The sequence below is a fragment of the Phyllobates terribilis genome, unplaced genomic scaffold, assembly GCF_046119375.1.
Source record: "Phyllobates terribilis strain yellow unplaced genomic scaffold, ASM4611937v1 Scaffold_430__1_contigs__length_1590877, whole genome shotgun sequence".
NCBI classification, from domain to species: Eukaryota; Metazoa; Chordata; class Amphibia; order Anura; family Dendrobatidae; genus Phyllobates; species Phyllobates terribilis.
The window spans coordinates 1408314-1480402 of record NW_027363190.1 but is presented as its reverse complement, the minus strand read 5'-3'; the positions used below and the strand labels follow the sequence as shown (position 1 = coordinate 1480402).

General features: G+C 47.0%; 2 pseudogenes; both read left to right on the top strand.

Moving 5' to 3' along the window:
* Nucleotides 1–33124: 33124 nt before the first annotated feature.
* On the top strand, nt 33125–33330 carry LOC141227843 (U2 spliceosomal RNA; annotated as a pseudogene).
* A 598-nt stretch (nt 33331–33928) lies between these two features.
* Nucleotides 33929–34018, top strand: LOC141227844 (U2 spliceosomal RNA; annotated as a pseudogene).
* Nucleotides 34019–72089: the final 38071 nt, after the last annotated feature.

Genomic DNA, 72089 nt, shown 5'->3' with positions numbered 1-72089 from the left:
GGAGCTCAGTCTAGTCTAGAGAACTCAGTTAATAGTTCAGCAGTGGAGCACGAGGCTCCTGCTAGCTAGATTCAGGGAGCCCAGTTACAGCTTAAGGTGTGCCGGCACCATAAGATCGGTGAAGCGCGGCAAGCTGCCGTTAGTGTGTATAGCCTAGTGAGGGCCCGAGTAGGTCGATGGCGAGTGGAGAGTTAGTACATAAGGGACAGAGGAGCTTAACCAGCTCACCCCGAAGCATTTACCGGACACCGGATCCGAGCTTACAGGGATCTCTATGACCCAGTAAGGCATAACCGGAATCCCTGGAGAACTACAAGTCCCAGGATCGCTAAGGTGCTGATACGTAACAGAGCCAGGAGACACTTAGGCCCCGCATACTGGGAGCGTGAACTCCAAGACAAGGCCCTACCACAAGGTCAGACAGCGCAGGACAGAGACAAAGTTAGGCCTAGCTCCAGGCAGGTCAGAAACTTACTACGCAGAGGCAAGAAACAGGAGGCCCTACACCCGCTCATTGGGGAGGATCTTGATATGCACCCTTCACCCTACAGTGCTTCGGGATGTGCCTGAATTTCCACCAGTAAAAGGTACTCAAGTGACTACCGTGTCCATTCCCGTTCTTGCTCTGATCCAGCTGGGTCTCGCCTGTCCTGCATTCCCCCTGCATACGCTTTTCTGAGGCCTAGCTCCACCTGTGGGGAGCTATACCATCGAGCTGCCTTATCACCGGCCTCAGTGGACTGCTGCAGCGCTGGTGCTTCTCACCAGATGCCACAGGTGGCGTCACGAACTGTTATAAAATTAACAGTTATCCACCCTTTTAAAGAGTGACCCCAGGGTACGGGCCCAGGAGCCGACCACCGCGACATCCCCAAGGCCAGGCAAAGGCCCCGGTACCGAGTCATCCCCATCCCCTGGGCTAGTCACATCCTCCTCCACCTCCTCTGCTGACCTCATCGACTGGCTGACTGTGGGTTGACAGTAAGTGGGATCTCCAACCTCGTCATCATCACCCTGTGTGTTCTCACACCTGTCGTCCTCAGAGCCAACCTCTTCCTGCCTTGACCGAAAAGTCAAGTTGTCGCTCCAATCAGGTATTTGAGTCTCATCATCGTCTTCATCATTGTCTCCACCAACAGGTGTTACAGTTTTGGAACGAGGGTCTATATTATGCTCAGAACCTTCTTCATCTGGTCCTGGATCCGACTCATAAAGATTCTGGGCATCAGTGCAGATCATTTCCTCGTCTGGATTAACAGAAGCTCTGGAGCAGACCTCCGTTTCCCAGGCTATAGTATGAGTAAACAGCTGTGCAGACTCAACCATCTGTGTTAGGGTATGTGCACATGATGCAGAAATGCTCAGGATTTTTTCCTGAGCGTTTCTGCATCTCTCTGGCAGGAAAAAACGCATGCGGATTGTATATGCGGTTTCCTGCCAGGGACATGCGGAAATGAAGCGGTCTTCACTTTAATTTCCGCATGCGGGTTGACAAGCGCTTGCTAGAGGCGGGTAAAAGTAGCCCACGTCCCTGAGTGTACCGTGTGGTGCTCACCCGTATGGCCGGTGATTCGGGGCCTTCTAGTGGCTTCCGCTCCACGACGGCGGTGCTGGTCCCACGCGTGTGACCGTGCCTTCGGGTTTCTTGGCCAGAGGACCTGAAATCCCCTGCCGGTCGGTTTCTGCTGCTGGGTAAGGATTAATCCCCACAGCCTCGGACTCCGGGTCCGGTGGTAACTCTTCAATCAGGGCGAGCTCTTCAGCTGCCAGCCCCTGATTCCTTTTAGCACTGCTCCCACTGAGCTCCTGATCTTTCTTTCCTATAGCTGCTCCTCTTCTTAACTAACTAACCCTGCCTCAGCCCCAGTTTTATATAGGGGAAGTTCTTCCCCTCCCAGGACTGGGCAGGAGGTGTGGCATGCACAGGATTCCTGACCAAGAGACCTCCCACCTGCTCTCAGACATAACATTGCTATTACTGTGGAGACCAGACCCCTGGGGTGCCACGTTCCCCCCTAGTGAAATTTAGTACTCCGGGACTAAACATACTTTTGTAAACATAACAAGTAAAAACAAAAACAGTACAATAAAGAAAAACACATTAGGATGGTCACGGCATGTCCGCAACCGGGTGCAGTCTTTGAAGAAAACAAAGGTGTCCATTTCACCAACACAGGGAGACGTAACCAGGTAGGGGTCTGTCCTGCCCCGAGTCCTTAACAGTCTTTCAGTCTGTCCTGGGTTACGCTCCAACTATATACACAAAGGATTCCCGGTAAATCCACCAAAGACTCCTATAAATAACTAGAAACACAAAATTATACACAAGCAACAATAAACAGGTAAACATTAATAAAATATCTTGAACATTTAGATCCTCCACCGTATGGGCAACTGGCCTCTAGTGACCCTAGTGGACCTACGGAGCTGGTTGATTGGTCCTGAGCTACAGGGTATAGGAGCTGTCAAGGGTAAACTGGGCAGCCGTCTACGGACTCTTTGGCTCACTAGGGGTATGGCAGGCTCACTATAAGCAGAGGGTTGATTTTCCTGGTCTGCTTGTGTGGGGCCTTCTGCCTCCTGGACCGGCTGTTCTTCCAGTTCTACCTGTGTCTCCGTAGGCACTTGGGATGCTGGTTGGAGGAACGTGAGGACGGGTACCACAACAGCACCATTGACTTGAGTCCAAGACCGAGGGAAGTCTCCGAGCACAGTACTAACCATATCTTCCCTTTCCTCTACGTGTCGAGGGTCCTCTTGTTCCTCTTCGGGGTTCCGTAGCTGTTCGGGACACTTCTTTAGGTGATCCCGGGATACAATGGCTGTGGTTTCCCCTCCGTCTTTACTGATTGTACAGACCTTTGGGTTGTCGTCGCTTGAGGGCAGTACGGTGTACGGGTCCTTCTCCCACTGGTCGTCCAACTTGTGGAGCCGTCTTTTCCTCTTCAAGACCTGCTCTCCGGGCACCAGGGGAACAGCGGGAGAATACTGGTTGTAGGTTTTCTCTTGTCTTTCCCTAGCTTGACAGAGACTACGCTCCACGCTCTCCTGTACTTTTCCTCTCTGTGTCCCAGTTGGCTTCTAGTGAAGTGTCCTCGGGTGTCAGGACTCCCATCTCCAGATCAACAGGAAGCTTACCAGGTCTTGCCCTCATTAGGTAAGCCGGGGTACAGTTGGTGGAACCTACGGGGATGTGGTTGTATAGGTCCACCAGGTCGGGCAGCTTCTCAGGCCACAGACTGCGTTCCTCCAGGGGCAATGCTTTCAGGAGATCTATCACCACCTGGTTCATTTTCTCACAAAGTCCATTAGTTTGCGGGTGATAGGGTGTTGTTCTTATCTTCCGGCATCCATACAGGGTGCAGAACTCCTGGAAGACCTCCGCTTCAAAGGCAGGCCCCTGGTCCGTCAGCACCTGCTCCGGGTATCCATGCGGACGGCAGAAGTGCTGCTGAAAGGCTCTAGCTGCTGTGTGAGCCGTTAAGTCCTTGACGGGGACGACAACCAAGAACCGGGAGTAGTGATCTACGATGGTTAACGCGTAGATGTAGCCACTTCTGCTTGGGGTCAGTTTTACATGATCCAAGGCTACCAGTTCCAACGGCTGTCTGGTGATGATGGACCGCAGGGGAGTCTTCTGGCTGGCACGGTCTCTCCTTCTTAAGTTGCATGGGCCACAGTCTCTGCACCACCTCTCGATGATTCCTCTCATGCCTACCCAATGGAACCGCCCGCGCAGCAGGAACTCCAGCTTCTTCCATCCGAAATGCCCAGCTCCGTCGTGGTATGCCTCCATCACCATAGCTGCGTCTCTTCTTGGCACCACTACTTGCCAGATTAGTTCATGCGTCCGGGAGTTAACCATTCTGCGGCACAACTTTCCCTTGTAAAGGAACAGTCGACTCTTCTCAGCCCACAGTTGTTTGGCTTCCTCCGGAGCGTCCGGGTCAAGGCGTGCATCAGGCCGAGTCAGCATCTCCTTTACCAGTCGGACGGCAGGGTCACTGTCTTGCGTCTGCACCCAGTTGTAATGAGGTAAGGGGTTGAACGTAGCGGTTTGCTTACTTCTTACACGGTGGGAATACTGGAGAGTCCCATGACGATGGAACGCGGGGAGCTCAACTTCTTCCAATCCCTCTGAATCTTCCCCTACGTCCGGTAGGTTTGGCATCCTGGACAGGGCGTCCGCGTTGGTATTGGAGCGTCCTGCCCGGTATTTGATTGTAAACTCATAGTTGGACAAGCGGGCCATCCATCTCTGCTCTAGGGCACCGAGTCTTGCAGTGTCCAGGTGTGTCAACGGGTTGTTATCCGTGTACACGGTGAACCGGGAAGAAGCGAGGTAGTGCTTAAAGCGTTCGGTGACTGCCCACACCACTGCCAGGAACTCTAGCTTAAATGAGCTGTAATTCTCAGGGTTTCTTTCGGTGGGTCGCAGTTTTCGGCTGGCGTAAGCAATTACCCGTTCTTTCCTCTGCTGGATCTGGGACAGTACGGCTCCTAGCCCGATGTTACTGGCGTCGGTGTAGAGGATAAAGGGTTGGCTATAATCAGGGTACGCCAGGATTTCATCCCCCGTGAGGGCCATCTTCAGCTGGCGGAAGGACTCTTCTTCCAGCTTCTCCCATCTGAAGGGTGGCTTCTGGTTCTTGGCCTTCCTGGACTGGCCTATCAGGAGGTCCTGCATAGGAGCTGCCTTTTTGGTGAAACCGGGTATGAACCTTCGGTAGTAGCCTACCAACCCGAGGAACTGCCTCACTTCCTTTACGCTGGAGGGGCTTGGCCATTCCTTAATTGCGGTGATCTTATCAGGGTCGGGAGCCACTCCGTCAGCACTCACCACGTGTCCCAGGTACTGCACCTTTGGTTTCAGGAGGTGACACTTGGAGGGTTTCACCTTTAGGCCGTAACTTGCCAGAGCTTCAAACACTTCCGCCAGGTGCTTCAGGTGGTCCTCGTAGGTCTTGGAGTAGACGATGACATCGTCCAGGTATAACAGGACCGTCTCAAAGTTCCGGTGTCCCAGACAGCACTCCATCAATCGCTGGAGAGTTCCTGGTGCGTTGCAGAGTCCAAACGGCATGCAGGTAAACTCGCTAAGTCTCATCGGGGTGGTGAATGCGGTCTTCTCCCGATCCGCCTCTGCTACAGGAACCTGCCAGTACCCGCTAGTGAGATCCAAGGTGGAGAAGAAGTTAGCAGATTTTAAAGCAGCCAAAGACTCCTCTATTCTTGGTAAGGGGTACGCATCTTTGTGTGTGATACGGTTAATTTTCCGGTAATCTACACACATTCTCATGGTGTTGTCTTTCTTTTTGACCAAGACTAGTGGAGCTGCCCAGGGGCTACAGCTTTCCCTGATTACCCCAGCCTCCTTCATGTCTCTAAGCATCCCCTTGGCATGTTGGTAGTGTGCAGGGGGTACGGGTCGATACCTCTCTTTTATGGGAGGATGGTCTCCCGTGGGGATGTGGTGTTCTACCCCCTTGACTCGCCCGAAGTCTAACGGGTGTTTACTAAACACTCTCTCGTACTCTTGAACCACCCGGTAGACTCCCTGTTTCTGGTGGGAGGGAGTGGAGTCAGTACCCAAATGTAGTTGCTGACACCAATCCTCCATTATTTTCTCAGAGCCGTTACCTTCCTCCGGATGAGATGGAGGCAAGGGTTCCACAGACTGTATAGAATTTTGGTTGATAGTATATAATTTGGCTAGCGTAGCATACCGGGGCAGGTATACTTCCCTTTTCCCAATATTTATTATGCGAACGGGTACCCTCCCATGGCGTACATCAACTACCCCCCGGGCTGTCAAAATGGTGGGCCTACTGTCTGAGTAGACTGGCTCTACCATGGCCTGGTAATCTCTACCTCTCAGACCAATAGCTGCCCGGCACCAAATCATCATTTCACTTTTCGGGGGTATGGCAATAGGGAAAGGGTCACACATTCTTACGCTACCAATCTCACCGCCGGAGAGTTCCACTTGTTGCCGTCGCATCAGTGCCCGGATCTCTTTCTGGAGCACTCGCTGCTGGCCGGAGCTGGCGTTCTTGGCAACCTGCTGTAAAATGAAAATCACCTCTTCAAGACAATTTTCAATCACATTAGTTCCTAGAGTTATCTTTGGGTGACTCTCGCGCTTGTCAATGTCCACAATGATCAGTCCCTGTGCTGCCAGTTCGACTCTACCGATTTTAATGGTCATCTCTTTAAATCCGATCTGCGGCACGGGTTGACCATTGCTGGCAATGATACTCAAGTCGTCGTCAGGGTAGCGGGTTATATCCGAGTCATTCCAGTACTGCTTGAAGAGCACGTACGGGATGGTGGTGACCTGTGACCCGGTGTCCAGTAGGGCACTCATAGGAATGCCATCCAGTACCACAGGCAAGACTGGACGTCCTCCCACATATTTGTCGCGCCAGTTCGATGGGCCTGGTGATCTTTTTCCTGGGGGTTGGCCCTCTACCCCAGGTTGTGCCAGTTTAAAGGACAGTACCTTGCCATATGTCCAGGTTGATTGCAGCGGCGGCAGATGGGTTGTCCGTCCTCGTTGTATCGGTCGCTGGGTCTTCCTCTGGCCGGTGGGGTCCTCCTTGGTCGACGCCACGGGATGTCCTCCGGTCCGGATGCCAGTTGGATCTTCCCTGGAGTGGAAACCTGTAAAGACTGCACAGTTCGGGTTAGCGCAGCAACGCTCTTAGCTAGCTCGTGGACCTGATGGTGCAGGTCCGGAGCCGGGTCATTGTTCAAAGCCTGCGCATCAGCCCCCACAGGCCCTGCCGACAAGGGCGCCGCCTCCTGGTGGTAAGTGATAGCTGGGCGCCTGTGGGTCACAACGCCACCCGGTGCCGGTTCTCGGAGCACCCGGATGGCTCTGTCCTTGAACTGTGCAAAGTCCAGATGAGGATCCTGTAAGGCTATGGCCCGCAACTGGGTTCGGTGGACATTGCAATATAGTCCCTCTATAAATTGTTCGGTCAACAGCTTGTCCTCGTTTCCCACGCTGTCGGGGTCGGTCTGCTTAATGGCTCTCAGGGCCTCTTGTAGGTTTAGTGCATAGTCCCTTATACTCTCATGTGCTCGCTGCTTGCACCCATAGAATTTAAGCTTAATCTCGGCTGAGGTGCGGGTATCAAAGGTGTCCCTCAGCCGGGTTAGTATCCCCACGACAGTCCTCCTCCCAGGTGGCCAGGACTTTACCTCCCTTTGGGCTGCCCCGGTTAGTTGGGCCACCAGGATGCTCACTTTTTGCTCTTCTGTGAGGGGGTACACCTGGAAGAGGCTATCCAGCTTTTCTCTAAAGTCATTCAGGGTATGTGACTCCCCTGAGTATTGGGGTAGCCAGGCTGCTCCCGGGATATAGGGCATGGTAAAAGGCATGACTGCAGCAGCGCTGGCGCTGGCGGGGGTTGAGGCAGTGAAGCTCTCCTCCGTATCCGACATCTTCCTCCCCCCTAGTGGACCGTGGCCTACCTTGCGATGATCCTCTTCCGTAGGCCGCGGCTCCGCAGTGGATCGTCAGGGTTGAGGACCTTCCGTCGCGCTCCTGTGACGTCAGCGTCTGCTGGGCTCCTTCCAGGACCTTACGCGACGTCTGGACGTGAGGCGGGGCTTCAGTTCTCGCGCGCTTTTGGAGTCCACGCCCCTCTTCTTCCCGCGCGGCGTCTTCAAGATGGCGTCCAACGGCGGGAAAACTCCACGGAAGGCGGGAAGAAGGCTGAAAATGGCGCCGGATGGCGGGAATCTTCACCACAAGTAAGTTTGAACAGTCTTTTTCAGGCACGCAGTACCCGGTGGTTGCGGGCACGTAATCCTGCCGACTACGCCAAAAGCTGACGCGCCCCCTGGGCCATGTTCAAGGGAAACCCGGAGCCGGATCTGGATAGGGGTAGTAGTCCTTATGGCGGTGACCCGGTCCGTGCCCAGGGTGTCAGTCTAAGTGGCGGTGTATTAGCAGTAGATGTAGGACGACCACGCCACCCGTTGAATGCAGCTATGGAGCTGCCGCTGCAGGGCAGACCGCTGAGGCCGGTGGAAGGATTGTGCAGCGTGGATGGTATAACCCCCAACGGGAGGGGTATGGCCTCAGGGCAGCCGACGTGGATGATGGGGGTAGCAGGAACCACTCAGAGACGATGCGGTGTAGTTCAGGGTCTTTACTGGTGACAAAGATAGACCCTCCCGGAGTACTGGCTAGCGATTGGGGCCTGGTCAGTCCTTGAGCAGATGGGATCTCCCCTGGCCAGGCGGAGTTGTAGGCCTCCCCAACTAATTGTACTCTTCTGGCTACCTTGCTAGAGGCGGGTAAAAGTAGCCCACGTCCCTGAGTGTACCGTGTGGTGCTCACCCGTATGGCCGGTGACTCGGGGCCTTCTAGTGGCTTCCGCTCCACGACGGCGGTGCTGGTCCCACGCGTGTGACCGTGCCTTCGGGTTTCTTGGCCAGAGGACCTGAAATCCCCTGCTGGTCGGTTTCTGCTGCTGGGTAAGGATTAATCCCCACAGCCTCGGACTCCGGGTCCGGTGGTAACTCTTCAATCAGGGCGAGCTCTTCAGCTGCCAGCCCCTGATTCCTTTTAGCACTGCTCCCACTGAGCTCCTGATCTTTCTTTCCTATAGCTGCTCCTCTTCTTAACTAACTAACCCTGCCTCAGCCCCAGTTTTATATAGGGGAAGTTCTTCCCCTCCCAGGACTGGGCAGGAGGTGTGGCATGCACAGGATTCCTGACCAAGAGACCTCCCACCTGCTCTCAGACATAACATTGCTATTACTGTGGAGACCAGACCCCTGGGGTGCCACACTTCCCAAGCGATTTTAGCATCACTTGGAAAGTGCTTGTCAACTTCACACTATATAAATCCATGCAACCGGCATGGATTTATATAGTCTGTGAATGTCAAAAAATAAAAAATAAATCTATACTTTACCCTCTGATGGCCCCCGGTGTCCTGCTTCATCGGTCCCTGCTGCCGGCAGTGAAGACTTTAGGACCTTCCGACGTCAGCGTCACGTGACCCGTCACATGACTCTGACGTCAGCGAAGGTCCTTCTTCATTCAACCGCAAAGTGCCCGGGAAGCTGGCAGGACGCAGCGCGGGCCGTCAGAAGGTGAGAATATATATATTTTTTATTTTATTCTTTTTTTTTTAATGGTACCTGGGTCTGGATGAGAGTCCTCTCATCCACACCCGGGTACCATCCGCACATTAGACCGCATGAAAAGCGCATCAACATATACAGTGATGCGGATTCCATGCGGTCTAATGCAAGTCAATGGCGGCAAAAGAGCAGCGTTTCCGCAAAATTAATTGACATGCTGCGGATTTTTGACCGCAGCGTTTACGCTGCGGAAAAATCCGCATCATGGGCACAGCACATGCGGATTTCCATTGGGGAACATTGCTGCCCTTCTACCATGCGTTTTTCATGCGTTTCCGCGGCGTTTACGCAACTGCAAAAACGCCGCGGAAACGCATGAAAAACGCATCGTGTGAACTCAGCCTTACCCCATACTCAGACGGGCAGCTGGAGACTTGGTAGCTGTGAGGAAGCAAGTGCGATTGGGGTGACACCTCTGAGGACTGGAATATTTGTGATGTTGAAGTTGAGGTGGAGGAGAGCCCACTTGAAGGAGCACTTGATATCCGTTGAAGCACCTGCTGTTTTTGTGGCTCATCTGGAATTTGTAGCGATGGGCGTGTCCGTAAGAAAGGGATCTTATCACATTGTCCGCTAAAAGAAGTAGACATCTTAGTTTAGCTGGAAGATGGTCTTTCTTCTGCAGATGTTACTCCCCCCTCACCGCGGGGGGGCTCGACCCACCAGCGGACAGGCACCAGTATTGGGAGAGGGGGGCTGGCCGTCAGGGTCCACCGCGGCTCTGGCACAAACCCGGCGACACGGAGGTCGCACGGGCAGGAACGGACTGGCCGTGTCAGCTTCGCACTCCAGCGTAGTCCCTTATATAGCGCTATCATATTCCGCAGCGCTTTACATACAAAATTATTATCTCTGTCCCCATTGGGGCTCACAATCTTCATTCCCTATCAGTATGTCTTTGTAGTGTGGGAGGAAAATGGAGAACCTGGAGGAAACATCGGGAGAACATACAAACTCCTTGCAGATGTTGTCCTTGGGAGGATTTGAACACAGGACTCCAGTGCTAACCACTGAGCCACCGTGCTAACCACTGAGCCACCGTGCTGCCCACACATCACATGATAAATTTAATAGTGTTATTCAAATATACAAGTCTTCCCGCAAAAAACAAGCCCTGATATGGCTGTCGATGCAAAAGTAAAAAAAGGTATGACTTTGAACTAGAGGGAAAAAACAAAACGCAAAAACGGAAAATGACCATGTTGGTAAGAGGTTAAATAGGTAAACAGCCGCAGGTGGAGCTGACTCCGCTGCAGCTGTTATAGGCCGATGACGGCTGTGAAACGCAGCAAGTATCTACCTGGTCCAGTTTCTGAGCCGCTCTATGCTCCTGATGCCACCACATGCCGTCATCATCGGGTTAAAGCAACTTTCCAACTCACAATAAAAGAATCACAATACATATATAATGCAGATCTGGTCCCTCCCGGTCATCACTCACAAGACGTCATTGCTCATGAGACATGACCGGGAGTGACCTATGACGCTTCATAGATTGCAGTATAGAATCGGTGGACGTCGTGGGAGCGGCATGAATTACATCCGACCTGCGGGGATTATTTTTTTAATAATTAATTGGTGAATGAGGGACTGTTTATTATTTTTATTTCTTTATTATTTCTTTATGATTTTTATGTCTTTCAGGTTACCATTTGTGGACTACTTCGGATTCGGTGGACTATATCGGAATCCCTGGACTGGATGCTTTGTTTTGCTTTTTTTTTTAAATTAATTGGTGAAACAGGGCTAGTGTTGGTCGGGGGGAGTTTTTTTTACAATAAAACAGTGTGTTTTTTTTTTGTTAACATACTGGGTTAATAATGGGGTCTCTGATAGGCGCCTCTCCATTATTAACCTCAGGGGTTGATGCCAGCGGACATTAGACAGCTGACATCAACTCCGAAAAACCATTACCATGATTGCCACCGTACCAGGGCAATCAGGAAGAGCCGGGAAAAGCGCCAGAATTGGAGCATCTAATGTGATGTGCCTCGGTAAGAGGTTAAAGGGGTCGTCCACCTTTGGGGACAATTTTTTATCTTATTTGAATGTATCTATTTGTGGCTAAAAATCATGTTTCTAATTGGGTGTCATTAAAGCATTTGCACAGTTTGCCTTCTATAGCTTCTGTGTTGCAACATCTATTGCTGGCTGCATAATGAGTTAACTGAAAATCTGTCAGTGAACTTGTTCTAATGGTCCAATGTAATGGGAGAGTTTGTAACTTTGGCTATGTGCCCACGCTGCAGAAATGAAGCAGAAAATTTCTGCTTCATTTATGCATGTCCTCTCCCGGATAAACGCATGCTGAATTCCGCACTCGTTTATCGTGCGTTTATCGCGCGATTTCCACACGCGGAATTGCCTTGCGTTTTTTCTTGCATTGCAAAGGCAATTCCGCTTGCGGAAACGCAAAATTCATTGACATGCTGTGGATTTTTCTCCGCATCATAAGCGCTGCGGAAAAATCCGCAGCATGGGCATTAAACTTGCAGAATCCCCTTGGGGACCATGGGGGGCGGATTACAAGCGTTTACGCTGCGGAAATTCCGCAGCATATACGCTTGAAAAACGCTACGTGGGCACATACCCTCAATCTGTCTTTTTTAGCTCCTCTCAGCTAATTGATGATCACAGATCACATCAAAGTTGAATGTGCAGGGAAACAAAGCGCCTGTAAAAGCCAAATGGGGCAAAATTTATAATGAAACCAAAATGCAAAAATGGTTTATCACCAATCTACTGCAGTAATCAATTATCTCCTTAATTTTAAACCATATTTTATCTATGATGGAATAAATGTCAAGTTTTATGGCATTATCTTTGCTTTGCTCGACTGAAATTTTAGATTTGTAAAAGTCTGTGTCTCCTGACAGATGTTCCTGCGATCTGGGAATCCTCACCACCAGCAGTGAGATGACTTTATCTATATGTTTAATATATAATAATAATATAATACAAGAAAACCATAGATATACCTCCGGTGGTAAATAATATAAGGATATACAGTTATATGAAAAAGTTTGGGCACCCCTATTAATCTTAGGCTTAATGTTTTATAAAAATTGGTGTTTTTGCAACAGCTATTTCAGTTTGATATATGTAATAACTGTTGGACACAGTAATGTTTCAGCCTTGAAATGAGGTTTATTGTACTAACAGAAAATGTGCAATCTGCATTCAAACAAAATTTGACAGGTGCATAAGTATGGGCACCCTTATCATTTTCTTGTTTAAAATACTCCTACCTACTTTTTACTGACTTACTAAAGCACTTTTTTTGGTTTTGTAACCTCATTGAGCTTTGAACTTCATAGCCAGGTGCATGCAATCATGAGAAAAGCTACTTAAAGTGGCCACTTGCAAGTTCTTCTCCAGTTTGAATCTCCTCTGAAGAGTGGCATCATGGGCTCCTCAAAACAACTGTCAAATGATCTGAAAACAAAGATTATTCAACATAGTTGTTCAGGGGAAGGATACAAAAAGCTGTCTCAGAGATTTAAACTGTCAGTTTCCACTGTGAGGAACATAGTAAGGAAATGGAAGAACACAGGGACAGTTCTTGTTAAGGCCAGAAGTGGCAGGCCAAGAAAAACATCAGAAAGGCAGAGAAGAAGAATGGTGAGATCAGTCAAGGACAATCCTCAGACCACCTCCAGAGAGCTGCAGCATCAACTTGCTGCAGATGGTGTCACTGTGCATCGGTCAACTATACAATGCACTTTGCACAAGGAGAAGCTGTATGGGAGAGTGATGCGAAAGAAGCTGTTTCTGCAAGCACGCCACAAACAGAGTCGGCTGAGGTATGCAAAAGCACATTTGGAGAAGCCAATTTCTTTTTGGAAGAAGGTCCTGTGGACTGATGAAACCAAGATTGAATTGATTGGTCATACAAAAAGGCGTTATGCATGGCGGCAAAAAAACACAGCATTCCAAGAAAAATACTTGCTACCCAAAGTAAAATTTGGTGGAGGTTCCATCATGCTTTGGGGCTGTGCGGCCAATGCCGTCCCCGGGACTCTTGTTAAAGTTGAGGGACGCATGGATTCCACTCAGCTTCAGCAGATTCTTGACAATAATTTTCAAGAATCAGTGACAAAGTTGAAATTACGCAGGGGATGGATCTTTCAGCAAGACAATGATCCAAAACACCGCTCCAAATCTACTCAGGCATTCATGCAGAGGAACAATTACAATGTTCTGGAATGGCCATCCCAGTCCCCAGACCTGAATATCATTGAACATCTGTGGGATCATTTGAAGAGAGCTGTCCATGCTCGGCGACCATCAAACTTAACTGAACTGGAATTGTTTTGTAAAGAGGAATGGTCAAAAATACCTTCATCCAGGATCCAGGAACTCATTAAAAGCTACAGGAAGCGACTAGAGGCTGTTATTTTTGCAAAAGGTGGATCTACTAAATATTAATGTCACTTTTCTGGTGAGGTGCCCATACTTATGCACCTGTCAAATTTTGTTTGAATGCAGATTGCACATTTTCTGTTAGTACAATAAACCTCATTTCAAGGCTGAAACATTACTGTGTCCAACAGTTATTACATATATCAAACTGAAATAGCTGTTGCAAAAACACAAATTTTTTATAAAACATTAAGCTTAAGATTAATAGGGGTGCCCAAACTTTTTCATATAACTGTATATATGTAATAATATGCAATATTAGACCATCCGGAGTGAAGGACAAATATGGGCAAACGGGAAAATCGGAAAAAACATATAGCAAACAAGAAAGAGGAAGGCCGATCATAAAGTCCCAAATATCAGAGTACGGTGAATAATCTCATTTTTATTATTAATGAACAGGTGATGACAAAGAGAAATAATTAAAAATGTAAAAGCAGGGGCGAATGTCTGAGTAAAAAGTAATAACTAATAGTTCATGCGGGAGAAGACAAAGGGGGAAGGATATTGGTGTAAATACAAAAATGGAGGATAAAAAATATAAAGACAAGAAACAAATTACTAAAAAACGTGTTGACAAAGTGAGTAATAAATAAAATAAATAGTAGAAGATGCAAATAATCAAGGCAATTAATATAGAGAATTATATCATACAGACATGTAGGTGTATAATTGCTAAAAATTAATATAAAGAGTGAACTTACATAATACCAACAAATGATATTACATTAGTACATTGTGCAATGATAGTAAAGGAAAAAGGCAATGGAAACAGCTGTGAGTGGAAAACAAAATGATGAAAATCCTCCAGTATAGATAAACTATATAATAAAGTTTGAAATAATAAAAAGAAAGTAACTTACACTGAAATGAATACCTCCCGCATGCCAGACATGCGTCCACCCCGACGCGCGTTTATTACTTTTTACTCAGACATTCGCCCCTGCTTTTAAATTTTTAATTATTTCTCTTTGTCATCACCTGTTCATTAATAATAAAAATGAGATTATTCACCGTACTCTGATATTTGGGACTTTATGATCGGCCTTCCTCTTTCTTGTTTGCTATATGTTTAATATATATAATATCTGATATATTTGTAAGGGCGTCATATTAAGATAATGGACTACAACTACCACTTTAGGAGGACACCATCCAATAACCGGGATCTACCTGCAATATGTCATAAATGAACAATGCAAATTTCAGAAAGAGAAAGAGGACATGCACCTAAGCAGTGATCACCAGAAAAAATAATCAAAAAACTATTTAGATACAAATTACATCAGTTTATTTTCAATATCTCCTGACACGTATATGTGGTGTTCTACCCCCTTGACTCGCCCAAAATCTAATGGGTGTTTACTAAACACTCTCATACTCTTGAACCACCCGATAGACTCCCTGTTTCTGGTGTGAGGGAGTGGAGTCAGTACCCAAATGTAGTTGCTGACACCAATCCTCCATTTGTTGTTTAGAGCCGTTACCTTCCTCCGGAGAAGATGGAGGCAAGGGTTCTACGGACTGTATGGAATTCTGATTGATGGTATACAATTTGGCTAGCGTGGCATACTGGGGCAGGTACACTTCCCTCTTCCCGATATTTATTATGCGAACGGGCACCCTCCCATGGCGTACATTGACCACCCCCCGTGCTGTCAAAATGGTGGGCCTACTGTCTGAGTAAACTGGTTCTACCATTGCCTGGTAATCTCTACCTCTCAGACCAATAGCCGCCCAGCACCAAATCATCATTTCACTTTTTGGGGGCATGGCAATAGGGAAAGGGTCACACATTCTCACGCTACCAATCTCACCGCCGGAGAGTTCCACCTGTTGCCGTCGCATCAGTGCCCGGATCTCTTTTTGGAGCACTCACTGCTGGCCGGAGCTGGCGTTCTTGGCAACCTGCTGTAAAATAAAAATCACCTCTGCAAGACAATTTTCAATTACATTAGTTCCTAGAGTTATCTTAGGGTGACTCTCGCGCTTGTCAATGTCCACAATGATCAGTCCCTGTGCTGCCAGCTCGACTCTACCGATTTTAATGGTCACCTCTTTAAATCCGATCTGTGGCACGGGCTGACCATTGCTGGCGATGATACTCAAGTCGTCGTCAGGGTAGCGGGTTATATCCGAGTCATTCCAGTACTGCTTGAAAAGCACGTACGGGATGGTGGTGACCTGTGACCCGGTGTCCAGTAGGGCACTCATAGGAATGCCATCCAGTACCACAGGCAAGACTGGACGTCCTCCCACATATTTGTCACGCCAGTTTGATGGGCCTGATGATCTTTTTCCTAGGGGTTGGCCCTCTACCCTAGGTTGCGCCAGTTTAAAGGACAGTACCTTGCCATATGTCCGGGTTGATTGCAGCGGCGGCAGATAGGTTGTCCGTCCTCGTTGTATCGGTCGCTGGGTCTTCCTCTGGCCGGTGGGGTCCTCCTTGGTCGGCGCCACGGGATGTCCTCCGGTCCGGATGCCAGCTGGATCTTCCCTGGAGTAGAAACCTGTAAAGACTGCACAGTTCGGGTTAGCGCAGCAACGCTTTTAGCTAGCTCTTGGACCTGATGGTGCAGGTCTGGAGCCGGGTCATTGTTCAAAGCCTGCGCATCAGCTCCCACAGGCCCTGCCGACAAGGGCGCCGCCTCCTGGTGGTAAGTGGTAGTGGGGCGTCTGTGGGTCACAACGCCACCTGGTGCCGGTTCTCGGAGCACCCGGATGGCTCTGTCCTTGAACTGTGCAAATCCCAGATGAGGGTCCTGTAAGGCCATTGCCCGCAACTGGGTTCGGTGGGCATTGCAATATAAACCCTCTATAAATTGTTCAGTCAACAGCCGGTCCTCGTCTCCCACGCCGTCAGGGTCGGTTTGCTTAATGGCTCTCAGGGCCTCTTGTAGGTTTAGTGCATAGTACCTTATACTCTCTTGTGCTCGCTGCTTGCACCCGTAGAATCTAAGCTTGATCTCGGCTGAGGTGCGGGTATCAAAGGTGTCCTTCAGCCGGGTTAGTATCCCTGCGACAGTCCTCCCCCCAGGTGGCCAGGACTTTACCTCCCTTTGGGCTGCCCCAGTTAATTGGGCCACCAGGATGCTCACTTTTTGCTCTTCTGTGAGGGGGTACACCTGGAAGAGGCTATCCAGCTTTTCTCTAAAGTCATGCAGGGTATGTGACTCCCCTGAGTACTGGGGTAGCCAGGCCGCTCCCGGGATATAGGGCATGGTGAAAGGCATGACTGCAGCAGCGCTGGCGCTGGCGGGGGTTGAGGCAGTGAAGCTCTCCTCCGTATCCGACATCTTCCTCCCCCCTAGTGGACCGTGGCCTACCTTGCGATGATCCTCTTCTGTAGGCCGCGGCTCCGCAGTGGATCGTCAGGGTTGAGGACCTTCCGTCGCGCTCCTGTGACGTCAGCGTCTGCTGGGCTCCTTCCAGGACCTTACGCGACGTCTGGACGTGAGGCGGGGCTTCAGTTCTCGCGCGCTTTTGGAGTCCACGCCCCTCTTCTTCCCGCGCGGCGTCTTCAAGATGGCGTCCAACGGCGGGAAAACTCCACGGAAGGCGGGAAGAAGGCTGAAAATGGCGCCGGATGGCGGGAATCTTCACCACAAGTAAGTTTGAACAGTCTTTTTCAGGCACGCAGTACCCGGTGGTTGCGGGCACGTAATCCTGCCGACTACGCCAAAAGCTGACGCGCCCCCTGGGCCATGTTCAAGGGATACCCGGAGCCGGATCTGGATAGGGGTAGTAGTCCTTGTGGCGGTGACCCGGTCCGTGCCCAGGGTGTCAGACTAAGTGGCGGTGTAATAGCAGTAGATGTAGGACGACTACGCCACCCGTTGAATGCAGCTATGGAGCTGCCGCTGCAGGGCAGACCGCTGAGGCCGGTGGAAGGATGGTGCAGCGTGGATGGTATAACCCCCAACGGGAGGGGTATGGCCTCAGGGCAGCCGACGTGGATGATGGGGATAGCAGGAACCACTCAGAGACGATGCAGTGTAGTTCAGGGTCTTTACTGGTGACAAAGATAGACCCTCCCGGAGTACTGGCTAGCGGTCGGGGCCTGGTCAGTCCTTGAGCAGATGGGATCCCCCTTGGCCAGGCGGAGTTGTAGGCCTCCCCAACTAACTGTACTCTTCTGGCTACCTTGCTAGAGGCGGGTAAAGGTAGCCCACGTCCCTGAGTGTACCGTGTGGTGCTCACCCGTATGGCCGGTGACTCGGGGCCTTCTAGTGGCTTCCGCTCCACGACGGCGGTGCTGGTCCCACGCGTGTGACCGTGCCTTCGGGTTTCTTGGCCAGAGGACCTGAAATCCCCTGCCGGTCGGTTTCTGCTGCTGGGTCAGGGTTAATCCCCACAGCCTCGGACTCCGGGTCCGGTGGTAACTCTTCAATCAGGGCGAGCTCTTCAGCTGCCAGCCCCTGATTCCTTTTAGCACGACTTCCTCAGAGCTCCTGATCTCTCTTTCCTATAGCTGCTTCTTCTGCTTCTCTACTCTTCTTCTCTCTAACCCTGCCTCAGCCCCAGGTTTATATAGGGGAAGTCCTTCCCCTCCCAGGACTGGGCAGGAGGTGTGGCATGCATAGGATTCCTGACCAAGAGACCTCCCACCTGCTCTCAGACATAACATTGCTATTACTGTGGAAACCAGACCCCTGGGGTGCCATATATACAAATAATGGACAAACCAAAACAATAATGTTAAAACACCATTAAAAATAGTGGAAAGGTCCACTGCATGAGGAGCCCACTACTTAAGAAACCTTCCTATGTTATAATGAATGGTATAAAGTGCACAAGTATGCAGACAAATAGATAAGCCCTCACAGGCTATGGGAAATGTCTGTGGTGGTCACTATTGCACAAACCCAAAGTATTCTGTATAAATAAAGAATACAAAAGAAAATATATATATACATAAAGTGCAGCAACAGATACCTACTTGCGAATTACTATGGTATCCCTGTGTACAGGGTGATGGGTCAATAAAGTAGAATAGCTGTTGGAAATACACCCTTTCACCTCACACTGAAGAGATAGCCACTCCATAATCACTCATACATTCAATTACGGCGACCAATGCTGCCCCTCACAAAAATAAAGAGCCAATTATGCAACATGACCATAGATAGAGGATACCCAATCAAATCAGCCTGTTAATAGGAAGGTGTAGATAGGACCTCAGTGCCCAACGCGTGTCGCCACTTACGGTGATACATGAGCGACACCCAGTAAATGGCAACTACTGTATCTGTGTAGTAGATATACGGTGTATCATGTGCAGACAGTATTTTTCGGACTATGCTGTGAGGTCTTATAACGCTATTACCTGCAGATATCGGATTAATCTGCAGGTTAATTGTGTTATGAAGGTGTCCGGCCGCTATACTGAAAGTGCGTCACCTGGAGAAAATCAACTTTATTTCTTCAGTCATTGAAGCGTGCCTGGGGGAGTTACAGTCACGGCTCACAGCACTGAAAGTGGCAGCTGTAACCGCACCCCAGCACTGACTGACCGGTCGCTGAGAAGTGCATCAGTGCGTAGCCGGCTGTCAGTCAGTGCCGGGGTGTGGTTACATCTGCCGCTCTCTGTGTACTGAGTGGTGACTGAAGCTGTGCCAGACACTGCTCTATGACTGAAAGCTGGTGGCTCCTCCATTGCCGGCATCCGTGGTAATCGCACTGCATTTGGATAACATCTGAGTGCAGTCCGATGTTTTGCACCCATAGACTTGTATGGGTGATTGAGATCCGATTCTCGGATGCAGTTGCAGAATGATGCTATTGTTTTCTCACGCTGAATCGTCATGAGAAGATAATCGCAGATCTGAGCTGTACCAGGGAATAACACCGGTCCGAGTGCTATGCAATGTTGTATCACATAGCACTCGGCCGTGTTATATACGCTCATGTGAGCGAGCCCTTAACCTGCACATTTACCCTATATCTACAGGCTAATAGCATTTGGGGACATGACAGGTTTCCTTTAAAATCCTCCAAATGGTGCATCTTACCTGTGGTGTTATTCTTCACTTTACCTTTTTTTTGGGGGGGGGGGGGGGGTCAGAGGCTTTTTTTTTTTTTTACATACGCAGCATGCTGTAGTCGGATTTTTTTCAGACCGTCACCGACCTGATGATATTGTATCCCAAGAATAAATCCCGTTAAATCAGGCAGCGCTGCTGAATAAATTGATCTTGATAATATTGGCGCACTAGGCGGCACTAGGCAGGGAATAGTGCAGAGAATATATGCACTGGACCAAAACCGTCCCGCCCTCGGGGCCCTTGTATCCTCCTTTACATATATTACTTTATAATACTATGTTCTCTGATATAGTCAGCAAAATACGGTATATTATAAGACGCATCCCAAATTTTGGGGAGGAAAATAAATATTATCTTTTTTAATAAAATGGTGGTGCGTCTTATAGTTCACTTTTACTGTAGCTTACCAGGGGAGGGCGGCTGTGGAGGAGCGGGGTCACAGGAGGCTGGCGGCGGTGTCAGAAGTGGGGCGATGCTGTGGGCCCCCGGCCGGGAGGAGGGGGTGTTCAGTGATGCGAGGGTGCGGCGGGCCTCGGGTTTTCACAAAATGACAATGTTAGAGGAGTCCCCGCACTTCCCATCCTTTTCACTCTGGTGAACTTTGGGAAAATGGCCGCCAAAGGCGACACATGTGCAGATTGAGATCTCAGGAGGCGAGACCTCACTCTGTGCACATGCCGCCTCTGGCGGCCATTTTTCCCCAAATTCACTTCTGACACCGCCGCCAGCTTCCTGCAGTAGCGACTGTGCCTTCTGGGAACCTGCTCCACAGAAGCTGCCCCCCCCGGTAACTACATTCGGATTATAAGGCACACCCCCATTTCCCCCCAAATTTAGGGGGGAAAAAGTGAGTCTTATAATCTGAAAAATACAGTACGTACTAGATGGCTGGGCACCAGCAAAGCCATCTCTTTTTCTTCTTTTTTTTTCAGGAATGTAACAGAAAGCAGTTTTCATACATGAGGCCTCGTATCATGACTCACTCATTATATACTATATTACAATACATACTTCTGATTTAAAGGGAATCTGTCACCACATTTTTTACTCTAAATCCAGTGATATGTCACTTACTGGGCTGCTTGCTGTTTTATCAGCAGTAGATTAACAGTAAAGGACTAGTAAACCTCCCTCCATGTAGTCCTCCATATTGATAATATCTGTATAACCCCGCCCTCACCACAGATTGGCAGTTTTCTGTGTACACTGTGCATAGGCAGAAAGCTGTCAGTGGTGGGGGTGGAGTTACTCTGAGCTCAGCATTCAGAGAACTGGTAGATCTGCAACAGATAAAGCAGTGATTTTATCAAAACTGCTGTAAATAACCCAGTAAGTGATACATCTCAGGAATCAGGGTCTCTGCCCCTACATCATGCTGCTCTGAGATGGGGCAGCAATAGTCTGGTGGCAGATTCCCTTTAATGTGTTTACATCTAGGCATTCACCAGTCCTGTGTGTGTCTTATAACCACCGTATAAGTGAGTAATATTGATATTCATTAATATATAATTTGGTCAGTATTTTACATCAGTATTTGTAAGCCAAGACTAGTAGTGGATGACAAAATACAGAAGTGGTGACGTGTTTGTATTATACTTTTCCTCCAATTGTTCCACTCTCTGATTCTGGCTTACAAATACTGATGTAAAATACTGACCAAATACTGAACGAATGAACGTAGGTGCAGCACTGTCCCAATCACCTACATAGAGCTGTGCTGTAGTCCCTGCATAGTCGGCGGGTTTTTTCATTGAATCTTGACAATAACTATTGTTTCACTCGGTCAAATTGTCATAGTTTCCATATAACTTAGTGCGCTGCTTGGTTAAACTTTACACTAAGTTACAGTCCATAGTGCGAGCGTAAAGGAAACCCGTAAGGCTATGTTCACATGTTCTGTTTTTTCTGCATTTTTTTCAGCAAATTTATGCAAAATCTAAGCTGCGTGTAACAGTACCAGCAAAAGCTGAGATTTCAGAAATCTCATGCACACACATTGTTTTTTTTCCTGACTGAATTGAAAAACTGTTGCGTTTTTGAAAACTGCAGCATGTCACTTCTTTCAGTGTTTTTCCCCCATAGAAAGCAATGAGTAAGTTCAAAAACGCAGCAAAACGCAGGAATCAGGTTTTGCTGTGTTTTCAGTAAAAAAAAGCATGTACAGCAGTATGTGAAACACATTTATTTTTATGATTTTCCCAAGTTTAAACCCATAATGTCTTGATCACGGGTTTGGACATAGTGTCCCTGGAGGTCTCTTCCAACTCTAACATTTTATGATTCATCACCTGAGAATGGCAGTTAGGATTAGTACATTTTAATTAAATTAGTGATGTGTGCAAAATAAACATTAGCTGACCAAGGTGAGAAATTGAACAATACCTGGTCAACTCAAAGGCTGAGTAAAGTGTGAAAGTAAACAGTGTCTTACAAACTCAGTGCTCTGCCAACATCTTAGGTAAGCTATTCCTGACCTATTCACCTCCCCCCTGTTACATTTGTAATTGTGTATTTTTTCATGAACTCATATGAACTTTTTTCTTCAGAATAGTCACTATTTTTTCAGATTTAAAAATCTTTTTTCACTATATAATTTGATCAAATTGACCTTTTTTTCCAAAAATGATTGTCTGGTTTCACATATGTCTTGCATTGGTGACTTGTGTTCATGCTTCTGTGCTGGAAGCAAAGCTGAACTTTGGGATCCTGAAAAACACAGCAACACCTGCTTTTTGTAAGCGGCTTCTTTACTGCCAAGAGAGCAGGTTTTGCCTGCAGAAAAAAACGCAGCAAAAATGCAACGTGTGAACATGGTCTTAGAATGTATATTGTTATGCTATCTATAACGTTTGCTTTTATTAGCTCAAATCTCAGCACTTACAGAGACAGACTAATGTTTTTCAGGGCCATGTTCTCCTCTTCAATCTTCATTTCTAGAAGCTGTATGTTCCTCTTCCTATTGTACATGGAAAAAATATATCTCATATTGAAATACACAAATTCCATTAATTATTACGATGTACATTAGTGACCATGACAAATTTGGCTAAATTCCTCCCTTCCCCCTTCATTCTAGGTACTTTCATTGCCAACATTTTACATTCACTACATTCCACAGTTAAATGGAATCCATCAGCAGGTGGTTACTATTTAATCTGAGAGCAGCATGATGTAGGGGCCGAGACCTTGATTCCAGCAAGATGTCATTTATTTTTAATGCACCCTACTGGTAAGTCAGCCTAAAGCCTCATTCATTTATTTTTGCATACAAGAAATAGATATTTTTATCAGTTCTCTGGATCCGATTTCAATCTATTTGTTGTTCACTCATCAGTTTGTACCATCAGTGCACCATAAGTTTTTTTTTAATAAAATAATAGGAGGAGAAAGAGAGAAACAAACGGGTATAAAGTATATCGTAAAGTATTCTATCTTAACCCAATCATGGACCTATAAAGAAATAGAGCGGACCACCGAAGTAAACATGGTAGCTGAAAAACAAGAGAAACACAATGCGAAACAAGGTCCAATTGATCTGTGAAAACATAAATCACAGAACACAGGGAAATGTAAGCACAATGCGGTAGAGGGGCACTAGGGAAGGGGGTGCGGTAAATATCACAAAGTATAGACAAGGTATGAATAATCTTATCAAGAATCCATCAGTGTAGGCTGCTATATAGTATATACATAAAGTGCGGTAATTATTAAAGTGCAAGTGCCTGAAAAATATAACAGAATTCCACTAAATACTATGTAATATCATATTAATGCCAATGGCTGAATCATATAAAGTAGTAGTGGATTTAAATAGAACAGAAAAAGTATAAATCAATAAGATACCAGGAGAATATATATCGAGCACATAGCTCACTGTTATGTATTAAGGGCAAATCAGTATGTCCCTCTATTTCAAAGACATCAAAAGGAAACCAAGCAGACAGCCAAAACATTGATGTATATAATGCACAGCAACTACTTACATCCACTGTAGATAATAGCACACTCCTCATTGGCACACACCCCGATGCGCGTTTCGGCACAGCTGCATTCGTCATTTCGCCCCCCCCCCCCCCCCCCCCACTGCCCTATTGAATAACATTGGTTTGAATGCTATCTAATAAAACAATTGGATAGCACTCGCCCAATGTATATGATAGTGCAACCCTAAATGCTAAAGTTCTGTTTGCCCGCTGCTGCCAGGACCTAGAAGATAATTGGCAGAAAAAAGACCCCGTGGTCCATCTTGTCTATATCTTTTCCCTTTTTAAATTTACAATAGATGATTATTCCAGACATTTAATTTAATTTACTGGTGATTTCCTAACTATGTACCACAAAGTGAATATTGTAAACATTGATAGCAAACAAATAACAATATTGCAGTTGTTTTGCATTTTGTCTTCTGCAGCCTCCATAAGTTCTAATACACTGCAGGCTGCTCAGTCCTGTTCACTGAGAAAACTAATATATCAAAAAGGAGGTCAGTAGATTACAACTTCCGATTCAGGATACAACATCAACAACTAAACTCAAGCCGAATCAGCCCAGTTTCAAGGAAGATATGAATGCAATTCTTAAAATTAAATCGTTTTTATTTCCAATAATTTGTTAAAAAAAAAAATTTATATATAAAAAAAACGGTACTTTCAAAAATCGCAAAGTCAAATCTCAATTACAAGCTTGTATTATTATAGTAAGTTGTCTCCTTTAATAAATCTCCCCAATCAGTCTCCTCTTCAGGAGCTAGACATTGAGCCATGTAAGTACTCCCCTTAGAATCATTATGCCTGCTACCTGTGAACTCTGAATGAATTTGCCTCCATATGCATAGCTCCTTATCCATGAAATTAACTATTTGTTGCTGGGTTTTATTCCCTGTTTTTTTGACATTACCTTGTCTGAAAAATAGTGTTGAGCATTCCGATACTGAAATATCGGGTATCGGCCGATATTCGCGGTATCGGAATTCCGATGCTTTTACAATATCGAATACCGGAATCGGAAGTTCCCATAATGCCTGCGCTCTGCAGTGTCTCTGAAGGATGAGAAGCTGGATGGCAGCGCTCAGCTGCGATCCAGCCTGTCATCAGAATGCCATCCCAGCATGAGAGAATTCTCCTGATTGTTTAAAAGCCGGCGGGCTGTAAAAAGCCGCCGGCTTTTAAACAATCACACAGCCCCATACTGCTTCCCCGCAGCCTCCCACCCCGATCCTCCGCTCCCCTCGCCACCTCCCATCCCGATGGTAAGTTAGGACCGGGCGGGGAGCGCAGCACCAAGGAGCGGGGAGCGAAGACCCGGGCGGGGAAGCCGGAGGTGAAAAGACTTCACCGCCGGCTTTCACGTTCTGTGCTGCGCTTTCCCGCCGGTTATTTCAAATGAACAGCTGAGGTATCGGGTGATGCCGATCAGCTGTTCATTTGTAGTAGCCGCAGTGCCCTCAGAGGGTTCATGTGAGTTCATGCTTGACTGCATGAACTCACATGAACTTTCCCACGGCTGCGCAGGTCAGCCATACCTCCCAGACCATCAGCCCGTCATGATTGGTGTGTGCACGGTGTCTGTGCGATGTCTGCGGGTGTGTGCGTGCAGGCAGACATAGGCCGATGTGACACTACTACTCCCATCGGCCTATGTCTGCCCCCCGTCCACTCGTGCCAGCAGGATCCGCTTGATGGGAGCAGTAGTTCCCATCAGCCTGATCCTGCTATTTAAACTGCCCCATGTGTTATTTTTGCCCCTATACGTGTTTTTTTAGGCCCCCATATATATTTGTCTTTGGTCCCCCAATAAATTTTAAATACATGTCATTGGTGGCCAGTGGTTACCTAAAATAAATTAGTTTATACATTACCTGTCCCCGCCGATCGCCACCTAAAATAAGGTAAAAAATAAAAAACTACACCTATACTCACCTAGACACCTAATTCCCCGAAGCCATCTATCTCCTGTAATAAAATATAAAATAATAAACCACAACCTTATCCTTACCCCTCCGTAGTAGTCCACGAGTGTCCCACGATGATCTCCAGTTTAGAGCAGCCACATAGAATGTGACCGCTCTGAACCGCTGCCGCCGCTAGAATGGCAGCATAAGCGGGTTCGCCGGAGTTCAGGCAGCGCTGCTCCGGTCAGAAATTCCCACGGTACAGCAGTGCCGTAAAGGAGGTCTCCGGAGCTGCGCTGACTGAATGCACTCCGGTGACCTCAGTCAGGGGCTCACGCTGCCGGGAGCGGACGTGTTCCCGGCAGTGTGAGCTTACAGCAGCCATGCACAGCTCTCACCATCTCCAGATGTGACAGCTGTGCATGGGAGATCAGCGCAGGAACGTGGACAGGTAACTATTTTTTTTTAGTAAACTAAGAATTAAATAAAATGGTGTGTTTTATTTCAAATAAATTATTTTTTTCTGGGTGTAGTGTGTTTTTTCTTTTTAACTCTTTGTAGGTTAGTAGTGGGGGTGTCTTATAGACGCCCATCATTACTAACCTGGGCTTCCCTGGGCTTCATGGCAGCTGGCGCTGACATGAACCCCAACCCTATTACCCCCTGCCACCGCACCAGGGCAGCGTGGAAGAGCGAGGCTAAGTGCCAGAATTGGCGCATCCTATGGATGCGCCATTTCTGGAGCGGCTGACGGCTGGTGTTTATAGCCTGGGAGGGGGCCAATATTCATGGCACCCTTCCTGGGCTATTAATATCAGCCCCCAGCTGTCTGCCTAGCCTTTGCTAGCTATTAAAATAGGGGGGACCCCACGTCATTTTTTTTGGGGGGGGGGGTCTCCCATTTTAATAGCTAGCAAAGGCTAGGTATTCAGCTGGGGGCTGATATTAGTAGCCTGGGAAGCTCCGTGGGTATTACCCCCTTCCCAGGCTTCAAACATCTGCCCCAGCTGTCTGCTTAACCTCCGCTAGAGACTGAAATTATGGGGGATCCCACGCCAATTATTTTTTTTAATAAATCCTTTATTTTAACACTAAATGACACTTGAGGGGTTAATAAAGATGCAGTCCCTAAATTATTATTTATTTTTTAATTAATTTTTCCCAAAAATGTTGACGTGGGCTTTGCCATATTTTTGTATGCCAGCCAGGTACAGCAGGCAGGAACAGGCTGCCCCCAACTCCCAGCTGCCTATTTGTACCTGGCCGGACACAACAATACAGGGAAGCCCTTTTCTTCTTAATTATTTCATGAATTTCATTAAATAATTTAAAAAAAAATACGTGGGGCTTCGCCCTATTTTTGTGTCCAGCCAGGTACAACTAGGCAGCTGGGGGCTGGAATCTGCAGCGCAGGGAGGCCCAAGCTTTCTGGGCCCCACCCGCTGCAAATTGCAGTCCGCAGCCACCCTGGAAAATGGCGCGTTCATAGATGCGCTGTACCAAACTCATCCAGGGCCCTGGTGCGGTGGCTCACTGGGTAATAAAGGGGTTAGGGCCAGATTGGCATTATCAGCTGGCCCTAAGCCCGAAATTCATGGGGTCACGCCAATATTATACATGACTGCCATGAATTTCTAGTAAAGTATTTAAAAAATAAAAAACACAACACCCAGAATAAAGTCCTTTAATTGAAATAAACACACAATTCTTTATTGTTCTAAATTAAACCATACTTACCATCACGCCCATTCTAGCTGAAGCCAACGATCTCCTGCAATAAAAGAAAAATAATAAAGCAACATCATCCTTACCTTTCCATGGTTCCCAGGACAGCTTCAGCTCTGCTACATCGAGATGACAGCCTGGATCGCAGCAGAAAGCTGCCATCCAGCCTGTCATCCCGCGAACACTGAGAAGCGCATTCATATCTTCTTTGAAACTGGGCTGATTCGGCTTGAGTTCACTGGGAAAACTGTCAGATGAGCTCTGTATTCAGATCACTACAGAAACTATACGTCCTTTCTTTCTAAAGAAGCCATACTACAATAGTGGCTCATGTGTGTTTTCTCCTGGTTCCCATTACCCTTAGTGACCGAGTCCATTTTGACCCTAATGACCAGGCCAAATTTTTGAAATCTGACCAGGGTCACTTTGTGGTAATAACTCTGAAATGCTTCAATGTAGCTTAGTGATTCTGAGACTGTTTTGTTCATGACACATTGTACATACAGTAGTAGTAAATTTAGGTCAATATTTTTTGCGTTTATTTGTGAAAATATCGGAATTTTGGTAAAAATTTAGAGAATTTTGCAAATTTCAAACTTTTAATTCTTATATCCTTAAACGAGTTAGTCACGCTGTACAAATAATTAATAGATAACATTTCCCATATATCTACTTTATATCTGCATCATTTTTCAAACATCATTTTATTTTGATAGGATGTTAGAAGGGTTAAAAGTTTAGCAGCAAATTTTCATTTTTTCAAGAAATCAACAAAACATGTTCCTTTAGGGGCCTATTCAGATTTTAATGGACTTTGAGGCTTTTACATTTTGGAAACTCCCCAAAAATGATACCTTAGTAAAAACCGCACAACTCAAATACTTCAAAACAGCTGTAAATTTTTTTTTTTTCAACCCTTCGGGTGCAACACAGGTATTAATGCAAAGTGAAATGTAAAAAAACTTAATTTACTCTGTCGCCTCATTGGGGGACACGGGACCATGAGTGTTATGCTGCTGTCCACTAGGAGGCAACACTATGCATAATCTGAAAAAGATTAACCGTGGCTCCTCCTCTGCAGTATACACTCCTGGACGGCGTCAGCCATCTCCAGTTTTTGTTAGTGTCGCATAAGAGGCACACCTAAAACTTCTACTCCTTTTTCATCAACGGGATTACAGATAAAGAAAAGTGGGTCTCTGCGAGACTCCTGGCATGGCTCCTTCCTCGGCCCCTTATTACAGGGTGCACGGTCGAAGTCGAGATGGCTATTCCCCATGTCGCTCCTTCCCCAGCCCCTCGGGTGCTGGTTCGAAATCGAGACCCCCCTCCTTCCCCAATTCCTTTTGGTTTCTGGGTTGAGGTCGAGGCGAGGATATAGCCCCCTGATGGTGACAGCAGCACCTCCCTAATCCCCCTCTGGGGGTATTAGGTTGAAACGCCTCAGGTAGGGCCTGTACAGGCAGCACTCTGCAGCTCCCAGCAGCCAGCACACTGCGCCTGAATCCAGGGACCCCAGCCCTGCTGTGGGCTCCTGTCGGGGCCGGGGGGAGTGCAGGCAGGCATGACACGAGAGGCACAGGCCTCCCTGTGCCCTGTCTCTGCGGCAGCACCAGCTCTATGGTGCCTCAGGGGGACTCTTCACAGGGCCCCCCCTTCCGCTAATACCCCACCGCTATCCTGCCTTTTTATCCGGGGGGGCCCGGTTCAGATCTGGCCCCCTCCCGGACTTCCACGCCGACCTGCAGCCCCTTTGGGCATCAGGCATCTAATTTAGGCCGCGGCTTCGGCCTAGCCGAGGCCGCCACCTCCTCTCCCGCCTGCCCCCCGGATGACAAATATGACACTCTACAGTGTCATAAAGGGGGCGGATCGAGACTGAAAGGGCGCGATTTCTCACAGCTCTGCCGCCCTTTTCAGCTCTCCGCCCCCCCCTTCTTTCTTAACCTTACTCCGGCGGCCATTATCTGCTGCAGGATAAGGGATTAACCCTGCAGTTACTGGTCGGCCGACCCAGACCAGGCCAGCCAGTCTCCGGGGGGCACAGGACTGTGGATCTTCGGCGCTGGACCCAGGGACACACTGGTGGGATAAGATCACAGCTGGAGTTCTTCCTCGGCTGTGAATCCATTATTCCTTATAGGCTCCTCTGCATAGCCACCCCTGTAGGGCCCTCTGCATAGCCACCCCAGTGCACTATGCCGGGCTCAAGGTCCAAGAGAACCAGGCAGGACTGCTTTTATGCACTCTGTACAGCCTGCAGTAATACTCTCCCCAGTGGCAGCACGTACCCGCACTGCCAGGACTGCACCCAGACTACTGTGCCAGAGCCCCAAGAAGCCCCTGCCAATGCTTCGGTGTCTAATGACACGCCGGGATGGGTCACAATCTATGACGCAGTCTATAGATAACCTAGCCTCCACATTGCTTCAGGCTCGGCAGAGTCATGCCTCGGCTATGAACACTGCCCAGCAAAGGGAAAGCTCGACTCAGGGACATGACGACCCGGGCACATCCACGTCTAGATCTGGACGCAAGCGGACCCACAGGTCACGTTCATCTGCATCATCCCATAGCACATGGTCATCCACTTCTAGGGAAAGACACCGTAGTTCCAGGTCATCTAGACCGTCCCCTACCAGGGACAGACAATGCAGATCTCCGCAGCGATCCCTGACCAGAGAAGTCCTCCGCCCCGCTTCACCCAGCAGGAGATGCCTTAGCGATACACAGGATTCGGAAGGCATCTGTGATTCCGACTCGGACAAGGAAACTGAAGGTTCCCTGATCCCAACCCCCCCCCCCCTAGCAATACAGCGCTAGTTGAGGACGTAATCTCATCCATCCTTCGGGTGCTGGACATTTCTACCAATCGCAAATATCTGGAGGCGTGGTACCCCTTCCCACAGGAGGTCACCAAGGAATGGACAGATCAACCCGAAGTGGATCCCCCAGTCTCTAGACTAGCAGCACAGTCACTCCTTTCACTGCCAGATAGCTCAACCCTCAGGGATTCAGCAGACCGGCAGGTGGAACGCATGGCTCGTTCAATTTTCGAGGCCACATGGGGCCTCCCTGGCTCCCGCGTTCGCCTCAGTTTGGGCTGCCAAGGCCATCCTGGCTTGGGCCCAAAAATTTACAAGCTGGCCTCCAAGTATCTGCTCCTGAGCGGTCGGACCAAGCGGTTCAAATAGCAGTTGTAGCAGATTACATGCTTCATGCAGCTCTGGATTCAGCAAGGGGTGCAGCGGGAATAGCATCAAACGCCATCACGATTCGGCGTATCCTCTGGCTGCGGGAATGGAAAGCAGACGCAGCCTCAAAGAAGTCCCTCACGCACCTCCCGTACCTCAGTGGTTGACTTTTCGGTGAACAGTTGGACACTATGATATCCAATGCCACCGGGGGTAAGAGTACCTCTCTCCCCCCAACTGAAACCCAAACGCACCTACAAGAAGCTTAACCAAACTCGATTCCGATCCTTTCGGAACTCTTCGGGCTGGTCCGTCTCGCGTCCAGCACAAAATAGCAACCGCTCCCCACGCAGGGACAACTTGCGGTCGACGCAAAAGTCGGACAAGACCTGTCGGCTGACTTTTGCTCTTTCATAAAGTCTGTCTTCCAACTTACCAAACAGACTCTTTCCTTCTGTTCCCCCAAAGCCGCCAGCCAAGGCTTGTGCCTTCCGCCAAGCGGTCTCCTTTCTTTTTCAAGCAGGAGTCATATTACTGGTCCCCGCGGCCGAGCTTTTCCGAGGGTTCTACTCCAATCTATTCGTAGTCCCCAAGAAAGGAGGCGGCGTACGGCCCATACTGGACCTAAAACAGCTCAACAAATATGTACTGGTACGGGTACGTCACTTCCGCTTGGAGTCCCTTCGGTCCATCATTGCGTCCATGGAGAAGGGAGAATTTCTCACCACCATAGACATACAAGACGCATACCTGCACCCTGCCCATCAGAGATTTCTCAGGTTCGCAATCGACCAGGACCACTACCAGATGTTTTGATCGCCCGTTATTGCATTTTATTGCAATGTTGTGGCGACCAAAAAAACTTTAATTCTGGCGTTTAGAATGCTTTTCTCGTTACGCCGTTTACCGATCGGATTAATTCTTTTTTTATATTGATCGGGTGATTCTGAAGGCATCAATACCAAATATGTGTATGTGGGGTTTTTTTTCAATTGTTTTATTTTGAATGGGCTGAAAGGGGGGTGATATAAACTTTTATATACTTTTTTAATATTGTTAAATACATTTCTTTTTTTACACTTTCTGCTTGTTTCAATAGTCTCCATAGTAGACTATTGAAGCAGCAGTTGTTTGATCTCCTCTGCTGCATACAGGTGGTGAGCAGATTGCCTATATGCAGCAGAAATGCTCACTTGCTATGAGCGCCGACCACTGGGCAACCACAGAGGCCTTCTGCAGACCCCGGGTTATCATGCCAACCCATTAGTGACCCGCGATCACGTGACGGGGTCATCGATGGGCTGGGCTAATGACGCGCTTCCGGGAAGTGCAAGTTAAATGCCGCTGTCAGAAATTGACAGCGGCATTTAACTGGTTAACAGCCGCGGGTGGATCAAGATTCCACCTGCAGCTGTTGCTGGCACATGTCAGCTGTATAAATTAGCTGACATGTGCCCGGTTCAGTGAGGGATCAGCGCCGGAGCCCGCGCTGAACTGGGGGTACCGACGTGGTGCGTACTAATACGCACCACGTCGTAAAGGGGTTAAATGTAATCCCCCTTTCCCCATCTCATACTCGCCTGCCGCCACCTTCATCCTTTTCCAGCGCTGTCTCGGCCAAAGAATGACCTGCCGGCAGCTCCAGTGCTTCACAGAGCATAGAAGTCACTTTTTAATACATCTTTATGAGAGCCTCATTATGGCCTCGTCCTGCCTCTCATAAAGACTTGTATTGAGCTCTTGTAACATAACTTCTGACTTCTGGCCAGTCAGAAGTTACTGGCACAAGATGGTGCCACGGGACCTGAGCGGCGTCGGTAAAAGATAAAGCTGACGGAAGGTGAGTATAAGAATGGGAACAGAGGGGCTTACATTTAAAGCGCCATTCCAGTGGTGAAAAAAAAACTTGTTTGTGCAGTGGGTTCAAAACCTGAGTCTACTCCATACATCGCCACCATACATGTGCCGTACATGTATGGTGGATGTCAGAATAGGCTTACATTTTTCCTGGTCTGATCACCAGGCGTCCTACTATTAAGACTCCCACTTATCAAGAGAATGGGGTTAACTCGTTCTGTATGTATCTCAAGAAGTGTAACAAATAGTTACAGTAATGTATCAAAAATTTAATCTTAAAATATATATATATATATTATATCACCAGAGTTTTTCATAGGTATTTGAGGCTTGTAAACTGAAATAAATGCTTGTTGTGAAGGTATTTTATTTGTTTAGATTAACACAGCCTTGGAAATAACTGACTTCAGTCAACACGTTTTTTCTACCTAACATGAGAGCACCAAATTGTGGACACAAAGACCCTAATTCCATCTATTTGTCACTTACTGGGCTGCTTGCTGTAGTTTTGATAAAATCACTGTTTTAACAGCAGGAGATTATCCCTAGAGGACTAGTAAACCTGCTGCCATGGAGTCCTCCATTTTCATGAGCTCTGTGTAATCCTGCGTCCACTAATGATTGGTAGCTTTCTGCCTATGCACAGTGTACACAGAAAGCAGTCAATCAGTGGTGTGGGCGAGGTTAAACACAAGCAGTATAGTTGTGGGTTTTAAGGTGTCTATTGATGAACAACATGTCTTCCTAAGGGGAGTCTCAGTCCCTATCCCTACAATGGGTGCCTTCTTGGGGCCAGGGTGCAGCCATAGGCCAAACCAATTCAGGTAATCGCTTCTCTGCCTTTTGGCTAAGATCAACTGTAGTACCTTTTCTTATCAGTTTAACATCTGATATGTCCCCTATATGTCCACTTATTTTCACACATTCTCTTCACCTCTCCCCCCTAATGTCCCATGCTCCTCAAGACCGGGAAGGGTTGGGGGGTAGAGAGGGTAACTAATTATTGAACAAACGAGCAGCGGTCCCACCTGCTTCCCAGTCTGGAGGCTTCCTACATACTGAAGCTGGCTGCTGCAGCACAGCCAGATAAAAGCCACTAGCCCATTATGACACGTGCAATGTCTGTTCCATTCTTCCATTCTTGCATTATTCCATTGTCCCATTGTTAGGAGGCAATGGAGCAATAGGACAATGGAACAATGGAATAATGCAAGAATGCAAGAATGGAAGAATGGAACAGACATTGCACGTGTCATAATGGGCTCCTAGCTTTTATCTGCCAGTGCTGCAACAGCCAGCTTCAGTCTGTAGGGAGCCTACAGACTGGGAAGCCGGGGGGGGGAGGGGACAGCTGCTCGTTTGTTCATTAATTAGTTATCCTCTCTACCCCCCCCCCCCTCGGTCTTGAGGCATGTAGGACATTGGGCAGGGGGGTAGAATGTGTAAAAATCGGTGGACTTATGCAGATTAAAAACGTTTGGGGTGCATCTGCAACAAGCAGTATATTTGTGGGTTTTAAGGTGTCTATTGATGAACAACATGTCTTCCTAAGGGGAGTCTTTGTCCCTATCCCTACAATGGGTGCCTTCTTTGGGCCAGGGTGCAGCTCTAGGCCAAAACCAATTCAGGTAATCGCTTCTCGGCATTTTGGCTAAGATCAAGTGTAGTATCTTTTCTTATCAGTTTAATATCTGATACGTCCACCTATTTTCACACATTCTCCTCTCCCCCCTAATGTCCCATGCTCCTCAAGACCGGGAAGGGTGGGGGGTAGAGAGGGTAACTAATTATTGAACAAACGAGCAGCAGTCCCCAGTATGCTCCCTACATACCCATTATGACACGTGCAATGTCCGTTCCATTCTTGCATTTTTCCATTGTCTCATTGTTAGGGGGCAATGGAACAATGGGACAATGGAAGAATGGAACAGACATTGCACGTATCATAATGGGCTCCTGGCTTTTATCTGGCAGTGCTGCAGCAGCCAACTTCAGTCTGTAGGGAGCCTACAGACTGGGAAGCACTGGGGACCGCTGCTCGTTTGTTCATTAATTATTTATTCTCTCTACCCCCCCACCCTTCCCGGTTTTGAGGCGCGTGGGACATTAGGGGGGAGAAAAGAGGAGAATGTGTGAAAATAGGTGGACTTATGCAGATTAAAAACATGTGGGGTGCATCTGCAACAAGCAGTATAGTTGTGGGTTTTAAGGTGCCTATTGATGAACAACATGTCTTCCTAAGGGGAGCCTTTGTCCCTATCCCTACAATGGGTGCCTTCTTGGGGCTATGGTGCAGCAATAGGCTATAACCAATTCAGGTAATCGCTTCTCGGTACCTTTCGAAAAGGCGGCTTTGGCAGTCGGCCACCCTAGCAGATTGATGCACACTGGGGTTTAGGCCCTTATTAGTACGCCAGGTGGCTAATATAGTCATCTAGTGGAAAGCATGGCCCCCCAGGATCGACGCCATTGGGCCGGGGAAGATCGAAAGCCCTTAGTGTGAAGTGCCCCAGGATTGGTGACCCTGGGGTGCCTTAACTCACTGGTATTGGGAACCCCACTTGAGTTTCTGGCACATTTGCACAAGCACTTCAAATGTTCTTTCTTTGCACACACCCTTATTCCGGGCCTTCTGGCCTTAGGATCTGGAATTTTTCAATTCCCGGTCGAAGGTCCGGGCAGTATTATACTGTGAAACCTTCGCTATTTATTTAATCTTTTTGTCACTGTGTGTGCACTTATTCACTTGTGTCACGTCCTTCTAGGATTTTGTCGGTATGCTTTTCCCTAACGGGTTCCTCTCTTGGCAGGTCTAGGGGGAAAGTGTGTGGCCATCAGGTTCCACTCCCCCCTGAACCACCCTGGCTCTCCTCTTTCGGGAGGAGAGCATTGTTGGCTTCCCTCTTCCGGGAGGGAAGCACAGTCTTTGGCTCCCACTGCCTTGCTCGGGTGAGAACTCGGGCAGGCGCTGGGGGTAAGATTGAGTCGCCTCTGGCTTTGGCTGGAGGTGGCTATTTGTCCCTGGAATAAACATCAGACAGCACTAGTCCAAGTTATACACTCATGTGAGTGACGTCTAAGTTTCTCTCTCTCACCTGTAGAGTGTTAGCTCTTATGATCAGCAGGGTCCACTCTCTCTTCTGTATACTACAGTGTAAGCTCTCTTGGTCAGCGTGGTCCTCTCTCTCTCCTGTAGCGTGTAAGCTCTAATGGTGAGCAGGGTCCTCCATCTCCATTAGAATGGAAGCTCTTGTGGTCAGTGGGGTCCTCTCTCTCTCTCTTTTTCTCTCTCTCCTGTGGAGTGTAAGCTATACCAGCCAGGTCCTCTCTCTCTCTCTCTCTTCTCCTCCACGTGTATTTGCTGAGCAATTACAAGCTTTCCTGTATTGAGATTCTCTCAAATTTATTCACCGCCAATCAACTTATTGGGCAAAATTCATCGAAGTTGGCAAATACTAATTTCAAAATATCTGCTCATCTCTACTCAGCACCTTCTGATGACTAACTGAAAATAAAGCAAAAAAAATACTATGCAAACACAGGGCCACTAAAAAAAACAAAAAAATCAAAACAAGAAATAAAACCCCTACACATACCACATACAAAAATTTGCAATTGTTTTGTTTTAATCAAACTGCTTCTACAATCATTGAATGCTATGTTTAACCACATCCCGGAATGTGATCAAATAAAAGAAATTGCGGCACTGATAATATTGATGGTCATTCCTGCTAAACTGTTATATTTTATTAAATGTGCAAATATTCATGCTTGTTTCTCATTTTTGTTTGCTTCTCTTTATAGTAACCATGGAGGCTTTCTCTTTAAAAAAAAAAAAGTTAAATTTCACAATTGTGAGGAATGTGCCAATGGATCATTCTAGATGAAAGAACAAGGCCGATGGCAATCATTCCCTTGACATTCACGTGTTTTCGCAGAAGAACAGGCAGCCAAATAGTACTGTTCTGTATGATATAAAGCCACAAAAAACTTCCATGGAAAGAGAAAAGAGAAGTCACAGCTAGTAAAACAAACATTTGTTACAATGAAAGAAACAAATATGATAATGGATGAAGCAACCAACTCTTCCCTATAGTAAAGAAATGCGTTGATGTGTGCCAACGCTTCTAAATGCTGATTAAATCACATTTAAAGGGAATCTGTCAGAAACCCTTTACTCCCCACCCTCAGTCACCCCAAAATCATTAATATGATTGTGCAGACCTTTAAAGGCTACACCAGTTGATCCTTTTATGAACCCAAAGCATTGATCCAGCAGTGAGAAATTGTGTTTTGAAGTGATGTCTGGAAGTGCATTGGGACCTGACAATATACTTCTAGCTTTTCAGCCTCACGTTGTACTCACTACCAAACTGCATCCTCCCCCGGCTGATTGACTTGCCGTTTGCTGTCATACCCGACCACTGACCTGTCAATAATGTACAATACCGTAAGTAGTGATATCCCTCTTTGTGGCTCCATACAATACTAATGCTTATGTCCCCTTATGTAGTACCAAGTACAATATTAATATTTCTTTGTGCCCCCATATAGTAGTAATGTTTATCTTTGCACCCAAATACACCAGTAACGACCCTACCAGTGGCACTCATACAGTAGTAACATACACCTTTTATGCCCTGCTACAGTTGTAATGTCCTTAATTGTGGTCGCATACATTCTTAAGTTATAGGGCGACAATTTGGGGTATTACTAGTGTGTGAGGCAACAATTGCAGACATTATTAATGTGACCCCATAAACTAATAATTTCCCCCATTGTGGCCCCTTATACTGATGATATTCCCCAATTTATATCGCCGTACACTAGAAATGTTCCCCATTCTGGCCCTACACACTTGTAATATCCCCCATTCTGGCCCTAGACACTTGTAATGTCATCCATTCTGTGTAATGCACACGCCCGGACTGACTGGCGTGTGCGTGTATATGTAGTGATTCCACTGGACCGTACCGGAGAGTGAATGCCTGGAGGGGAGTAACTAAGTATCCACCCGATCCGACCAAGGTCGCACGACGGCATACGACGCCAGTGCACCAAGGAGGGACCGAGCAGAGGGACCAGGTGCTACTCCAGGTCAGACCCCGGACACGGCTGTTGACCCACACTGGGGAATACAGGAACAGGCAGGTTAGGCTGGCACACAGACTGGTGGGTACAGGCAGACACGGCAGGTATGCAGACAGGTGGATGCTGGCAAGCACGACTGGTATGCAAACAGGGAGGTACTGGCAGGTACGGCCGGTATGCAGGCAGGTGGATGTTGGTAAGCACGACTGGTATGCAGGCAGGGAGGTACTGGCAGGTACGACAGGTTGGAGCACAGAGTGGATAGGACCCAGTACAGACTGGGACTCAGGAACAGAACCGCTGATGCGGTGGACAAACACAGCAGAGTGAGGCCGCCCGGAGCGGCGAGCAAGAGCAGAGCAAGACGAGACCGCCTGGAGCGGTGAGCGAGAGTAGAGCAGGACGAGACTGCCGGAGCAGGGAGCAAAGGGTCAGAGCAGAGCGAGACTGCCGGAGCAGTGAGCAAAGGGTCAGAGCAAAGCGAGACTGCCAGAGCAGTAAGCAAAGAGTCAGAGCAGAGCGAGACCACCTGGAGCAGTGAGCAAAGGCAGAGCAGGCAAGAACCACCGGAGCGGCGAGCAAGGCAGAGCAGAGGGGACAGGGCTCTGTTCACACGGAACAGACAGGAAGGGAAAGGCAGAACCAGATACCCACAGGGTACTTGCAGTGAAGTAGCGAGTGGACCACAAACTCACAAACGGAAGTACAGTGACAACGAGCAGGAGTTAGGTACGAGTTCAGACTCTGCAGAAAAAGGGAAGATATGGGGGATCGTATAGTAAATTTCTTCCTTAATCCTTATTATTTTGTGTAACTGCTTAGGTATTTTAATGTCTCCTTTGTAAAATCCTTGTATATATTTTTCCTAAACACTGCCTCCCTTTTGGATTAAACATAAAATTGAATAGTTCTGTTTCTTTTGTCCTGTAATCTTTCCCTCCCCCAAAGCCATACGCTACCAGAATGCAGGCATTCGCCCAGGCCTGTATTATATTTCAAAGCTGGATGATGGTGGCAGCTATTGTAAAGCTGACAGTGACCTACAGAGGGCGTAAACACGTATTCCATGCATTGGAATCCCGAGATGTGACGCCATACGCTCACTGGTCATTTGCCGATACCTAAGTAGAGAGTAGTCTGGATCGTATGCTCGTGATTCCGGACGAAATCCATGACACAGTGACGGCACGGTGAGATATTGCGTGATCTCCCTGATGTCGTTGCTGTGGGAAAACCTGACAGCACCCAATTCTGACTCCATAAACTAATAATATCTCCCAATTATGGACCTAATGTCATCAATTCTGTACCCCATACACTTATAATATCCCCCATTCTCGCCCCTATAAACTTATAATGTCTTCCACTTATAATTGTCTTCCATTAAAGGCCAACAAATATATATGTCTGCAAGAGAATCCACCAAAATAGGACTAACTTAAAAATTCCCTAAAATCACAATTTTATTATTTGTACAATAAAAAACACTTAACCGAACCACAAACAAAAAAAACTTAGATATACATATTGTACCTTGTGTGTCTTTATCAAATGAGTATGACAAAGATATATGTATTGTCCTATGTATAATTCCTTAAAGGGGTTTTTCCATGAACAAAAGTTCATATTAATCAATAGATCTTGGAATGCTAATAATTTCCACAATTGGATGTGTTTAAATAAAATGTCCCTGTGCTGAGATAAACTTATAAATTTGCCCCTGCTGTGCACTGTGTAATTGCCGTGTCTGACCGTGTACAGAACACGGTCTGATCATACCACAGCTCCTGGGCAGGGGAGGAAGCAAAAGAGTATACAGACAGGACAGCACTGGATCACAGCTGATTCTTTCTTTGAAGTGAAACTTTGTTTAAAAAACAGGCAGTGAAATGTTTATATTTTTTTTTATAATTTATAAGATTATCTCAGCACAGGGACATGCCCTGTCATGGCCAAGAAAAACAGGACACAAAAATGTTAATCCTTAGAGCTATTACTCCTACAGTAGCAAAACCTTACAATTAGCATAGCGATACTTTATGAGGAGTTATGTTCCTTGTCCATTTTGATACACAAACACTTAGTTCATCAGGATTGTGAGGGGACTGTAGATCACATTCCCTGTGACGCCTGGATAGCAGCTGATGCAAAATGTTTGTACCCGGCTGTAGATGACATAGCGATATAGCTCTAAGTTTATAGTCACCTATGATGCTAATCACAGGACACACCTTAGTTTCCGTAAGCTCAGTCAAACAAAACAGCTATTGTCCATAGCAACCAGCAATACTTGCGATTCTCTGCACGCGGCCTGTGCATTTAATCAAGATGACCTATGTCAAGGCTCACCGGAACAGATTGCAATTTGTAACGGATCCGTTTTTTACTCACTGGATCCAGTATGAAAAAGTGATCTGTTAAAAATGAAAGAAAATGGCTAATTAACTGATCCATTTTCCATGCTAAGCATCTCTGGGAACTCCTTCAAGATTGTTGGAAGACCATTTCCGGTGATTACCTCTTGAAGCTCATCAAGAGAATGCCAAGAGTGTGCAAAGCAGTCATCAAAGCAAAAGGTGGCTACTTTGAAGAACCTAGAATATAAGACATATTTTCAGTTGTTTCACACTTTTTTTGTTAAGTATATAATTCCACATGTGTTAATTCATAGTTTTGATGCCTTCAGTGTGAATGTACAATTTTCATAGTCAAGAAAATACAGAAAAATCTTTAAATGAGAAGGTGTGTCCAAACTTTTGGTCTGTACTGTATTTTACGTCACGATAGTGGTAAAATTTTTTCCATAAGACTTGCGTTTACTTGTGAAACAAAACCAAAATTTGTCGAAAATTTTGCAATTTTCAAACTTTGAATTTTCATACCCTTATATCAGAGAGATATGTCACACAAAATAGTTAATAATCAACATTTCCCACATGTCTACTTTACATCAACACAATTTTGGAACCAAAATTTTTTTTTTCTTCAGAAGTTATAAGGGTTGAAAGTTGACCAGCGATTTCTAATTTTTCCAACAAAATTTACAAAACCATTTTCTTAGGGACCACATCACATTTTGAAGTCACTTTGAGGGGCCTTTGACAGAAAATACCCAAAAGTGACACCATTCTAAAAACTGCACCCATCAAAGTGCTCAAAACCACATTCAAGAAGTTTATTAACCTTTCACGTGCTTCACAAGAACTGAAGCAACGTGGAAGGAAAAAATGAACATTTAACTTTTTTTCATAAAATGTTTACTTCAGACCCAATTTTTTTTTTTCACAAGGGTAGCGAGAGAAAATGGACCACAAGATTTGTTGTGCAATTCCTCCTGAGTAAGCTGATACACCATATGTGGGGGAAAACCACAGTATGGGCGCACGGCAGGGTTCGGAAAGGAAGGAGCACCATTAGACTTTTTGAATGTAAAATTTGCTTGAATAATTAGCGGACGCCATGTCGTGTTTGGGGAGCCCCTGATGTGCCTAAATAGTGGAAACCCCCACAAGTGACACCATTTTGGAAACTAGACCCCTTAGGGAACTTATCTAGATATGTGATGAACACCTTGAACCCCCAACGCCTTCACAGAAGTTTATAACATTGAGCCATAAAGATAAAAATTTCACATTTTTCCCATAAAAATGTTTTTCAGTACCCAATTTTGCGTTTTCAAAAGGGTAACAGGAGAACTTGTCCCATGCCATTCGTTGTGCATAGAAGTTTGTTAGAACCCTCCTGTTTTGTTTTTTCCATCTTGTGTTTTGCGGTCACGTGACCGTCTGCATTTATATTCCAGCTCCGCCCTTTTGGCTGAGCTGGACTTCAGTGTTTGGAAGAGAAAGGGAGAAAAAGCGCGCTATGTGAAGGACCTGATCGGTAGATGTGATGGAAACAGACAAAAGGCCACTCACCTGCTGGAGTTGTGCACCCCTGCACAACTCCGGTGTTAGTGTGGAAATGGAAGGAGCAGGCACGTCTCACCGCAAGGTACAGGTAGCTTGGCACACCACGTGCCGTGTGCTGCAGACCGCCGCTCGTGCTCACCGTTTCCGGGTTCCAAAATTGAAGGCCACTTGTCCGCCCACAGATCACATGACTCAGGATCAGATGTGCATCACCACAGGTACTGAAAGCTAGGAGAGTGCAGCCCCCAACCGCAGGTCCTGAGTTGAGCAGCCAAAGGGGAAGTTAATAGTGGTGGGATTTAAGAATGATTGACTAAAAGCTGCTCCTGCCGCTAACCCCCAAGCGGGATTGAAAGTGGTCCAAATTATAGATCGCTTTTTTATTTAGACTGCTTTTTTATTTAATTTGGGCTTCAGTGTTTGACTGTTTCTCTAGCTAGGTGCTTCTGTGCCTTTCTCTGTCAGTTCATTTGGTCCTTCTGGGACCTCTAGTACTTTTTTGTCTGTCTTTTTGTGTTCTGCAACAACTTCTCTGTTTAGGAGGTGTCACATTTTTGTTCCAGTCCTTAGTTCTTTTAGGGACCCCTCCCCTTATGCTATAGGTCTTCGTTCAGACTAGCCGAGGACTAAGGCGGGTCTGTTCGCTAGGAACGGGCAGCCCGCTACATCGTAGGGATTCAGCTTAGTTTTACTGTAGGGACAGTTTTCCCTTTTCTTTCCTTAGTACTTGCTGCAGATCATAACAGTTTATAACATAGAGCCTTGAAATTAAGAAATCAAACTTTTTTTCCACAAAAATGTACTTTTAGCCCCAATTTTTTTATTTTCACAAGGGTAACAGGAGAAAATGGACCACAAAATTTGTTGTACAATTGCTCCTGAGTAGTGTTGAGCATTTCGATACTGAAATATCGGGTATCGGCCGATATTCGCGGTATCGGAATTCCGATACTTTTAGAATATCGTATACCGGAATCGGAAGTTCCCATAATGCAATGAGCCAGTTTCATTTTATTCAGCCAATGAGGATCCTAAGAAGTGTGGGCACATCCTGTTAGGCATGTAGGCATGTTGACTAATGGCATGGCTGTGATTGGCTGCTGAAATGATGTCATGATGCACTATAAAAGCCGCCGCCGCCATTTTGAGCTCACTCTGCTGTGAATTCAGTTAGGGATAGGACGCTGTTGTTCTGAGGGACTGTTTAATCTACCTATTTGCTCTATTCTGCTTTACCCAAGCTACTTTATAAATCGCTGTGCCTTGCAGCGCTAGTGCACAGTTCTCTGTGCTGTTCACCGCTGTCTGCAAGGTCTGTGTGTGTGAGTGCAGCTCACCCTGTAGTGTGTGCTTCAGCCACGTCTGGTTGTAGTGCGCTCAGTGTGCGTCACTGCCTCATACATTGTCCTTTTTTGCTAATTGATCATTTTTCCTGATTTCTCCTATTAGTGTGGTGGTTCCATCCGTATCCAGCTACATTGGTTCCAAACACACTGTAAGGGTGGTGAGGATGGCATCTCACTCCTCTGATATTTCTGTTGGTTGAATGTATTTTACATGCATGTTACTGCTATGTATTTAATGGTTATTTCCCTTTGGACTGCAGTGTTGACCGGAGGCCACAAGATGTCACTCTTTCTTTTCACTCTGGTACAGAGTGTAGGTGAAATCTGCCCAGATACAGACATCAGATACACAGACAGTTTGAGGGTTAATTAGAAGTACAGCCCATAGTGGGAGGGAGCTTTGTGGCTTCTGGAAGAAGGGATCCATTTTAGTCAGTCTAGAAAAAGTAAGAGAAAGAGGAAAGACAGATTGTTCCTGGTGTGGAACTACAAGGCTCATGAGGACAAGGATCTAGTTACAGAGGCAACAGGACGACGCAGGCAAGTGGGGAAACCTGAAGGAGCAAAGCATAGAAGTCCAGGAAACGTACTGTCCAGCGAGAAAGGGACCTTGGGACAAGGCATCGCCCTGCTGTGGGTACTGAAACAGGGAGCACGTCTCTACGAGCGGCCCCTGGGACTGATATAAGCAAGGACACAGGGGATCAGGGCATAGCGACACACGTGGACCCGTATGACTCGACCCCTAAGAAAATGCAGGCATTTAAGATCTCTCCTCACTACTGTGCCGTACCTGTTGCCAGAAACAAAGTGCAGACTGTAACTCTGAGAATGGAGCCTGAATACTGTGTGGCAAGTGATGAAGAATGCATAACCTGTTACTCTATGTTCACCTGTTTGACTGTGCATAAAAAGAACACTGTTTATAACAGTTGGTTTGGCTTTTTGACTGAGAGGGTTAAACGGGACAGTTCTGCAGCCAACGCATTAACAGGGATTGTGGAGATCTCAGATCTCAAAGCATCGTTGCACATGCAGCCACACAGTACACTATTTCCTGTAGTGGGCCGGGGTGTGAAAGAAGTGATCCTCTCCCATGACTACCACCCTGAGTCCCGTTACATATGGCGTAGTCGGCAGGATGCGAGCTCCACCCCGCTCTCTTCATGCGAGGAAAAGACCCGTGGCACAGATGAGAGGGCGCCTCAATACATGCGGCCCAAGATGGCGGTCAGAAGCATGGACTCCCAGATGGCAACGGCGGCGGTGAAGAGAAGAAGAAAGACCACCTATCATGGGCGTGGATGGCGCCCGAGAGCGCGAAAATGTGTCCAGCCCCCAAGGGTGTCGGCCACAAGAAGGATGTGCCCTGCAGCTAGGATCCAGCCTGGAGTGGGAGTTGCATACCTAAGGAGGGCGCGGCGCAGTGCAAGCAGCTGCCCGTCGGGTGGAAGATGGTGAATGCAGGAGGCGTGGCCGAATAAATTAAAAATCTATGAAAATGAACAAATGAAAGTCAGACATTGCTTTTAAACCCTGCTTCCACAGAATTTAAAAAAAAATTAAACTCATGAAATAGGCCTGGACAGAAATGACGGTACTCTTAACTTAAAATTTTGTTGAATAACCTTTTGAGGCAATCACTGCAATCAAATGATTCCTGTAACTGTCAATGAGACTTCTGCACCTGTCGACAGGTATTTTGGCCCACTCCTCATGACCAAACTACTCCAGTTGTCTCGTGTTTGAAGGTTGCATGTTTCAGCTCTTTCCAAAGATGCTCAATAGGATTTAGGTCAGGGCTCATAGAAGGCCACTTCAGAATAGTCCAATGTTTTCCTTTTAGCCATTCTTGGGTGTTTTTAGCTGTGTGTTTTGGGTCATTATCCTGTTGCAAGACCCATGACCTGCGACTGAGACCAAGCTTTCTGACACTGGACAGCACATTTCTCTCTTTCCCTTGATAGTCTTGAGATTTCATTGTACCCTGCACAGATTCAAGACACCCTGTGCCAGATGCAGCAAAGAAGCCCCAGAACATAACCGAGCCTCCTCCATGTTTCACAGTAGGGACAGTGTTCTTTTCTTGATATGCTTAATTTTTCCATCTGTGAACATAGAGCTGATGTGCCTTGCCATAAACTTCCATTTTTGTCTCATCTGTCCATAGGACGTTCTCCCAGAGGCTTTATGGCTTGTCAATATGTAGTTTGGCAAATTCCAGTCTGGCTTTTTTATGATTTGTTTTCAACAATGGTGTTCTCCTTGGTCGTCTCCCATGAAGTTTACTTTGAATCAAACAATGACGGATGGTGCGATCTGACACTGATGTTCATTGAGCTTGAAGTTCACCTTTAATCTCTTTAGAAGTTATCCTGAGCTCTTTTGTTAATATTCATATTATCCGTCTCTTTGATTTGTCATCAATTTTCCTCCTGCGGCAACGTCCAGGGAGGTTGGCTACAGTCCCATGGATGTTAATTTTCTGAATAATATGTGCAACTGTAGTCACAGGAACATCAAGCTGCTTGGAGATGGTCTTATAACCTTTAACTTGCTTGTCTATAATTTTCTTTCTAATCTCCTGAGACTACTCTTTACTTTGCTTCCTCTGGTCCATGTTGAGTGTTGTACACAGCATGTCACCAAACAGCACAGTGAGTATCTGTAGCCTTATATACCGGCCCACCGACTGATTACAAGATTGTAGACACCTGTGATGCTAATTAGTGGACACAACTAGATTTAACGTGTCCCTTTTGTCACATTATTTTTAGGGGTACCATCATTTCTGATGAGGCCTATTTCATGAGTTTAATTTTTTTTTAAATTCTGTGGAAGCAGGCTTGAAAAGCAATGTCTGACTTTCATTTGTTCATTTTCATAGATTTTTAATTTATTTCTTTTGTCAGATTCAAGTTATTTCTGTGACCATTGTGGGATTTTCTTTCATTAAACGAGGGGTACCAACAATTTTGACCGCGTGTGTATGTGTTATTTTTTTGGTGTATGTATATGGGGGAGTTGCAAGACTGTTCAGCCAAACGAACATTCAGTTGACAGCTATGACATGTATATGACCAGCTTTACTATACTGTTTCTTAAGAAAAAAAAGTTTAAAAATCATACACCTGTGAACAACTTAAAGTGGTTGTCCAATTTTGTAGTAAAGTGGCTGAACATCTTGATCTGCTTTAAAACAACAAAATCAGCATTGCTTTCCTACTGAAGCACCTACTACAGTATGTGTAAGCTCTTAAGGTCAGTGGGTTCCACTCTCTCTCTTTTCCCCACTTGTATTTTCTGAGCAATTAAAAGCTTTCCAGTATTGAGATTCACGAGAATGTATTTGCCACAAATCAAATTTTGGGGGAAAATTTGGTGAAGCAGGTGAATTTGAATCTCAAAACATCCACAAATCTCTAAAAAGTTCTTGTCACTTGCTAAAAAATGAGTTAAATAACTTGTAAAAAAAAAGCCCTGAGCTTCTCTGATTCCACTGCTTTTTCAGTATTGCACAGCATTGCTGACCTAGATGTCTAGTACTCTTAGACGCCACTGAGCCAGAATTGGGAGGGAGAAGTGAAAGAGCAAATCCAGAGAAGATTCTGAAGAACTGCAAGCAGAGATTTCACATATTGCGCTCCAAAAGCAAGAAATGTGAATATCTCTGCAATTTAGTCATACATCGCAAAATAAAAAAAAAAAGTGGTAGATTCAGGGGAGCTCAAAGATTTTTACAAGACAAATAAACTCCATTTTTTATGAGTAAATGATGGGTCATCTTTAACTACTGTAAGCACGCAGTCAATAAAATAGCGATATTTAAGTGAATTATTTTAATTAGAAAAACAAAATCATCAAGCTGCAGTGTCATAATAGGAAACACTCAACGTGACACATATCTCAAAGACAGAAAAGAGTTAGTAAGACGGTCTCTAATATTTGATCTTTTTGTAGCTGTGCTAAGCCATAGCAGTAAAACCATGTAATATTTATACCGGAGTCTGCAATTTGTTGTCTGCTGGCATCGCTAAACCAGAGCAGTAAAGCAATGTAATATTTATACCAGAGCCTGCGTTTTGTCGACTACTGGCATTAGATTATTGTCTTTTATTTGTAATTTCAAAGCATTTTAGATGTTTCTCAATGACTTACTCATAACTACACAATACAAAGGAAACTGCCTCCCAATGCGTGTACATCATACTGCCTGCTTTCCAGGCTCAGACATGCTTAGAGGTCGAAACATTGCATGTCACATGGGTAAAAACCAATGCTGATTTTTTTACTACTGTACTTTGGAAAGCTGTGTGATCAGAGGTAATCAAACCTAGTTCATACTTTCTTATAGGGAACCTGACAGCGGGATTGAAACCTATAAACTAATTATCTAGTTGCATTTGTCTTTAAATGGTCATTACAGGCAAAACTATTGTGTGGGCAAATTCACAGAATTTTGCAATACTTGCCTTTTCAAAGATTGTTCTTCGCATATTCTTGTGAATTGGACTAGTCTGAAATTTCTGCTATGTGCGGGCCAGTCCTATCCAACCTGTCCGTATCATGCTCACTGAGCTGTGGTCCGATCCCTGAGTCGCCCTTACACTGTCCTCCCAGAAAACTGTATCCTGAACATTACAACTTAGAGCATGTAAGTTAAGTCTGTCGTTTGTGCACTTATTCCCCAGTAACAGCCACAAACTCCAGTCTATCATACATGCTTACCCTGGAGAGTGCTCAGCACAGCACTGCTTTCAATCTGGACGCATCTTGGACTAGTCCAATTCACAAGAATGTGCGAAAAATTATCTTTGAAAAGGTGAGAATCGCGATATACTGTGAACTTGTCCCACACAATTGGGATTGTCTGTAATCACCATTAAAGAACAAAAGCAGCCCTTCAATTAGTTTATAGGTCTCAATTCTGCTGTCAGGTTCCCTTTAAGTATTGACAAGATTTGAATACCACTGCTTATGACGCGCCCCCTGGGCCATATTCTTTAGGGGGAATATCCGGAGCCGGATCAGATGGGAGTTGTAGTCTTCCGAGTGGCTGTGACCCGGTCCGTGCCCAGGGTGTCAAACTCAGTTGTATGTGGCAGTCCTACAGATGTTAATAAGTTCTTAATGTCGACTACGCCACCCGTTGTATTGCGGTCACTACGGCCGCCGCTGCAGCAGGGTCCGCTGAGGCTGATGGTGTAGGTGCAGCTTTGGTGATATAACCCCCAACGGGTGGGGTATAGCCTCAGGGGGATCAGGTGCAGAGGATGGGGGTTGTGGTGATGCAGTGTAGACGGCAATCAGAGACAGAGTCGGGTTATGCAGTTTAGGATGTTTACTCACTGCTGATGTTCCGGTCACTCCAGCTTCGAGTGACCTCCCGAGCCGTGCTGCGTCCACCAGGTTCTGGATCCAGCCAACCCCCAAATAAGTCCGGAGCGTGACCCTGAGCTCTCCTTCTGTCCTTTCTCTGGCCGTCCCCACTATTGATCCACCCAGGTCCAGCTCCCTCGGCCCTTTTGTTGGGAGACCCTTGGCCTTGGGTTCCCTGACCCTCCTCGTGGTATGCCTTCGTGGTGGATGTGGTGGGTGGCCGTGGCAGACGCTGCCCACGGCCTCCGGTCTCTGGCTGGGGTGTGTTTTTGCCCCCACCAGCTTGGGTTCCGGTACCCTGATGCCGACTCTTCACCCGGGGATTTAATTTGGGTTCTTAGAGTCCTCTCTTCTGTTTCCCCCTCTGGGTCTCTCTTTCTCCTCTCTCACTCTGGGTCTCTCTTCTCCTCTGCTCGCTGACTTTCTCTCTGCAACTGACCCTGTTCTTAGTTGGTGCCCACCTTATATATCCCTCTATGTGTGAGCTCAGGTGACCAGCACCCAATGAGCTCCTATCTTTACCCAGGCTGCTCCCCCTATCTGCCCCTACACTACTTGGGATGTACCACCCCCCTCCCACTCCAGCCAGGAACAGACTCGGTCGTACCTGCACATTTCTAAGTGGGAGTACCGTCGGTCTGCTCCTCGGAAATGGGATGTGTGTAGTGCATGCAGCCTACCGAGCTCAGTTCCACACTCCATCCTTACCCGGGAGTGGAATATCACACCTCTGGGTCGAGGTGCAATACCCCTGTAGCAGCCGAATCCTCAGGGTGCTACACTTACCTTTCAAAATCCTCCTGCGTATAATCCAAAAAAACACAGCTTTCCAAAGAATGGTGGTAGAAATTCAGCATTGGTTTATTTATCCATGTGACATGTGATGTTTCGACTTCTAAATATGTCTGAGCCTTTGAAAGCAAATATTTTTAACCAAGAATCCCTATCAATCATCCAAAAATTGGCAGTGCTCCAAAGTATAGTGGTAAAAAAAATCAGCAGTGGTTTATTCATCCTTGTTGCATGTGATGCGATGCTTCAACTCCCAAATATGTCGAAGTCTTTGTCATTGCTGGAGAAAGACTAAGGCTGCGTGCACACGATGCGTTTTTCATGCGTTTCAGCTGCGGAATTTCCGCAGCGGAAACGCATCAAAAACGCATGGTAATCCGCACCCCATGGTCCCCAATGGCATTCCGCAATGTCAATGCACATGCTGCGGATTTTTCCGCAGCGTTTATGCAGCGCTCATAAATCCGCAGCATGTTCATTAATTTTGGTCTCGCGAGATGCCGGCAAGCAGTTTGCATGGATTTATACAGTGTGACCTAGTTGTCAAGCACTTTCCAAGTGACGCTATCGCCTGGAAAGTGCTTGTGAGTCCGCATGCGGAAACACATGCGTTAGCGCATGTAGATCCGCATGTATTCCGCATGTATTCTGCATGTATTCTGCAGGAAAAACGCATGCACAATCTGCATGCGTTTTTTCTGCCAGGGAGATGCAGAAATGCTGCAGAAATTTTCTGCTTCATTTCTGCATCGTGGGCACATAGCCTTAGGCATATTTGTGAATTAAAACATCACATGTCACATGGTGAGTAAAACCATTGTCGATTTATGCACCACTGTCGATTTATGCACCACTGTCGAGATTATACACCACTGCTGATTCTTCGACCACTTCTGATTTATACATCACTACTCATTTATTCCAAACCAGGAATTGAAGCTCGAGGAGGGTAATTTGCTTATTTCCGGTGTATTGTGGAAAGAGTGAAGAGTTGCCGTGAGTCTTAAGATCTTTGGGTATAGCTGGATCCATCAATTCCTATTTTGCATCTGTGTTCTCTAATAAAGCAAATGTAACATCGACTGATCTTCACTGTGCTATGAAATGAGTAAAAGAATCCACAAAATCTATAAAACAGGGAGATGGAGACTAAACACTTGGCTAATTTTAAATGAATTTAAATCTCCTGGTCCAGATGAATTACATCCTAGGGTACTGAAAGAGATAGCAGAGGAAATTGCAGAACCACTAGCCAGAATCTTTGAAAATTCCTGGAAAACAGGAGAAGTCCCAGAAGATTGGAGAAGGGCAAATGTTGTCCCAATCTTCAGAAACCAAAAAAGATGGAGCCAGGAAATTACAGGCCAGTGAGCCTTACTTCTATACCAGAAAAGGTCTTTGAACAAATTATGAATAACCGAGACATGGTTAGATGAAGGCTATGGGAATAACCGAGACATGGTTAGATGAAGGCTATGACTGGGCAGTTAACTTACAGGGTTACAGTCTGTTTAGAAGGGATCGAAGAAATCGGAAAGGAGGTGGAGTCTGTCTATATGTAAAGACGTGTCTAAAGCCTACAATACGGGAGGATGTATGGGAGGGAAATGAGGAGGTCGAGTCCTTATGGGTGGAGATACATGGGGCAAAAAACAATAATAAAATTATCATAGGAGTCTGTTATAAACCACCAAATATAGCAGAAGCCACGGAAAGTCTATTAATGAGACAAATAGACGAAGTAGCAAAAAATAACGAGGTGATTATTATGGGGGACTTCAACTACCCCGATATAGACTGGGAAACTGAAAGTTGTAGATCTCAGAAAGGAAACAGGTTTCTATCAATTATCAAAGACAATTATTTGTCACAACTTGTGCAGGAACCAACTAGAGGGACGGCCCTTTTAGACTTAATATTAACTAACAGGCCAGACAGAATAACTGAGGTGCAGGTCAGGGGGCACCTGGGAAATAGTGACCACAACATTATACAATTCCACATGTGCTTCAGTAGGGTGCCCAGCAAGGGAGTCACAAAAACACTGAACTTCAGGAGGGCAAAGTTTGATCAGCTAAGAGATGCCCTTCACCTTATAGACTGGGATAGTATCTTTAGTAATAGGAGCACGGAGAGAAAATGGGAAATTTTCAAAACAGTCCTACATAGTCACTGTAGAAGGTACATACCTTATGGGAATAAAAGGGCTAGGAATAGGAGGAAGCCAATGTGGCTAAATAAGGAAGTCAAGAGGGTAATGAAAAACAAAAAAAGGGCTTTCGGTAAACTTAAACAAGAAGGCAGTGAGGAAGCGCTAATATCTTATAGGGAAAAAAACAAAATCTGTAAGAAACAAATAAGAATAGCAAAAGAGGAGACAGAGAGACTAATTGCCAAGGAAAGTAAAACGAATCCCAAACTGTTCTTTAACTATATAAACAGTAAAAGGATTAAAACTGATGGCGTTGGGCCATTGAAAAATAACCTGGGTAAAATCATAGAGGGCGATGAGGGTAAAGCAAACCTACTCAATAGCTTCTTCTCCACTGTTTTCACAAAAGAAAACAATTTATCGGAGGAAATGCAGAGTGATAAAGTAAACCCTCCGCTAAATATCACCCACCTAACCCAGGAGGAAGTTCAGAAACGCCTAAATAATATCAAAATAGACAAGTCACCAGGCCCAGATGACATACACCCCCGGGTACTAAAAGAATTAAGTAATGTGATAGACAGGCCGCTGTATCTTATATTCAAGCACTCTTTATGGACAGGGACTGTCCCACTAGACTGGCGCCAAGCAAATGTGGTACCAATATTCAAAAAGGGGTCTAAAAGTGACCCTGGGAACTATAGACCAGTCAGCTTAACGTCTGTTGTGGGTAAATTGTTTGAAGGATTTCTTAGAGATGCTATTGTAGAATATCTTAATGATAATAACTATCTAACTCCATATCAACATGGATTCATGAGGGATCGCTCCTGCCAAACAAACCTGATGGCCTTCTACGAGGAGGTGAGCTCACAGCTGGACCGGGGAGAGTCAGTGGATGTTGTATACCTTGACTTCTCCAAAGCGTTTGATACCGTGCCACACAAAAGGTTGGTATATAAAATGAGAATGCTTGGTCTGGGGGATAATGTGTGCAAGTGGGTAAATAGCTGGCTGAGTGATAGAAAGCAGAGGGTGGTTATCAATGGAGTAAGCTCAGGGTGTGTCAGGGTTACTAGCGGGGTGCCTCAAGGGTCTGTCTTGGGCCCTATATTATTTAATATATTTATTAATGATCTAGTGGAAGGGTTGCATAGTAAAATAGCAATATTTGCAGATGATACTAAACTTTGTAAAGTAGTTAATACAGATGAGGACAGGGCACAGCTACAGGAGGATTTGGATAAATTGGGGAGTTGGGCTAAAAAATGGCAAATGGGGTTCAATGCCGATAAATGTAAGGTCATGCACATGGGAAAGAAAAACAGCAGTCACCCATACATATTAAATGGGAAACCGTTGGGGAAATCTGACATGGAGAAGGACCTGGGCGTCTTGGTTAATAGCAAATTAAATTGGAGTGCCCAGTGTCAGGCAGCAGCTGCGAAGGCAAATAGAGTCATGGCATGCATCAGAAGAGGAATAGGGGCATATGATGAGAACATTGTTCTTCCTCTGTATAAAGCGCTGGTAAGGTCGCACTTAGAATATTGTGCACAGTTCTGGGCTCCGGTGCTCAGGAAAGACATACTGGAGCTAGAGAGGGTACAAAGGAGGGCGACTAAGGTAATAAAGGGAATGGAGGGACTAGAATACCCAGAGAGGTTGTCAAAATTAGGCCTATTTACGTTGGAAAAGAGAAGGCTTAGGGGAGACCTCATAAACATGTATAAATACATCAGGGGGCAGTACAGAGATCTCTCCCATGACCTGTTTATACGAAGGATGGTGACAAAGACGAGGGGGCACACTATGCGTCTGGAGGAAAGGAGGTTCCTGCACCAGCATAGAAGGGGATTCTTTACGGTCAGAGCCGTGAGACTCTGGAACTCTCTGGGAGAGGAAGTGGTGATGTCCAACTCACTTAAAGAGTTCAAGAGAGGCCTGGACACCTTTCTTGAGAACAATAAAATTACATCTTATGCTTAGTTAATTAATCCAGGGATTTAATCTGACTGCCAGATTGGTGTCGGGAAGTGAATTTTTCCTCAATGATGTAAATTGGCCTATACCGCATGTTTTTTTGTTGCCTTCCCCTGGATCAACGCTGCGGAATAGCTGCAGTGCACAAGAAATAGGCTGAACTGGATGGACGCTTGTCTTTTTTCGGCCTTATAAACTATGTAACTATGTAACTATGAAACAGCGTGTATGTAAGTACTCAGATAAGAATACAGTAATTAACCGAGCCAGCATGGGTTTGTAGCAAACAAGTCATGCCAGACTAATCTAATTTCCTTCTATGATGGAATCTCTGACTGGGTGGATCAGGGAAATGTGGTAGATATAGTATATCTCGACTTCTGCAAAGCATTTGATAAAGAATCTCATGATATCCCTATTAAAAAAATGACCAAGTATGGGATTGACAAGGCTACCTTTAGGTGGCTCAGTGATCATAATCAAAGAGTGGTAATAAATGGTTGCAAATCCAATTGGAAGAGTGTTTCAAGGGTACCACAAGGCTTCGTCTTGGCCCTAGTATTCAACATTTTTATAAATTATATAGATAAGGGAAGTAAAGGTAAACTAATCAAATTTGCAGACGATGCAAATCTAGCTAGCACTAGAGAAGGCAGAGAACGGATTAAGAAGGATCTAGATAAGCTTGAACAATGGGCAGCAACTAATAGAATGATATTTAACAGAGAGAAATGCAAGATTCTACATCTGGGTAAGAAAACGAAAATTTCATCTACAGAATGGGAGGAAAAGAACTAAGCAACAGCATATGTAAAAAATACTTGGGTATACTAATAGATCATAGACTGCACATGAGTCAACAGTGTGATGCAGCAGCAAAAAAGGGAAACCTAGTTCTGGGATGTATTGAGAGAAGCATACAGTCTAGATCACGTGAAGTAATTATCCCCCTCGACTCCTTCTTGGTCAGACCTCATCTGGAATACGGTGTCCAGTTCTGGGCACCACATTTTTAAAAGGACATTGAAAAACTGGAGCAAGTTCAGAGAAAAGCTACCACGATGGTTCCTATGAGGAACGGTTAAAGGATCTAGGAATGTTAGCTTGCAAAAAAAGAAGGCTTTGAGGAGACTTAATAGTTATCTACAAATATCGGAAGGGATGTCACAGTGTAGAGGGATCATACTTGTTCTCATTTGCATATAGAAACATGAGAAGCAATGGAATGAAACTGAAAGGGAGAAGATACAGATTAGATATTAGAAAAAAACTTTTTGACAGTGACGGTGGTCAATGAGTGGAACACGCTGCCACGAGAGGTGGTGAGTTCTCCTTCAATGGAAGTCTTCAAACAAAGGCTGGACAGATATTTGTCCGAGATGGTTTAGTGAATCTTGCATTGAGCAGGGGGTTGGACATGATGATCCTGGAGGTCCTTTCCAACTCTACCTTTCTATGAATCTATGATTCCCCATTGCTGATTTATACACCACTGCCGATTTATACAGCACTGCTGATTCATAGACCTCTGCTGATTTATACACTACTGCCGATTCATAGACCACTGCTGATTTATACACCACTGCCGATTTATACACCACTGCTGATTTATACACCAGTACAGATTCATAGACCACTGCTGATTTCTACACAACTGCTGATTTGTAAACCACTTCTGATTTATAAGCCACTGCTGGTGTATACACTGCTGACAATTTATACACCACTGCCGATTTATACACCATTGCTAATTCATAGATCATTCCTGATTTATACACGAATGCTGACTTATTTACCACCATACTTTGGAGTGCTTTCAATGTTTGATTGATAGATATTCTTGAGCCTACTTTATACAGCCTCTGGTTTAAGTATTTAGCACAGCAATCCAGCTGATTAATTGCATATATAACTACATTGTCTTCAAGGGTAAGTCACCTTACATTTTCATTTAAAAGTTATATATAGAATTAATCTACATAAAAAGGTGAGTATGTGGTAGTTATTCAGGAAAATGTTGGGTTTGAAGCATAAATAATTGTGAATGTAGATCTGGGATGTAATACAAGATAACTGGGCATACAGTGGGGAAAAAATGTATTTAGTCAGCCACCAATTGTGCAAGTTCTCCCACTTAAAAAGATGAGAGAGGCCTGTAATTAACATTATAGGTAGACGTCAACTATGAGAGACAAAATGAGAAAACAAATCCTGAAAATCACATTGTCTGATTTGGAAAGAAATTGTTTTCAAATTTTGGTGGAAAATAAGTATATGGTCAATTACAAAAATTCATCTCAATACTTTGTTATATATTCTTTGTTGGCGATGACAGAGGTCAAACGTTTTCTGTAAGTCTTCACAAGGTTGGCACACACTGTTGCTGGTATGTTGGCCCATTCCTCTATGCAGATCTCTTCTAGAGCAGTGATGTTTTGGGGCTGTCGCTGGGCAACACGGACTTTCACCTCCCTCCAAAAGTTTTCTATAGGGTTTAGATCTGGAGACTGGCTAGGCCACTCCAGGACCTTGAAATGCTTCTTAAGAAGCCACTCCTTCGTTGCCCTGGAGGTGTGCTTGAGATCATTGTCATGCTGAAAGACCCAGCCACATTTCATCTTCAATACCCTTGCTGATGGAAGGAGGTTTGAACTCAAAATCTCAAGATACATGGCCCCATTCATTATTTCATGTACACGGATCAGTCATTCTTGTCCCTTGGCAGAGAAACAGCCCTAAAGCATGATGTTGTCACTCCCATGTTTTACAGTAGGTATGGTGTTCTTTGGATGCATTCTTTCTCCTCCAAACACGACAAGTTGTGTTTCTATGAAACAGTTCTACTTTGGTTTCATCTGACTATATGACATTCTCCCAATATTCTTCTGGATCATCCAAATGCTCTCTAGCAAACTTCAGATGGGTCCGGACGTGTAATGTCTTAAGCAGGGGGACACGTCACAGCATTTGGCTAAATCTAGCAAAGCAAATCCTTTTTGGCCTCTTGCAGTGTGTGTTAGTCAGTGGAGTAGCTTATCTGTGTTGCAAGCTACACCCCCTGTGTATAGAATACACATTTTTTTACTGCACCTAGTGAAGTAAAACCTTTTGGGCATAGCATCATTCTATTAGTCTATCTATACTGACCTCCACCAGGTTGCAAATTCAATATAATTTTTATCTGCATCTAGCTCTGAAAAAATATTTCGGCTTGTAGCAGTGTGTGGGACTTGTTCTATTAGTCCATCTATACTAACCTCCACCAGGTTGCAAATTCAATATCATTTTTTTCTGCATCTAGCTCTGAAAAAATATTTCGGCTTGTAGCAGTGTGTGGGACTTGTTCTATTAGTCCATCTATACTAACCTCCACCAGGTTGCAAATTCAATATATTTTTTTTCTGCATCTAACCCAGCCAATACTTTTGGGCTAATACCACAGTTTGGTACTCAGCTCTGCTCAGTTCCCATCCATTGTTTTTTGTGCAAACAACTCCAGAGTTGTCAATTAGTTAACCACCAAAATGAGTGGAAAAAGGCCTGCTGCTGGTGGAAAAGGGAATAGGCGTGTTGGGAAGGGAAAAAAAGGTTGTGTCCGTGGGGTAGGTGTTAAAGCAACAGTAACATCTGCAGAAGAAAGACCATCTTCCAGCCAAACTAAAATGTCTACTTCTTTTAGCGGACAATGTGATAAGATCCCTTTCTTACGGCCACGCCAATCGCTACAAATTCCAGATGAGGCACAAAAACAGCAGGTGCTTCAACGGATATCAAATGCTCCTTTAAGTGGGCTCTCCTCCACATCAACTTCAACATCACAAATACTCCAGTCCTCAGAGGTGTCACCCCAATGGCACTTGCTTCCTCACAGCTCCCAAGTCTCCAGCTGCCCGTCTGAGTATGGGGTAACACAGATGGTTGAGTCTGCACAGCTGTTTACTCATACTATAGCCTGGGAATCAGAGGTCGGCTCCAGAGATTCTGTGAATCCAGACGAGGAAATGATCTGCACTGATGCCCAGAATCTTTATGAGTCGGATCCAGGACCAGACGCAGAAGGTTCTGACCATAGTGTAGACCCTCGTTCCCAAACAGTAACTCCTGTTGGTGGAGACAATGAGGAAGACTATGTTGACACTCAAATACCTGATTGGAGCGACAACTTGACTTTTCGGTCAGGGCAGGAAGAGGTTGACTCTGAGGACGACGGGTGTGATAACACACAGGGTGATGATGACGAGGTTGGAGATCCCACTTACTGTCAACCCACAGTCAGCCAGTCGATGAGGTCAGCAGAGGAGGTGTGACGACGAGGTTAGGTTACGCCTTCCTGGACAGAGACGTAGTACTGGAAGCACGTCAACAACTGCATCCTCAAACACAACTCTGCCTCTGACCACAAGTCGTGGTGGCTCTTCAGGTCGCATGGGTGCTATGCCTTGCATAGCCTGGGCATTTTTTCAGATGGATAAGGATGACCCAACTCGTGTTATCTGTACCATTTGTCAGCAAAAGCTAAGTAGAGGCCAAAAAATACATAGTTTGAGTACTACATGCATGAACCGGCACATGGATATGAAGCATAAGTTGCAGTGGGAAGCTCACTGTGCTATAATGCGGCCTTACCGGCCGGGCCAACCACTGTCTGCCACATCTTGTGCATCCGCGGCCTCTTCATCCTCTGTGACTGGGAGGGACAGCAGTCACACCTGTTTTGGGACGCAGACCTGCCACCTCTTTACCCACAACAGCCAGCGTGATTGGCAGGTCATCATTTTCTTTGGAGGTGGAAACACCAGCTGGTGTTGAGCGCTGTCCGACATCGATAGCACCACCTTTGGATCAAGGCAACCTAACATGTCCGCCTGCATCTTCCTCACAGACCGGCAGTTTGCCGGGTACACCCTTCTCAACCCTGTCTAAGCACAACAGCAAGCCCTCGGTCCCTCAGATGTGGACAAGTAAAAGACCATTTCCTCCTAGCCATGAGAAAGCTAAGAGGTTGAATTTCACCATCTGCAAGCTCTTAGCTACAGAAATGCTGCCTTTCCGCCTGGTGGACACAGAAGATTTTCGAGACCTTATGTCCGTCGCAGTGCCCCAGTACCAGATGCCCAGTCGGCACTACTTCTTAAAGAAAGGTGTGCCTGCGCTCCACCAGCATGTCGCACACAACTTATTTGAGAAACTCTGTGTGTGACAGGGTGCATTTCACCACAGACACTTGGACGAGTAGGCATGGACAGGGGCGTTACATGTTGCTGACTGGGCACTGGGTAACTATGGTGACAGCAAGACAAGGGGCTGCTGTCCATGTCTTGCCATCCTCACGAGTTGTGCGTCAATCCTCTTTATCTCGAAGTTCCTCCACTGCTTCTGCCTCCTCAACCTCCTCTCGGTCCTCCACCTGCACCCAAAGCCTGTCTGGTCATGCCACAAGCTTTCTAACTGTGCAGAAGGGATCCTGCACACCTCCTTACTATGCTGGCAGCAGGGCTCAACGTCATCAGGCGGTTTTTACTTTGAAATGTCTGGGAAATGTGAGTCACACAGCTGAGGAGTTGTGGTCAGCTCTGGAGAACCAGTTTCATGAATGGTTGTCTCCACTGGACCTGCAACCAGGGTAGGCCGTGTGCGACAATGCTGCAGACCTGGGTGCGGCCCTTCGCCGGGGCAATGTCACACACGTGCCTTGTATGGCTCACGTGTTGAACCTGGTTGTCCAGCAAATTTTAACCCACTATCCCGGACTAGATGGCCTTCTGCAGAGGGCACGGTCGCTGTGTGCTCACTTCTGCCATTCGCATCCCGCAGCTCAGCGACTTACATCTCTACAGAAGTCATTGGGCCTGCCACTTCACTGGCTAAAATGCGATGTGCCTACCCGGTGGAATTCAACTCTGCACATGTTGCAGCGACTGTGGCAGCACCGACAGGCCCTGGAGCAATACGTTCTGACGTATAGCCTGGGCCAACGAGATCCAGAGGTGGGGCAAATCACGCTGGAGGAGTGGGCTCAGATCAGGGACCTATGCACCCTTCTGCACAGTTTTGAAATGGCGACCAAGATGTTTAATGCTGACGATGCCATTATCAGCATGACTATTCCGGTGATTTACATGCTGGAGCACATGTTAAACAGAATTCGGAGTCAGGTGGTGGCACAAGAGGAGGTGGAGGAAGTAGAGGAGGAGGAGTTGTATGCGGAAGGGCTAACATCTGCAAGGTCCAGACGGTCGGCAGCACCAAGGCGGTAGGCATGTGAGGATGGGGGGGATGGTTTTACCAGGGCGCATGGTAGCAGCCAAACTAGTGAGGAAGGTGCAGGAGCCCAGGAAGAAGTGGAGGACGAACTGATGGAAGACTCATCAGATGAGGGAGACCTTGATCACATTTCTGTTGTGCGAGGTTGGGGGGGAGAGGGCAGAGGAAGGAAGCATGATTGTTACCTCGCCACCAACACAACAGGGACTTGGTGCTCCTGGATGCGCAAGACACACGAGTGCCTTCTTGCTGCGCTACCTGCAACATGAACCTCGAATTGTGAGAATTAGAAATAATCCTGACTACTGGGTTGCCACACTGTTAGATCCCCGGTACAAAAGTAAATTTGCAGAAATTATTCCTGCCATAGAAAGAGATGCACACATGCAGGAGTATCAGCAGAGACTGTTGCAGAATCTTACATGTGCTTTTCCCCAAAACACTAGTGGTGCACGTAGTGAATCTCACAGTTCCAACTTGCCAACCGTGGGACCATCGAGTGTTCAGCACTCAAACCGTAACAGAAACACAGTATCTGCTGGTAACATCAATTTTGCGGAATCATTTCACCACTTTTTTAGCCCATGCTTTGCAAGGCCACAGGAGACAAGAAGTCTGACACATAGTCAACGCCTAGAGACGATGGTACAGGAGTATCTCCAAGTAAACATTGAAGCCATGACTGTGTCCCTGGACCCTTGCTCTTTTTAGGCTTCCAATCTGGATAAATGGCCGGAGCTCGCCACTTACGCCTTGGAGATCTTGTCATGCCCCGCAGCCAGCGTTCTGTCTGAACGTGTGTTCAGCGCTGCTGGTGGTGTGCTGACAGATAAGCGCACGCAGCTCTCCACTGATAATGTAGACAGACTCACGTTCATAAAGATGACCAAATTATGGATCCGAAAGGACTTTTCTACCCCTGTGTCATCCTGGGGAGAGTAAAAGCTTGACGATTTGTTAAAATCACTTCACCAACCATTTTAAGCTTTCAAATTGCTAATCATGTTTATCTGTATCTAGGCTGGAAAATAATTTGGGCCTTGTAGCAGTTGGCAGTACTGATTCTATTAGGCCATCTATACTAAACTCCACCAGATTTCAAATCAATAATAATTTTTAGCTGCATCTAGCCCGGAAAATAATTTTGGAGCTCCTAGATGCGCAAGACACATGAGTGCCTTCTTGCTGCACTACCTGCAACATGATCCTCAGATTGTCAGAATTCGAAATAATCCTGACTACTGGGTTGCCACACACTTAGATCCCCCACACTCTTCGATCAACCTTTTCATTTTAATAAAGAACAAAAAAATGGTCATTTTTGAAATTATAAGCATTAGCAGGTTATTAGAAACTGAAATCAAACAGTTTTCAACTCAAAACTTTATTCTAGGTGATGTCACATTTGCACATAGGACCCCTTGTTCGAAAGGAGCTTCTGAACTCTCTCGTCCATTGAATTTGTCAGGTTTTGGATGGTTTCTGCTTCAATTGTTTTGCATGAGGACAGAATACCCTCCCAGAGCTGTTGATTAGATGTGAACTGCCTCCCGCCATCATAGACACTCCTTTTGATGATGCTCCAGAGGTTCTCAATGGGGTTAAGATCAGGGGAGCATGGGGGTCACACCATAAGTTTGTCCCCTTTTATGCCCATATCAGCCAGAGATGCAGATGTGTTATGTGCAGCATGAGACCGGGCATTATCATGCATGAAAATGATCTTGCTGCGGAATACACGGTTCTTCTTCTTGAACCATGGCAGGAAGTGCTGTTTGAGAAACACCACATACATTATGGAGTTCATCTTTGCCTCGTCAGGGATCCTAAAGGGGCCGACAATCCCCATGATTCCAGCCCAAAACATTACTCCACCTCCTCCTTGTTGGCGCCGTAGCCGTGTTTGCATGGGGTGTCCATCAACCAGCCATCCTCCACTCCATCCATCTGGACCATCGAGCGTTGCACGGCACTCATCGGTGAACAAAACAGTTTTGAAGTCAGTCTTCATGTATTGTTTGGCCCACTCGAGCCTTTTCTGCTTGTGTTCAGTGGATAGAGGAGGTCGACAGGATGGCATATGCACAGCTGCAAACCTCTGAAGGACCCTGCATCTTGTTGTTCGGGGGACGTTGGAGGCACCAGCAGCTTCAAAAACTTGTCTGCTGCTATGACAAGGCTTTTTTGCCGCTGCTCTTTTAACCTGACGTAATTGCCTGTAGGAAAGAGTCCTCAATTTTCCCTTATCAGCACGCACACGTGTGTACTGTGAATCAGCTACATACTTCTTCATTGTGCGATGATCAGGATGAAGTGTCTTGGCAATGTTGATTGTAGTCATGCCTTGACCTAAACACTCCACAATTTGTTGCTTCTCAGCAGCTGACACATCCTTTTTCTTTCCCATTTTGGCAGAAAATGTAGGCTGCTTAATAATGTGGGACAGCCTTCTTAAGTAGTCTTGCCTTTCATTGGACACACCTGCCAAACTAATTAGCACAGGTGTCTGCAATTGCTTACAGTGATATAAAGAGCCCTGACACACATCACCATCAATGAGTTTAACTGACAAACAAAAAGATTCTTACCTTATCACTCCTAAACACTTTTTGCATAATAATTTGGAACACAGTGTACATGTGCTTTTCCACAAAACACCAGTGGTTCACGTAGTGAATCTTACAGTTCTAACTTGCCAACCGTGGTCTGTATGGAGTTGTTCAATAAAGGGCCCAAAATGAAGATAACATAGACGGGAGAGGTCTCTATGAATACGAATTCCTAAGTATTTGATACCCTGTGAGGGCCAGGCAAAGGGAAAGTTGGACTGGATGGAATCCTGTATGGATTTGGGGAGGGAGACATCGAGGGCCTCAGACTTCGCTGCATTGATTTTAAAATTTGACCATGTAACAAAGTGATCTATTTCAGCCATAACAGCAGGGATGGATATATGTGATTGAGTGATATATACTAGGACATCATCAGCAAATGCAGAGCACTTGTACTCTGTGCCTCCCACCTCAATCCACCTAATATTGGTTATGGCGAATTGATGAGAGCAGGTGCTCCGTCACTAGGATGTATAAGAGAGGGGACAGAGGACATCCCTGCCTTGCCCCATTGGTGATTATGAAAGGTGATGAAAATGTTCCATTTATCTTCAGCCTAGGTGACGTATTGCGATACAGGGCCGTGATTTTGCCTATAAAAGGGTCCCCTAGACCCCTACCCCAAGCTTTTTAAGAGAATAATATATGGCGTGCCAGGAGACTCTATGGAATGCTTTCTCAGCATCCAACGAAAGTATCTAATTATAAATTTTTAACTGCATCTAGCCCAGGAAATACTTTGTGCCTAGTAGCAGTGTCTGCTAGTCAGCGGATTATCCCAGCTGTTAAGCAAGCTACACCACCAGTAGTTTGGACACTTAATGTTTTCAAAGGGAATGGTTCGGGCCCCCGGGACACTCAGTGAAGAGCTTCGGGGAGGCACCCCAAGGCACAGGGGCTGGGACTGGCGGTAGGACGCCTTGCGGTGGACCGCCAAGCTCGATCCTTATAACAGCTTTTTAACTGCATTTGCTTTAGTGGACGCTACTGGAGCTGGAATTACGCGGCTGCTGGCATGAGACTTGCCCTCCAATAGATCCTTGTAAAAGGATTTAAAGTGTACTCATTCAAATTAGAGAGACAATTTAAATTAAAAAGATTAGACCTGCCTCCACCGCAGGGGGGCTCGCTCGACCCACCAGCGGACAGGCACCAGTATTGGGAGAGGGGGGCTGGCCGTCAGGGTCCACCGCGGCTCTGGCACAAACCCGGCGAGAGGTCGTACGGGCAGGAACGGATTGGCCGTGTCGGCTTCGCACTTTTTTGGTTTTAGAAGGGCATGACATGCCTATATCTGTGTCTCCCCCTCCTTTTAAGTAAACAATGGTGCAGCGGTCTCAGGGAGCGCCAAAGGAATACTGGACAATTTAGTAGATGTCAACCGACTTTTATTCTTCCTCCAATACCACTGCCACAACGCGTTTCAACGGTCTAAGCCGTCTTCATCAGGTGGGGTGTTCGATGAACCGAACTCGAACACTACGGGGGTTGCTCAACACTACTCACAACTCACTGCTGCCTGGCTCCACCTTCCCTTTTATATCCCTAACGGGCTCCCTCTGCTGGTCTGAGGTGGAAGGTGGAGATGTGGGAACGGTTATAGGGGCCTCTTGTGGAGGAATCCTTCAATACACCCTTCTAGGATCTGTGATACCAAGCGCAGCTGGGCGTCACAGCAGCCTGTGTAACGTTGGTCCCAACTCTCTGCAGGTCATTCACTAGGTCCCCCTGTGTGGTTCTGGGATTTTTGCTCACCGTTCTTAAGATCATTTTGAGCCCACAGGGTAAGATCTTGTGTGGAGCCCCAGATCGAGGGAGATTATCTGTGGTATTGTATGTCTTCCATTTTCTAATTATTGCTCCCACAGTTGATTTCTTCACACCAAGCTGATTGCCTATTGCAGATTCAGTCTTCCTTGTTATGATCTGCAACATGTACTAAGGAAAGACAAGGGAAAACTGTCCCTACAGTAAAACTAAGCTGACTCCCTACAATGTAGTGAGCTGCCTGTTCCTAGCGAATAGACCCGCCTTAGTCCTCGGCTAGTCTGAACGAAGACCTATAGCATAAGGGGAGGGGTCCTTAAAAGAACTAAGGACTGGGACAAAAATGTGACACCTCCTAAACAGAGCAGTTGTTGCAGAACACAAAAAGACAAACAGACAAAAAAGTACTAGAGGTCCCAGAAGGACCAAATGAACTGACAGAGAAAGGCATAGAAGCACCTGGCTAGAGAAACAGTCAAACACAGAAGTCCAGCACAGCCAAAAGGGCGGAGCTAGAATATAAAGTCTCGTGAACGCAAAACACAAGATGGGAAAAAGCAAACAGGAGGGTTCTAACATTCCCAGCCTGGTGCAATTTTGTTTCTGGTGTCCTCCGACAGCTCTTTTGTCTTCACCATAGTGGAGCTTGGAGTGTGACTGTTTGAGGTTGCAGACAGGTGTCTTTTATACTGATAACTAGTTCAAACAGGTGCCAGTACTACAGGTAATGAGTGGAAGACAGAGGAGCCTCTTAAAGAAGAAGTTACAGGTCTGTGAGAGACAGAAATCTTGCTTATTTGTAATTGTCCAAATACTTATTTTCCACCAAAATTTGAAAACAGTTTCTTTCCAAATCAGACAATGTGATTTTCAGAATTTGCTTTCTCATTTTGTCTCTCATAGTTGAGGTCTACCTATGATGTCAAATACAGGCCTCTCTCATCTTTTTAAGTGGGAGAACTTGCACAATTAGTGGCTGACTAAATACTTTTTTTTCCAACTGTAAGTACGATAAGTGATGCAATGACTTTCTAAAGTTACACAATTATTTATAGAAATTGATTAAAAAAGGGTACTAAAAGACACATGGTTTAAGTTACAAATACATATATGTATATTTTAAGTAGCAGCAAGAAGTGTCTGTGAGCAGTGCTGCTGTTGGGTGAGCTACCAAAAGGAGACTAAGGGGACAGAGATTAGCGCGACCTGGACCTCAATGAAGAGGCAGAGTGGCATGCCACCTTAAAGGGGCCCTTGGATAGGATGATATGTCATGAGAAACCTTGAGCTTGCTAAACACCTAAGATAGCAAAACTAAACAGGACTAAGTTTGAATGTCCGACTACGCCACCCGTGGATTGCGGTCAGGAATGACCGCCGCTGCGAGGCAGACCACTGAGGCTGATGTTGGTGTGCAGCACAGGGGTAGGACAACTCCCCACGGGAAGAGTGTAGCCTCAGGGCAGTGTAGGTGAATGCTGGGGGTGATAGTGCAGGTCGCAGTAATAAGAGTTCAGAGTCCGCTTCAAACAGTCCAGGGTCTTTATTGTAGGTATTACTATTGACCCAACAGGAGTACTGGGTAGGAATGGGCCTGGGTGTCTGAGAGCATTCGGGCGAGCCCCACTGGTCAGGGTGAGTGTGAAGGCCTACCGTTCTCTCTCTGCCCTTGCTGACTATCCCCCCTTTCGTGGTGTAATAGCCCACGTCCCTGAGCTGGCCGTGTACTTCGCCTGTATGGCTTGCGACTCGGGCCTTAGGTAACACTTGCTTCTCCGTGCTGTACTGGTCCCTCTGTGTGGCGGAGCCTCCAGGCTTCTTAGGCCAAGGGACAGGTTTTTCTTCTGTGGCCATCTTCACAAGAGGGCACCAAGTGCAACTATCTACATGGTAGTTCTGGTTATTCACAGTCCATAACCTGTCAGTCCATTGTATCTAGGGAAACTGGAAACACATCATTAATAACCAGGGTACAAACATAAAACATTAAATATATACACTGTGCATTTAGATCCTCCAGCGAGCTGGTATTTGACCTCTAGTGCTTCGGGTTGACCTGCGTAACCCACTGTCTGGTGGTGGTCTAACCTGGCTTTCCCCACTAGCATTTAGGGTACAGCTACTAGCTGGGTTTACAGGCAGGGCAGGCAGCTGTCTGCGGGTCCTTTGGCTTACCGCAGGCATGGCAGGCTCACTGTCAGCAGAGGGTTGACTCTCCTGGGCTGCTGGCATGGGTTCTTCTGCCTCCGGAGCTGCTTGTTCTTCTTGTTCTTCCTGCTCTCCTGTAGGCTCCTGCTGGGTAGGTTGAAGGAAGTGTAGGATGGGTACCACTATGGCATCGTTTATCTGAGTCCAGGACCGGGGGAACTCTCCGAAAACGGTGCTGACCATTTGCTCCTTGTCCACTGCTGGCTCAAGGTCATCTTGATCTTCACTTGGATTCTGCAGTTGCTCGGGGCATCGTTTTAGGTGGTCTCTGGAGACAGTGCTAGTGGTTTCTCCTCCATCCTTGGTAATTACACATACTTTAGGGTTGTCGTGGTTGGATGGCAGTACTGTGTACGGGTCGCTCTCCCACTGGTCATCTAGCTTGTGAAGCCTTCTCTTCCACTTCAGGACCTGCTCACCAGGTTCCAGGGGACCAGCAGGGGCGTGTTGGTTGCTTTTCTCTCGCTTGAGCCAGACTCCACTCCACACTCTCCTGTACCTTCTTGTACTGTAGACGCCGTTCCGTATCCCAGTCCGCATCTGGGGAGGTGTCCTCGGGTGTCAGGACTCCCATCTCCAGGTCCATAGGCAGCTTACCTGGTCTTGCTCGCATCAGGTAAGCCAGGGTGCAGTTGGTAGCATTCACCGGGATATGGTTGTACAAGTCTATCAGGTCTGGCAGCTTCTCCGGCCACAGGCTGCGTTCTTTCAGGGGCAACGTCTTGAGGAGATCGATGACGATATTGTTCATTTTCTCACACAGCCTGTTGGTTTGCGGGTGGTAAGGCGTTGTCCGAATCTTCCTACAGCCGTAGAGGTTGCAAAACTCCTGGAAGTCTTCCGCCTCAAACGCTGGACCTTGATCTGTCAAGACCTGTTCTGGATACCCGTATGGACGGCAGAAGTGTTGTTGGAAGACTCTGGCCGCTGTTTGGGCTGTCAAGTCTTTAACAGGAACCACCACCAGGAACCGGGAATAGTGGTCCACTATTGTCAGGGCATAGACGTAGCCCGACCGGCTTGGAGCCAGTTTCACGTGGTCCAGAGCTACCAGCTCAAGAGGCTGCCTGGTGACGATGGGCCTCAAGGGTGTCTTCTGGCTGGTATGGTCCTTCCTTCTGAGGTGACATGGGCCGCAGTCCCTGCTCCACTTCTCTATGGCCCCTCTCATACCGATCCAGTAGAACCGCTCTCTCGGTAGGAACTCCAGTTTCTTCCACCCGAAGTGTCCCGCTCTGTCATGGTAGGCCTCCAGGACCATTGCTGCATCCCGTCTCGGGACCACTACCTGCCAGGTCAGCTCGTGCGTCCGATGGTTGACCAGCCTTCGGCACAGCTTACCTTCGTAGAGGAATAGCCTGCTTTTCTCCTTCCATAACTGCTTGGCTTCCTCTGGAGCATCCGGGCCAGGGCTAGCGTCTGCCTGGGTTAACAGGTCTTTCACCAGGTGAACTGCAGGGTCACTATCTTGCGTTTCAGCCCAGCCGTGGTGTGGTAAGGGGTTGAACATGACGGTGGTTAGATCTTTGTCTCTTACCCGGTGAGAATACTGAGTGGCCCCATACCGGTGGAACGCAGGGAGCTCTACTTCCTCCAGCTCTCCCGAGTCTTCTTCTCCTTCGGTTAGGTGGGGCATTCTTGATAGAGCGTCTGCATTGGCATTGGTTCTGCCTGCCCGGTATTGGATTGTGAAGTCATAATTTGATAGCCGGGCCATCTACCGCTGTTCTAGGGCACCAAGTCTTGCATTGTCCAGGTGTGTCAACGGGTTGTTGTCCGTGAACTTTGCGGAGGCCAGGTAATGTTTAAACTGTTCTGTGACGGCCCACACCTCCACCAAGAATTCTAGCTTGAAGGAGATGTAATTCTCTGGGTTCTTTTCAGTGGGACTCAGCTTCCGGCTGGCGTACGCGATCACCCTTTCTCTGCCCTGTTGGTTTTGGGACAGTACGGCTCCTAGCCCCACATTACTGGTGTCTGTGTGGAGGATAAAGGCTGGCCATAATCGGGGTAGGCCAGGATCTCATCCCCCGCGAGGGCCATCTTCAACTGGCGGAAGGACTCCTCTTCCGGCTTGTCCCACTTGAAGGGTGGCTTGTGACTTCTGGATTTAGACTGACCTATCAGGAGGTCCTGCATTGGAGCTGCCATCTTAGTGAACCCGGGGATGAACCTTCGGTAGTAGCCTACCAAAACGAGGAATTGCCTCACTTCTTTGATGTTAGAGGGGCTTGGCCAGCTCTTGATGGCTGTAACCTTGTCGGGGTCGGGGGCTACTCCCTCAGCACTCACCACGTGCCCTAGGTACTGTACCTTCGGTTATAACAGGTGACACTTTGAGGGCTTCACTTTCAGGCCATAGCCTGCCAGGGCTTCGAACACCTTGGCCAGGTGCTTTAGAAGGTCCTCGTAAGTCTTCGAATAGACAATCACGTCGTCCAGGTAAAGTAGGACCGTCTCGAAGTTTCGGTGCCCTAGACAGCATTCCATCAGCCTCTGGAAGGTCCCAGGTGCATTGCAGAGCCCGAATGGCATACAGTTGAATTCACTCAATCCCATCGGGGTGGTGAAGGCGGTCTTCTTGTCAGCCTGTGCCACAGGAACCTGCCAGTACCCGCAAGTAAGGTCCAAAGTAGAGAAGAAATTAACTGATTTTAGTGCGGCTAAAGACTTCTCTATCCTAGGTAACGGGTACGCGTCTTTATGGGTGATACGATTGACTTGTCTATAGTCCACGCACATTCTCATGGTACCATCTTTCTTTTTTACCAGAACCAAGGGGGCTGCCCAGGGGCTACAGCTATCTCTAATGACCCCGGCTTCTTTCATTTCTCTCAGCATGCCCTTTGCGTTCTGATAATGTGCAGGGGGTACAGGTCTGTATCTCTCTTTTATTGGTGGGTGGCTCCCCGTGGGGATGTGGTGTTCTACCCCTTTCACCCTGCCGAAGTCTAGCGGGTGCTAGACTCCTTGTTTTTGGTGCAAGGGAGTGGAGTCAGCACCCACGTGGAGTTTCTGGCACCAGTCCTCCTTAGGTTTCTGGGAGCCATTACCCTCCACCGGTGGAGATGGAGGCAAGGGTTCCACAACCCTGAGAGCATTGTGTTCGACAGCAAACAATTTGGCTAATGTAGCGTACCGGGGCAAGTGTACTTCCCTTTCCCCAATGTTTAAGATCCGGACGGGCACCCTTCTATGGCGGACATCAACCACCCCCCGGGCTGTCAAAATGGTGGGCCTGCTGTCTGAGTACACGGGTTCTACCATGGCTTGGTAGTCTCTCCCTCTTAACCCGATTGCAGTCCGACACCAGATCATCATTTCACTTTTGGGAGGCATGGCAATGGGGAACGGGTCGCTCATCCTCGCGCTACCGATCTCACCACCAGACAGTTCTACCTGTTGCCGTCTCATCAGGGCTCTTATCTCTTTCTGGAGGACCCTCTGTTGGCTGGAGCTCGCATTCATCGCCACCTGCTGCAAAATTACAATCACTTCTGAAAGACAATTTTCAATCACGTTAGTACACAAGGTTATTTTAGGGTGACTTTCTCGACGGTCAATGTCCACAATGATCACTCTCTGTGCCGGCAGTTCAACTTTACTAATCTTGATGGTCATCTCTCTGAACCCCACCTGCGGCACGGGTTGACCATTGCTGGCGATGATGCTCAAGTCACTGTCTGGATAGCGGGTTATGTCAGTGTCACTCCAGTACTGCTTGAAAAGTACATAGGGGATGGTAGTCACTTGGGACCCGGTGTCCAGCAGTGCTCTCATGGGGATACCGTCCAGCACTACGGGTAAAACCGGGCGTCCCCCTACGTACTTATCACGCCAATTATACGGGCCTGATGACCTTATGCCTGGGGATTGGCCCTCTGCCCCAGGTCGGACCCATTTAAAGTACAGTACCTGGCTATGTGTCCCGGCTGGCTGCAACGGCGGCAAATCGGCTGTCCATCCTCAGTGTAACGGTCGGCGGGCCTCCCTCTGAATGACGGGATCCTCCTCTGTCGACGCCATGGGACATCCTCCGGACTTGAAGCCAGCTTGATTGGTCCTGATGGGTCCATCTGTAACGACTGTACGGTCCTGGTCAATGCAGCGACACGGTTTGTTAGTTCTTGGACCTGATGGTGCAGGTTTGCAGGCGGGGATGGATTTAGGGCCTGCGCATCAGCCCCCACAAGGTCTGCGGGATAGGGCGCTGCCTCCTGGTGGTAAGTGATGGCAGGGCGCCGGGAAGCTATAGCGCCACCTGGCGCGGGTTCTCGGAGCACCCGGATGGCCCTATCCTTAAACTGGGCAAAGGTCAGGCCAGGGTTCTGAAAGGCCATGAGGCACAGCTGGGTTCTGTGGGCACTAGACAGCAGACCTTCTATGAACTGTTCAGTTAATAGCTTATCTGTATCCTGCACGCTGTCAGGGTCAGCTTGTTTGATTGCTCTCAAGACTTCTTGCAAGTTTAGGGCATAGTCTCTAATGCTGTCTTGTGCCCGTTGCTTACATCCGTAGAACTGCATTTTAATTTCAGCTGAGGTACGGGTATCAAAGGTACTCCGCAGCTGGGTCAGAATGTCCTTTACAGTCCTTTTCTCCTCATCTGACCATGATTTCACTTCCCGCTGGGCTGCACCGGTTAGCTGCCCCGTCAGAATGCTCACTTTCTGTTCTTTTGTCAGGGGATAAACTTTAAATAAACTGTGCAGTCTTTCCTTAAAGTCAGTTAATGTATGGGATTCCCCTGAGTATTGGGGCAGCCAGGCCGCTCCGGGGATGTAGGGCATGGAGAACGGCATCATCGCTGCTGCCGCCACGCTGGTGGTAGAAGGTCCCTTCGCGTCCGACATCTTCCTTCCCCCTAGTTAACCGTGGCCTACCTTCCATTGTTCCTCTTTCGTAGGCTGCGGCTCCGCTGGTGCTGCTCTGGGCGAGGACTTGCGTCGCATCCTGGTGATGTCAGCGTCTCTTTCTCTCCTTCCAGGACCTTGCGCAGCATCGGTGAGGAGGGCGGTGCTTCGGGTCTCGCGCGGTTTGGACGTCCACGCCCCTCTTCTTCCCGCGCGGCGTCACGAAGATGGCGCCCGATGGCGGGAAAGCGACTGAGGATGGCGGGAAACGGCTGAAGATGGCGGGCAATGGCTACGCATGGCAGGAAACTTCACTCAGGTAAGTATAAAGTCTTTTTCAGGCACGCAATACCCGTTTGTGGCGGGTTGGTCACAATCCTGCCGACTACGCCAAAGCTGACTCGCCCCCTGGGCCATGGGGTACCCGGAACCGGGCTTCTATGCCATGCTGGGGGTAGTAGTGGCAACCCGATCCCATGGCTCAGGGTGGTCAGACCAAATTGTGGCAGTCTATTTATCAGTGTTTTTGAATGTCCGACTACGTCACCTGTGGATTGCGGTCAGGAATGACCGCCGCTGCGAGGCAGACCACTGAGGCTGATGTTGGTGTGCAGCACAGGGGTAGGACAACTCCCCACGGGAAGAGTGTAGCCTCAGGGCAGTGTAGGTGAATGCTGGGGGTGATAGTGCAGGTCGCAGTAATAAGAGTTCAGAGTCCGCTTCAAACAGTCCAGGGTCTTTATTGTAGGTATTACTATTGACCCAACAGGAGTACTGGGTAGGAATGGGCCTGGGTGTCTGAGAGCATTCGGGCGAGCCCCACTGGTCAGGGTGAGTGTGAAGGCCTACCGTTCTCTCTCTGCCCTTGCTGACTATCCCCCCTTTCGTGGTGTAATAGCCCACGTCCCTGAGCTGGCCGTGTACTTCGCCTGTATGGCTTGCGACTCGGGCCTTAGGTAACACTTGCTTCTCCGTGCTGTACTGGTCCCTCTGTGTGGCGGAGCCTCCAGGCTTCTTAGGCCAAGGGACCTGAAATCCCTCCCAGGTTGGTTACTCTGCTGCTGGGCTTACAACCCTGACAGCCTCTGACCCCAATGTCCGGTAGTGTAGTTCTCTCATCCAGGACCGGCTCTCGTCGCCTCTGTCCCTGGCTCGCAGCTTCTCCTCTGCCTCACGGACTCCTTGGCTACAGCTGAACTGTCCCTACTTCTCTGGGACTAGTCTCAGTCCTGAGCTAGGTCGTCCAGTTCTCCCTAACCCTGCCCTCAGTTACAGCTTTTATAGGGGCAGCCAGCTCCCCCTACTGGCCTGGGACAGGAGGTGCTGTATGCTAATTGTCCCTGACCAGGGAACCTCCCTCCTGCTCTCAGACACAGCCTTTAGTATTTGTGGCATCCAGGCCTGGGGTGACACACTGACACCACTCCTCCAGCT